This window comes from Protopterus annectens, chromosome 11.part0 (genome assembly GCF_019279795.1).
Source record: "Protopterus annectens isolate FY-2018-M chromosome 11.part0, PAN1.0, whole genome shotgun sequence".
NCBI classification, from domain to species: domain Eukaryota; kingdom Metazoa; phylum Chordata; order Ceratodontiformes; family Protopteridae; genus Protopterus; species Protopterus annectens.
In genome coordinates, this window is record NC_056745.1 from 1475217579 (window position 1) to 1475289667 (window position 72089).

A 72089-nucleotide genomic window follows, 5' to 3' on the forward strand; every position below is an offset into this window, starting at 1 on the left:
CCAACCTTCAGCAAAGGCACGCCCATTCACGCATGTCTTTCAGAAGCCACTCTACCATAAGGAGGACATGCAGACTCCACACAGAAGGCACTCCAGCCGTGAATGGAACAGAACCTCTTGCTGTGAGGCAACAACACTACCGCTGTACCACTGCATGTATACAGTGGATATAAAAAGTTTGCAAAGCCCTGTTAAAATAACAGGTTTTTGTGATTTAGAAAAATGAGACCCAATAAATCTTTTCAAAACTTTCCCCACCTTTAATTTGACCTATAACCTGTACAACTCAGTTGAAAAACAAACAAATCTGTTAGGGGAAAAAAATATAAAAAATACACAATAAGCTGGTTGCATAAGTGTGCACACCCTTAAACTAATACTTTGTTGAAGCACCTTTTGATTTAATTACACCATTCAGTCTTCTTGGGTAGGAGTCTATCAGCATGGCATATCTTGACTTTGCAATATTTGCCCACACTTCCTTGCAAAAGCGCTCCAAATCTGTCAAAATTGCGAGGGCATCTCTTGTGCACAGCCCTCTTCAGGTCACCCCACTGATTTTCTATTGGATTTAGGTCTGGGCTCTGGCTGGGCCATTCCAAAACTTTAATTTTCTTCTGGTGAAGCCATTCTTTTTTTGATTTGGATGTATGCTTGGGGTCATTGTCATGTTGAAAGGTGAAATTCCTCTTCATCTTTGTAGCAGACGCCTGAAGGTTTTGGGCCAAAAGTGACTAGTATTTGGAAATGCTCATAATTCCCTCCACCTTGACTACAGCCCCAGTTACAGCTGAAGAAAAGCAACCCCAAAGTATTGATACTGCCACCACTACGCTTCACCGTGGCAATGGTGTTTTTTTGGTGATGCAAAGTGTTGTTTTTGCGCCAAACGTACCTTTTGGTATTGTGGCCAAAAAGTTCAACCTTGAGCTCATCAGACCATAACACATTTTCCCACATGCTTTTGGTGGACTATACATTTTGCAAATTTTAGCTGGGCCTGGATGTTTCTCTGTGTAAGAAAAAGCTTCCATCTTGCAACCCTACCCCATAGCTAAGGCATCTGGAGAATACGGGAGATTGTTGTCACATGTATTACACAACCAGTACTAGCCAGAAATTCCTGCAGCTCCTTCAGTGTTGCTGTAGGTCTCTTGGCAGCCTCCCTGATTAGTGTTTATCTTGTTTTTTCATCAATATTAGAGAAATGTCCACTTCTTTGCAACGATACTGTTGCCCCATACTTTCTCCACTTTTTGATGACTGTCTTCACGTTATTCCATAGTATAAGTATAACCAAGATTTGGAAATTTCTTTGTACCCTTCTCGTGATTGATACGTATCAACAATTATATCCCTTTGATGCTTTGTAAGCTCTCTGCAAACCATGGCTTTTGCTGTAGCAGGCAACTGAGTAAATGTCAAGAAAATCCTACAAGGACAGCTGAACTTTATTTTGGGTTAATCAGAGTCTCTAACTGATGGCAGGTGTGTACCCAACACGACTGAATGTTGAAGCACCTTTTGATTTAATTACAACAAAGTATTAGTTTAAGGATGTGAACACTTATGCGACCAGATTATTGTACGTGATTTTTTTTTTTTATATTTTTCCCCCTAACGTATTTGTTTTTCAATTGAATTGTACAGGTTACAGGTCACATTAAAGGTGGGAAAAGTTTTGACATGATTTATTGTGGTCTCATTTTTTTATATCACAAAAACCTGGCATTTTAACAGGAGTGTGTAAACTTTTTATATCCACTATACACACACACACACATATATATATATATATATATATATATATATATATCTATATATCTATATATCTATATCTATATCTATATATATATACACACACACACACACATACATATCTCTCTCTCTCTCTCTCTCTCAATATATATATATATATATATATATATATATATTAAAACGCCCAATCATTTATTACATTTAACATTTTCAGAAAATGGACATCATTCATGAAGTCTGCCATACCAATGCCAACTTTTACAGCTTCACCGTATGGTTTCTGGAATCCATTTCAAATCCCATTATGACAGAATGGCATTAGGATGGACTCAGATGCCTTACATAGCACCTAGAATCTGACTTTTCAACTTTATCTGGAAAAAAATCTAATCTGTGATGCAGGTCAGCTGCTATTAACATTTCCACAGTAGTTTTACAAGTCTCAAAATAAAGTACTTAAATTACATGACACTACATGGCCATTTGCAGTCCTGCTAGAAATAACAGACCCCAATAACTTTGACACCTAAGAAAAAATTATCAGTCTGCTGCAGGAATCTTGCTTGACTGTATATAAAACATGGATGCTACTTTAAAAAGTAAGAAAAATGTGCAAACGACTACTGCTAAGTATCACAATGTCTACACAGATAAGACATGGATTTTAACCCTGAACGCGGCAGACACAGATATGTACCGGAAATGCTCAAAATAATTTTCTTTTCCAACTCCATTCATGCTGTATCTACCTTTACAATGCATTTTTCTTGCAGACTCCTGCAAAATAGGGACCATCCTTGAATTTCTGCTACAACATTTTTCTTCGTGTACTGAAGCATAACTGTCTTCTTGCATTACATTTTCCAGCTTTAATTGCTGCACTACTATCCTCTTGATTAGTGACATTCTAACTATAATCCCACAGTGTGAGACAGCAGTACTTCTTAGGTTCATACTAGGCTAATTGCCATTGTGGGCCATTTTAAGCCTCGTCAATTATCCCATGTGAGAATCAAACCCTACACCTTGTGTCTGCAAGGTAAACACCTTAACCATTATGCCAACCTCCCACCCTCTGATGTGCTTAAAATGTATTGGTCATGTTCTGAAGTCTAAAATACAACTCTCTATAGTTGAATACAACCTTCTTACCACATACATCAAAAATATGCAGTTTTTGAGACAAAAAGTATGTTTAGTACACATTTTATTTTGTTCATGAAGACATCCCCCTGATTTTTTTTCTCACAGATGAAAATCTCCACCATATCATCAGAAAAAAACTCAACCCAAAATGTCTCTGTACCTTAACTTGTGTTGTTGTTGTTGTCTCTTTCGGCTTTTCCCGGTTAGGGGTGGCCACAGTGGAACTCCAGTCCACTAATGATTGGCAGCAGATTTTTACGTGCCGAGTTGCCAGCTCTGACGCACAACCTTCAATGAAGGTACGCCAATTCACGCATGTCTCTACACAAAACACGCCCTCGCTGAGAATCGAACAGGACGTCTTACTATGAGGCGACAACGCTACCGCAGCACCACCACTGCAGTCCTTAACTTGTGTAAGCAACAGTATTTCCAAGATAAATGCACCAGTCATGGCTTCTTACTTCCTAGAAGGACAAGTTGCTTGCAGGTGGAACACCTTAACACTGAAAATTAACACATGATGATGCAGCAGTGAAATCATAAGTATCACAAAGTAAGATGATGCTCACCCAAATCAAAATTTTTATTACCAATAATGATTTGCTGTCATATGCCTATTACCTACCATGACATCATTTTGTGGGTATGACATAAGAAAAAAACAAATAAACAGTGAATCTACAAAATATTAAACATACTTCCATTTTTTTGCAAAATCATTTGCAACTTTGACTTGAGGAGTATAGTAAAAAAAGAAACTGGATAACGAGGATGCTTCCAAAAGTGACCAATATACTAAGACTAAAACACTACATTTTTACAGTGAAGTCACACTTGTAGTGCTGTGGCCATCTGAGAAATGACTTTGTGCATCATCACATTCAAGTTCTTCACAGTAAACCTCTGCTGCACATACATCGCCATATTCCCGTCTTTCAGTGTCAGGTGTCTGCAACTTGAAGGTGAATGTTTATGTTACTTAACCATCACCACTGCAGCTTTCCGCTGTAGTATATATGATATGCCCTCTCACCCTCACTAACTTGTAACGTATGAAATTAGTTTTGTTCCATCATGACTTACAAACTTATTTCAAGAAGCTAATGTAAAAGAAAAAAAAAATCTGCCTAGAGGTTTGTTAGTACACTTAATTTTGGAGTAAAAAAATAAATAAATAAAAGGAACGTTCCACTGTCCAAAACTGAAAGTCTTTATTACTTTGTTTATTGAGTACTGCAGAATAATTCAACCCTGTTCATATTGTTCTCAAACAATTAACTCTCAATAAAAAAAACTTCAGTTTACCCATTTACAATCCTCTGCTGACCTTGATGAGGTTAACAGCAGTGGATAGGGAGTTTTTCTTTAGGCAAACGTTATATAAAGAAATCCAAACCATTTTTTGTGTAATTTTAGACAAAACCAATCTTTAAACCTTTAACAAAGGGACAACAAAGTGGTCTATTTTTGGATTCTTTTTAATAAAGTTTAATTTTAAGCAAGTTTAGGGTAACTTTCTATGATAGTACTGAATACTGGTCCTAAAAGAAGTTTCTAAACGTGGAAAAATGTTACAAGTAGCTGAAGGAAAGATATGAATGAAAAGGTAACTGAAGATTAATTAAGTAAAGGACAGTCTTCACAATATAATATTGTAGTTATTAATAGCCAAAATCAAATAACACTGGAAGGGAGCTTCTGAAAAACATTTATGATGGGCATACAAATCTAACAGCCACCAAGTTTAAGATACTGTTCAAACCTTTTGTTTAAAAGGGGTATATTGTGCAACAACAGGATGATATTAACTATATTGGTTTCCCTTAAGTACTTTATAATGGAATACTGTGCAGAGTGGGAAAAAATAACAATAAAGAAGGCCAATTTAACAATTTGGGAGGTGGGGCGGAGTCTCCTAGAGCTACCCTCAGGTCAGTATGCACGCCACTTTTGTCCATAGTTAATGGTCACACAGTATAAAGATATCAAAAAACTATGTTACTTTCTGATTAGATAGCCACTATTGGCTTGAAAAGTCACTATGTATGCTCGTACGGACAAGTAATGGGTATTCCATTTATTCCTAGGCTAGGTTGCAAGGGCCCTGGGGCCAGTTAATTTAACTAGGTTTTTCAAGACTGATTTACTCTGCAAGGAACTATGAAAGCTAGAACTTTCATAGCTCAAAGAGCTACAGACAGATCCCATGGAACAGTCAGTAAGAAAAGGAGTGCAGAGAGAGATCTGCTTTCTCTGTCAAGATAAGAGTGCCTTCATATTTTTAGGTAGGAGCCTCTGAGGTATCTTAAGTTGAGAGATATATTTAGACAACTGTATGACAAAAGGGTATTAATTCAATACTGGATCTGATGAGATATGAGTAAAGGGACACTGAGATCTCTCTAGATCTAGAAGAGATGCCTTTGGAAATTAGATAAGCCCAAGTTTAAGACTTCAGTTATATGGTCAAAAGATGAAGAATTCACAAGAAGAGGGTTTATGTTTCTAACAGTGTGGCACATGAGTCACCTTTGGTTTGCCCCACCTTTGAAACAAGCTTCCTATTCATGTTAAACAAAGCTCTTTGTTGGCCTTATTTGAACGCAATTTGGATGACTGGATGGGTAACCAGAAATTCACCCTGGGGGTTTCACCTGTGTCCTTCTTGGGCAGGGGCAATAGGTGCTGATTTTAGTGTCTGCTTGAACTGGACACACTTGGGAACATGGGTTGAACATGCCAAGGCTTTTAAGGGCACTGGGGCCATTAGCCTAGTAACCTCCTATGATCCTACGATACTATGAAAGTTCTTTATTCAATCAATTTTTCAATTGAAGAATAACGCATGAAAGTGCATGCAAACTTTTTCCCTGGAGAGATGAAAGGGGTCCTAATGGAGAGATGAAAAGTCAGCAAGCAAAGTAGAGTAGTAGTGCTAAAATTGAATTCATCCCCAAGTCTTGGCGAGTACCTTCACGAGGTGGACCCTGTTTTTCACAAAATCTCAACAAGGGAACATTGATATACAGACTGTATTTATATAGCATATATCATGAACAGAAGTCAAAAACAAAAAAAAGATAGCTGGATGCACAAGACCCAGGATAAAAAAAAGTGCACAATCCTGGTAGGCGCACTGGTGCCAGGACTGGAAAAAATGACAGTGTAGAATCCTCAAAATACGGAAACATTCCTACAATGGGGCCAGGCCAGATGGAGGGGGAAGATGCCCCCCCCCCCCCTTGCAGAAGTAAGTAGCAGTCCACAAAAATCACAAAAATTGATTGGCCAAAGAACAGCCATAAAGACGATAGAGTGGACTATTGAGGATAAGAATGAAATAATGTATTGATACTATTATGTAAAAAGCACAGAATTTCCAGACACAAAATATACAAAATGATTGAGAGAGAAATTAGAGGAAAGAAAAATACTTCCGCAAGAAAAACCGGCAGAAGCTTCGAATAAAAATTTGCATTCCTTAACACAACAGGTTTTTGAAAAACAGTATATAGATAAACTTTGATCGGTTTGGAAAAAGAGGCATCTCAGGAAGTGTGAAAATATAAACAACAAAACCTAGAGATATTTGAATAATATAAAAAAGAAATATGGACATGGGAAAGAGATCTGATATGGTGCAATATTTATGCAAAGGAGAAAGCCAAGTTAACTAATATAGAGAAGGCAGTCTCAAAGGTATTCGAAGAGAAATACAGGCAAAAGCATCCAGATATGGAAAATTTCACAATAAAAAAAATTAATAGCACAAAGATGTAATGTGGAAAAGAAGATTAGTAAATCAAAAGTTAAAGAAATAGAAGCTGAAGTCTTGGAGTGCCTGGAAAGTGAAGGATTTAATGTAGAAAGTCTAACACAGACTACATCACAGCATGATGGAGTGTGCCCACAGAATAAGGAAAAGCAAGAAGATCAGGGGACATGTGAAGAAGAAATATGGACACAGGAAAAAAAAAAGAGATTCAATATGGTGTAATATTTATGCAAAGGAGAAAGCAAAACTAACAAATACAAAGAGCAGCACCAAAGATATTTGAAGAGAAATACAGGCAAAGGAATGCGGATATGGAAAACTTTACAATACAAAAAATAAGGAGATTAAGAGGAAAAGTAGAAAGAGAGATTAGTAATGGAGAAGTCAAAGAAACAGAAATTGAAGTTATGGAGCAGCTGTAAAGAGAAGCATTTAGTGTAGAAAATCGAATGCAGAAAGCACCACAACAGGATAGAGCTATAGATATTCAAATTAAGGGGAAACCAGTGGAACAGGAAGCAATTGGTCAGGTGCCATATCTAGATATTTTGGAGCGTTCCACAGGAAACCAGTATAAACATTCACTTGAAGCTAGACAGCAAAGGAAGGAACAGGAAACTGGAAATTCAGAAGCAGTTAATGTTGAGGAGTGATAGGCCACTGAGTTCCTAAATGATGTACTCCATTACATTTTTAAATTTATTTTTGTATTCATTCAAACAGTGCATTTACATCTTGTTTAACTTTAAAATGTTAACATTTTTCACAATACGGTTATTCATAGTGTCTGTTTTTAAATTACAGATTGACTGGATTGTTAACAGCCAATGGCATGACTTTTTTTTTTTTAGAGTATTTAAATGTCTTTGTTCATACTGGTACTACATTCTGAAGTCTCCCATCGGAGAGACGAAAGCGCTCAATGTTAATGTTATTTTTCATTAAAGGAAGAGTCTTCATGTAGCTTGGGTACATTTTTCAACTTATTACAAGAAGTGTCATTGTTAGAAGATTATAGAAGAGGGAACAGATCAACAAAAATACTAAGAAAGATAGATGTGATAAAACCAATGCGCAGTATAAGAACAGACAGGATCTATCATGTACTATAGCAAATAAATTAAAAATGTCAGCAGACAGACTTACAAGATACAAAGATAAATATAAAGGAAACGTACAAAATAAGCAATTTATTGATGATCCAAAAAATTTTTTTTTACAGAGAATTGGGAAATAAGGTAAAAGGAATTGAAAGACCGACAAAAAAGAAGAAACAGATACATTTTGGAGAAGTATCTATGAAGATCCTGTGGAAAATAAGATGCTAAATGGATAGAAGTAGTAAAAGAAAGAATAAGAGGGTTAAAGGTACAGGATATGAAATGGAATGAGCAAGAGAGACTGAAATAAAGGTAAAAAAAGCCTCTAATTGGAAAACCCTAGGCCCAGCTGCAGTACCTAACTTTTGGCTGAAAGTATTAACATCTTTGCACAAGGACTTAGCCATGAGTAAGAACTATTTATATGCACAACCCGAACAGACACAGCACTGGTTAACAACAGGAAAAACAATGCTCTTACTTAACAGTGAACCTGCAAGCTACCCTAAAAATTATACACCAATAACTTGCCTTCCAACGATGTACAAACTATACACGGGAATAGACTCCAACAGAGTTTATAGTCATTTAGAAGAAAACTCAATTATGGCAGTAGAACAAAAGGACAATGAAAGTCATATGGAACAAAGGATTACTTGTTGTTAAAGTTATAGTGGGGAAATGTAAAAAGGGAAAGAATATAAGTATGGCATGGATTGACTACAAAAAAGCATCTGATAGTATCCCACATTCATGGATAAAAGAGTGTTTAAAAATGGATAAGATACACCCTACACTGATTGACTACATTACAATAACCATGAAGCAATGGCAGACCACTCTGCAATTAAGCCATGATAAAGGACAGACTATTACCCCAGGGAGAAAAATTCAATGGGGAATACTCCAGGGCCTCTGTCACTGTTGCTATTTTGCCTTGGTATTAATTCATTAAGCTGTTTACTTAACAGCTTAGGCCATGGCTACAATTTGGCTCCTAGAAAGCAACAAAGTTTAATGACTTCTCATCTTCTCTTTGTCGATGATTTAAAACTGTATAGCTCATCAGATGAGGAACTGAAAGCACAGCTGCAGGTTGTCAAAACGTTTTCAGATGATATTGGAATGCCATTTGGTCTTGATAAATTTGTAAATGCAACATTTAAAAAAGGAAAACTACAGCACCAGGAAAACATCAGTTTGGGACAAGAATGTCATATAAAAGAACTTGTGCAAGAGGGAGTGTATAAATACTCGTGAATTGATGAAGGATCAGCAATAAAATATGAACAAATGTGAATAAAACTCAGTAAGGAATACTTTAGAAGACAAATTAATCCTGAGAACAGCAGTGACATCTAGGAACAAGATCCAAGCTACAAATTAATTTGCTCTTACTGTCCTAACTTACAGTTTTGGAGTGAGTGACTGGCCCCAAAAAGTGATAGATAGACTGGATATTAAACAAGAAGGATGCTTCGTGCTCACCAAATGATTTATAAAAATCAGTGTATTCCGAGATTATATATTCCCCGTTCCGAAGGAGGGAAGGGCCTCCTTGAAATTAATTACATGTATAGACTTGCAATCGTGAGACTCCACACATATCTACGGACCTCACAAGATCCAAATGTGGTGAAAGTTTTGAAACATGAGGAGAATAAATCTAAGATGAAGTTTCTGCTTAATCTAGCAGAAGCATACTGACGTTAAGCAGGAATGGAAATCAAACCAGAAGTAAATAAAAACCAGGCAGCAACTGCATGTGCCAAAAAAAACAAAAGAAAGAATAAAATGTGAAGGACCAGATGAGAAGGCAAGAAATGTGGAAAAAACAAATACAGTAGCAAGTAACAGTAGCAAGTATACAAAATTTCTGGAAGAGCCTCATGTTGAGCAAGAACAAACGCAGGAATGGTTAAAGGAGATGTGAATTCAAACCAAGAAATGTAAGGTTAATATCGGCAACCAAAGATAGTGGGCTACATACATGCTGGTTTACAAAGTCCACTGAACATGTGGGAGAAACAGACAAACGTAGGTTTTGTAAAACTGAACTGAAAACAGTCACACACCTTGTTGCTGGTTGCAACACACTAATGGCAAAAGGACTGTATACTGAAAGGCATAATAATGTGGCGAGACTGTTGCACTGAGGATTCTGCAAACATTATGGTACTGAAGTGGCTGAAAATTACTGGAAACATCACAAAGCATCATAGAAAATGATGAAGTTTATATCACATGGGATTACCCATTACCAACAGTTCAAAAGACAGATGCTAGAAAACTGGATATAGTGGTCCAAGAAAAGAAAGCAAAAGTAGCACTGATCATGGAAATCACCACACCCAGTGACTACAGTGTCTTGCGTACAGAGAGAGAGAGGGTCATAAAATACCAGGATCTGCAGGCAGAAATGAGAGCCACGTGGAAGAAAGATACCCAGACAGTTCCAATTGTAGTAGGAGCAACGGATCTTATAAAAAAAGAATTTACAATCGTATTTGGATATGTTACCAATCCATGTAACCCTATACAAATTGCAGGAGGAGTCATTACTGGGCACATTGCGGGTGCTGCAAAGAGCACCACTGCTGACATCAAAGATGGAAACAATACTAAATTTCATGAACTTTAATCGTACTTGGACTTAGGAATGGTGTCCATTCCAGTCAGGGTATTAGAAACCCAAGACTTGTAGAAACTAAAAAAGACACAAATTAAAAACAACTGCTAATGCAAAAAGAAGAAATAGATAAATTTGGGAGAAGTATCTATGAAGATTCTGTGGAAAGTACAGTTTTGTACCTACCATAAATGTAGATGTTCGAGTACTAATACATCTGCAGTAATCACAGATGGGTTTTCTGCCGTCAGGCGGGTCCTCGGTCGGCCGAATTCCAAAGTCTAGGTCCGGTGTCGGTTGTTGTCACTTTCTTTCCTGACGTCAGTGCGACAGGGGTATATAAGACACAGCCGACGCCATTTTCTTCAGTCTTTCTTGCCCCAGATGTCAGGTGCCCCCAGAAGGAAGGCAATACATAAATTATATATATAGTCAAGCAATGCAATATAATCAAAACTCAGTAGTTGCAAGCAAATATACCACAGAAGGATAACCCAATCAGGTTGTATGAGGAGGTGTTAGTCACCAAGAGGGGAAGGAGGGAGGGAAACCTGTACTGCAGCTGTATTAGCACTCGAACATCTACATTTATGGTAGGTACAAAACTGTACTATGTTCATCATGCATACAGCTGCAGGAATCACAGATGGGTAGAATTCCAAAGCTATGCACAGGGTGGTACGCACTAGGTGGAACTGGGAGCAGCCAGAATGCCCTGCAACACAGCAGTGGCAAAGCCTGCTCTAGTTTTGGAGTATAAAGGCAGGTGGTAGTGTTTTGTGAAGGTATGCACAGAACTCCAAGTGGCTGCCTCCAAAATATCTTTGGTAGGGACTCCTCTGAGGAAGGCTGTAGAGGTAGCTGTGGCCCTTGTGGAGTGGGATATGATGCCTGTAGGAACAGGTTTGCCATGAAAGGAGTAACAAAACCATATGCAGTGGCCTATCCATTTTGAAATTGTCTGTTTGGAAATTGGCTTCCCTTGAGCTCCTACAGCATAGGACACAAAAAGTTGTTCTGATTACCTAAAGGGCTGTATGCTGTCCAAATAGTGACGTAGCTGTCTATGGATGTCTAAGGAATGTAGCAGCCTTTCCCCTTTGTTTTGAGGATTGGGGTATAAGGTAGGTAAGTGTATGGCCTGGTTTAAAGCTACCCTGGATACTACCTTAGGGATAAATGACGGGTTGGTTCGTAGGGAAACCCTGTCCTGATGGAAGATGAGAAAGGGCTGCACAGCCATGAGGGCTTGTAGTTCCGAAACCCTACGAGCTGAGGTAATGGCCAGAAGGAAAGCTGTTTTCCTGGACAAATATTGTAAATCTGTTGAGGCAGCTGGTTCAAAGGGAGGTAATGTTATTTTTTCTAGAATGTAGTTAAGATCCCAGGCTGGTATTGGTTGTTTCCTTGGAGGTCTTATATTCTTAGCTCCTCTAAGGAACTGTCTTAAAAGTGGGTGAGAGAATAAGGGTGGATCAGTGTTGTATTCTGCAGAAATGGCTGAGGCATGAATTTTGATGCAGGAAAATGAAAGTCCACTGTTCAACAGCTCAGCTAGATACTGTAATATCTGAGGAAAATTCAGTTTTCTAGGATCCTGGCCTTTTTTCTTATTCCAAGCGCAAAACCGTTTCCATTTTGCGGAGTAAGCCTTTCTAGTAGATGGCCTTCTGGCCTCCAAAATGACATCCTGCACCTGTTTGGAGAGTAGGGACTGTTGTGGTGTTAAGGAATTTTCCATGCAGCCAGACTGAGTGTTTTCAGCTGACTGTGAAGAGTTTTGTAGCTGTGCTGAGTCAGTAGAAGAGGCATTAGAGGTAGGTTCCAGGGAGGAGTATGTGTTAGGCTCCTCAGGAGTGGGTACCAGTGTTGTCTTGGCCAGTCTGGAGCAATCAGTATCATCTTCGGTCTTTCTGCTCTTGCTTTCAAGAGCACCTTGGGCAGAAGAGGCAAAGGTGGGAAAGCGTAAACTGTCCATGCTGCCCAACTGAAAGAAAGGGCGTCCACTCTCCAGGCCTTTAGATGAAAGGTCCTTGAACAGAACTTTTTCAATTGATGATTCCTGTGGGAGGCGAAGAGATCTATGTCTGGCCTTCCCCACGCTTGGATTATCTTTGTAAACACTTGAGGATGCAACTTCCATTCATGTGGGTCTGTCATATTTCTGCTTAGACTGTCTGCCAGCGTGTCTTCCAATCCTGGCAAGTACTGTGCTTGAAGTTCGATTTGCCATTCCAGAGCCAAGTTCCAAAGTGACATGGCTAGCCTGCACAGGGGGTATGAATGTGTTCCACCTTGTTTGTTTATGTACCACATTACTGTGGTGTTGTCTGTTCTTGTCAATAAATGCCCTGGATGCAGGAGGTCCTTGAAAATTGTAATTGCATTTATCACTGCTAGCATTTTTTTTTCATTGATGTGAAGGTGCTTTTCCTTTTGGGACCATTTGCCCTGAATGCACCTGTTTGTCATGTGCACCCCCCAGGCGTAGTCTGAGGCGTCTGTTGTGATGACTTGATTTGCTTGAGGCTTGCAGAATGGAAGACCTGTGTTTGTTTGGCATGCTTGGGCCCACCATAGAAATTCCTTTTGCAAACATGGGATTATTGGTATTATTGTTTCCAAACTGTGGCTGTGTTGAGACCATAGGTTTTTTAGGTACCATTGAAGTTTCCTCATATGCAACTTTGCACATGGGATTAAAAGAATGCAAGATGCCATGAAGCCCAGAGCCTGCAGGATTTTCCTTGCAGTGAGCCTGGTACAATTTTCTAGTATTTTGAAGTACTGAGTTAGTTGCCCCTGTTTTTCTGGCGTAAGATAGGCCATCTGGGTGTTTGTGTCCAAGTTGGCACCCAGGAAAGTTATTTTCTGAGATGGTGTTAGCCTGGATTTCTCTTTGTTGACTGTGTATCCCAGAGAATTCAATAACCGTGTTACATAAGCCAGATGTTCCAGAAGTATGTGCTTGCTGTCCGCTTGGATCAGGCAATCGTCCAAATAAGGGTAGATTTGTATCCCTTGAAGTCTGCAGTAGGCAATTACTGATGCCAGGCATTTCGTGAATACTCTGGGCGCAGTAGATAAGCCAAAGGGCAATGCAGAGAATTGATAGTGGATTGAACCTGCAAGAAATTTGAGGTATCTTCTGCAACTTTGTCTGATTGGGACATGCAGGTATGCCTCCTTGAGGTCCAATGTTACCAGCCAAAACTCCTTGCCCAGCATGGGAAGAAGCTGCTGTAATGTGAGCATCTTGAATTTTGGTACGAGTAGAAATGTGTTTAGGATGGATAAGTCCAAAATGGGTCTCAAGTCGGTTCCTTTCCTTGGTACCAGAAAGAGTCTGGAATAAAAACCTTGACCTTGTTCGTGAGTAGGTACCTCTTGAATAGCTTTCATGGCCATAAGCTTTGAAACTTGTATTTGAGCCTCTGCCCTTTGATTGTGTGGCAGGTTCGGCATGCCTCTCATTTTTGAAAGAGTGTGAAAATGAAATCTGTAGCCTCTGTTTATAATGTCCAGGATCCATTTGCCTGTTGTGATAATATGCCAATTTCTTGTAAATAATGCCAGCTTTCCTCCCAAGGGTGCTGTCAGCTGAGACTTGCTTGGCATGAAAAGGGGGAAGTCATTGGGTTTGTTTCCTGTATTGTTGTGCACCGTCTTCGCCACCTCTTGGTGCTGGAGTTTGCCATTGTCTGCCTCTATATGATCCTTAAGGTTGTCCTCTGCCCCTTGTGCGCCTGTATCTACCTCTTTGTGGCTTGTCCGTGGCTGGAAAGGACCAGTTTATTGAAGGCCAATTTCTGCTAAAACGTGATGGTTGAACCTGTAGAAAAGCTTTGACAGTTTGCATAGATTTAGCTTTTTCTTCCATTTTCCGTAGCATCTCCTCAGCATTAGTACCAAATAGTACATCCTTTTGTAAAGGAGCATCTAGTAACTTAGCTTTAACATGGTCAGGCAAGGTTTGCTCCCTAAGCCAGGTATGTCTACGAATGACTGATCCTGTCACAGCAGCTCTACTTGAGGCCTCTAGGGCATCATAGCCACATTGTAAGGTGTGTTTACCCACTTGTTCGGCACTATGCATCATATCCTGCAACTCCTTCAAATCTGGTTGTTCAGGTTGAGACATTTTATTTCTTAATTGTGATAACAGAAACTGCTGATATTTAAGCATATGGAACTGACAATTTAAGGCCCTCATGGCTAGGGTGGCCGAGGTATATACCTTTTTTCCCCACCTTTCTAAGGATCTAGACTCTCTTTCGGAAGGTAGTGGATTCTTAGCAGTAGAGGCCTTCATTCCCTTGGGGCCTTGAGAAATGGTTTCAGGGTCAGCATTATGGCTTTTGTAAAGAAATTGGTGAGAGTTAGGAACTCTGTAGTACCTATCAGGCTTGACTGGGGCAGGAGGCAGGGAATCCGGATTTAGGCAAGCCTCCGAGTAAACATCATCAAGTATGTCCAAGACAGGAGGTATCGCCAGGGGTCTGTGCTGAGGTAACAAAAGAAATTCCCCAAGTCTTTTCTTGGAATCAGAAAAGTCTTGGCCTTCCCAATGGAAGTGTTCCCTCAAGGTGTGCAAGGTTTCCCCAAAAGAGAAATCCTCTGGGGGAGATACAGAAGGAATGGACTGCTCAGCATCCGAATCTTCAAAAGGGGAGTACGAGTGTTCCTCTTCATCAGAATGTTCTGAAAAAATGGAGTCCTGGTCAGAAGAAGGAGAAGCTTCTATGCCTTTATGGAGAAGAAAGATGAGGGTCTAAAGACACCATGGGTGGAAGTGGACCTGTCCACATTAGGAGGCTCAACACTCACAGTGGCTTTGGTGGTTGTAGTCTGGGTATGGGCCGAGGTACCTGCGGTCTCGGTTACAGAGGACACCGCCAAAGAAGTGTCGTCGTTAGTCAGGGGCTGCGTAGGCACCTCGCTGAGAACCGGACCACGTGTAGCCGGTTTTGGCGTGGTGTCGGTGGAGACTGCGGATCTCGCGTGTTGGTCTTTGTCCTTGCGTTTTCTGGACAAAACGGTAGTCGGAGTATCCGACGACATTTTATAATCAAAGGCTTTACCAAAAAAGTGCTGGGCGAACTCCGCCCGACGCTTAATAGTGCGTTTATTGAAAGTAGCGCAAAAGCGACAGGCCGAGACGTCGTGGTCTGGGCCTAAACAAGGTATGCAGAAGGAATGGAAATCCTTATGCGGTATTTGCTTCCCACAAGAAATACAATTGTTAACTTTGTCTGACATCGGTCTGAGGCAAGAAAAGTTTCCCCAACGGGGTACTTAGCTTTAAAGAAGACTTCGGTTTCCAATTTTTCGTAATTTCAAGAGCTGGCCGACCGGCACTTGCGAACTGCTTCTGCTTCGGGCACCGCGCGGCAAAAAAGGCTGGAGAAAATGGCGTCGGCTGTGTTTTATATACCCCTGTCGCACTGACGTCAGGAAAGAAAGCGACAACAACCGACGCCGGACCTAGACTTTGGAATTCGGCCGACCGAGGACCCGCCTGATGGCAGAAAACCCATCTGTGATTACTGCAGCTGTATGCACGATAAACATCATAAGAAAGATGCTAAATGGATACAAAAAGTAAAAGAAAGAATAAGAGGGTTAAAGGTACTCTCTGTCACCGTTGCTATTATGCCTTGCCATTTATTCATTAAGCTGTTTACTTAACAGCTTAGGTCATGGCTACAATTTGGCTCCTAGAAAACAACAAAGTTTAATGACTTCTCAAGGCTATGCTTTCCCAATACCCCAACTTAATTCTAATTTGCAAACACAACAAATGCATTGTTGCCTGGATAACTGTTAAGCATCAACTGTAATGTGCAAGCACTGTAAGGCAATCAGGCATTTTCCAATTATTAAATTAACAGTTTATCAAAAATACCCTGGACAGTTTTACCAAACTGTTAAGTTTAATGGGCTGGCAATTGGATAATTCCTTTACAACTGTTTAGACATTATAATTAGCCTTAGTTAGTGCCTAACGAATGATTAATGGAGGACAATGGAAAACATTCCTGTAAAACCTCTGCTTTCAGCAGCAGTTTTTCCCCAAAAAGAATTTTTATTGGTTTTAAAGACATGAACAGCAGCTAATCTTGGTAAGGTTAATTGTACTGCAAATGCTAAAATGAACATTAAATTACTGGCGTAGCATACACTAAGATGAGTACAAACAAACATCTACAGACCTAAGCAAAACCATATTCATAGGTTTATAGGTGTGCACTAGGCTAATGGCCCTGGAGCCTTTACAAGCTTAGCCCACAGAAGTGCCCTGGCATTGTGTCGCCCAATGTTAGTTCCCAGTGTCTCTATCAAGTAGAGCCACTGCAGTGATCCTCGGGGTGAACTTTCTATTTCAATACGTATACTACTTATATACACTCAGCATCCAACTACAAACAGAAATAAATGTGAGTTTTAAGAAATAAAGAATGCATTTTATAATGTCCTAGCTCAAAATATTATCACATTCCATGCCTTAACCATACTGTAGGTATCCGTTTTGTGTCGCTAGTTTACCTGCTTCATAGTGTCTAAATAGTGTTGAAGTTTATTCATACCATGACACAGTGGATAAATAACACCATTTTTTCATTACACAGAAATTAGCCATACTAAAAATAATTCTTAAGGCTTTTAGTAAAGATGGTTCAATACTTCCATGGGGCAGATGTAATAGCCCAAACAGCCAAGGAATTGCTTTTAAGCTAGCTTTTGAAATCATGTAAGCCTGCTTGGCAAACTCGCATTCCCACAGACTATGGAATAAGTCAGCTTTAGGTGCATTATAGGTAGCAGTGGCATCAGCCTGGGTATTATTAAATGTAGCTTTAAATCTGGAGTAATCTAAGCATTGTTATATCAAACTGAGTATATGCTTCAGACTTGCATCATGTCTTCTATATTCAGATTTGTCAAGTGTGAAGAACAGCATGTGCTCCATGACTTTGCAAATAAGTATAGGTAAGATACCTCTTCTATATTTTTATATGTTAAAATAATAAATTAGGAGCTTGCATATTAGATGACGTGGAAGACAATAGAGCAAGCTTTGAAAGATTTTAAATTTCATTTTGAAAGGAAGCTTTTAGTATATTACATATTGATACCATAGAAAAGTAACCTTTTACCAAGTCCATTTCAGAAATAATTTGTTTTGGGGAGCATGGCTTATGTCCTATAAAGTCTAACTGTACAGCTGCTAAGTAGGATAGGTTGAATAAAAAAGCTATATGGTCAAGGCGTAGAACTTTCTTAAGTTTCTGGAAATTACCAATTTGTTGCTTAATCACTAAACGAATCTTTAATGTTTTAATGTGTCTATGTGTAAGCTAGAGAACTGCCTTAGGTAGTTGTAATCTATGTTGTTATAAATTTATATGCCAAATAATTACAGATAGATTTAATAAGCCTGAAAGGTGTGATAAAAATAATTGATATATAAATAAACATCTGGTAAGCTCATAGCTCCTGGTTTTAAATACACTAGTTTAGAATGAGATTCTGACACTTATTGGGTGCCATGTGAATTTATAAATATTACTGGTACATTTGTTAAACAAACTTTTTGGAATATTGTGTATAGTAAAATTAACATAAGAGTTGTAGGAAGATATTCATTTTAACAAATGTAATTTTAGTTACAAAGGAATAAAATATGGACTGCCATCTTTGTATATCTAAAAGGATATTTACACCAGTAAATATCAGACTAATGAAAAAACATGCATTTCTTCTAGTTTATTAAGGTCAATATTACACAATCTGTTTTCAAGAAATATAATGGCATGAGATTTATATAAATTTAAACTAAAATAGGCAAATTTCTAACATTCTTTAGGAATGCAAAGTATTTCAGGTAAGTCTGAGTTAGGACAAGTTAGGTAAATATTCATAATATTTGCAAAACTGGTTAATGATATTTTAAAATTTAAGGCAGTAGGGATGATGTGGTTAGCATTTTGGATTATAGCCAAGAATAAGACCTAAACTGAAAACAAAGAGGGAGTGAGGACAACCCTATCTTACTCTGTTCTTAATTGAGAGGTTTAGAAAGGTGTTTGTTTATGAATAACTGGGTTGATTATTTACTCGTGTACTCTAATAAAATTACTGGAACATCCACGTTTTTTTTTTTTAACATTAATAAGGAAAGGAATATTTATTCGGTTAAAGGCCAGCATACCAATTTAAATTCAAAAGCTATACAGATTCAAATGTGATTCTCTGATCCGAAGTTTGCTTATTAGCTTAAAAAAACAAAGCTGAAAGGCTGAAATTATAAAAGACTAGACTTTCTTCAGTCTTTTTCCAAAAAGTCTGCATATATTCTAATATCCAAATTTATTAGAGCAATCTGTCTATAATAGGATTAGACCTATTAAGGTAAATACCTGATAGACTAACTATAAGCACGATTCTAGACCACTGGTATTCAAATATAACCATTGGGGCCAGGTGATTTTCCATTAGCTAAGCTTCTAATAGCCTCACTTATCTCAGATAAATTAACTGGTTTAGAAGCATCTTGCTTATATTGGTAAGTTGTGGGGAAATTTAAAATGGTTTACTTAATATTCTAAATTCTGAGAGAGAAATATAACAGAATCATCCTCATAAAATTTGTAGAAAACATTCAAATATGGAGATTGTTCTCAGACTGGCTCTATAGACTAAATTATTGTATCTTATTCCCTGTATTGGAGAAGGATTATCAAGGTTAAGAATTAATCTAGCTAGTAATCTTGAGGGGGCTTGGGCCCATTATGAGTATTCGGCTAGAAGTAAATTGTCATACCATGATAGTTGAAAAAGATACAATACATGTAATTGTTCATTATTTTCCTTAATCCTATTCCCTACAACCAGATCACAATTTATTGTTAGTTGTTGTTCTAGGTTTCTAAGTTAATTTTTAATGAAAGTATATTTTGTTTGTATATTTTTTATACAGTAAACTGTCTAATTAAATATCTCCTTGGCTGAGTCTTAAAAACGCCCACTGAATATCAATTTCTGTACTGCCTAAAGTAATAGTTTGTAAAAATTCCTTCAGGTAAGAACTAATGCCATCAACTACCTCTGAATTGCTAAAAGGTTAGGGCGTTAAGCATCCAGTTATTCATTACTGAATGGATGTTAGGGCATATATCAAATCTTAGATTTGATTTTGGAATGATCCAAAATGATCCTAAATTCAGTTAAAAATTTGTTAATGTGCCTAAGAAGAGTAGTAGACATTAAAAAACAATCATAGAGAAGGATTTGTGCCTGGGCGAAAAAATAGGTAAATCCTTTTTTCTAAGGGGATGCAAAAAGGATTGGGTCCAAGTTTAATTTTGTTGGAATATCAAGCATATAATCAGATACAATAAGAGCTCTATGGTCTACTGTTGCACTCCAGTCACCACTCACAATCATATGTTTTTTAATCTGTTCAAGTAATTTAAGATTGGTGGAAAGATGTCAGTTAACTCTGTATAGAGAGCATAAATATTAAAAACAGTTTTTATGCACAGAGATTATGAGCATCTAAATACCACCTACTACTAATTTCATTGCCGGAGTCTAATATGTTGCCAAGAAATGTATTTTTAATGATACCTACAACTTATCTATTAGTGCAGCTCCCTACCAATTCATAATATTTACCCATCTTTTTCTACAATATGACCAATGATTCCTAGTCGTATGTATTTCATGTATAAAGCTTACATTCAATGTTGTTTCATAGATCATGTTCGTAAAAAGCTTTCTTTTGTTTACAATTTGAATCCCTCCACAATTATAGCCATTGTTTAAATTGCAACACAGAAAAAATCATAAGCTACTAGTACGTTTAAGTTATTCCCTTATGCTTTGTAAGTAATAATGCAATAAAGCATGTTTGCAAATTCCAATGGTAGGATAATCTTTGCATGATTACATAGCTACAGAACAGCCAAGTAAACAAATGATGCTGAGAAAATCTCTTCCCACCCCCATCAGGCCTAACCCTAACACACCAAAATTAAAAAGAAAGAAAACAAGAGCAATAACATGAGCAATTTTAAACAAACCACAAAATAATGTTGCAGCTGTCCTGAGGTTAATCATAATAAAACAGTGAAAAGTTAAAATGCAAACAAATCATGAATTAAGATAAAAAGTCTCTAGGTTTCTATGAAACATGACACACAGATCTTAACCTGAACATTGCTATAGCTTACTCAGAACAGAAGAGTAACAGCTGAAACAGGCAAAATAAACGCAAGTGTAAAAACACATTTTAAAATAAGTAAATAGTTAAGTTAAATTGATGTGTTTGATATACTGTACATAACTTTTTATATTTAAATTTTTAACAGCAAACATATTAAGGTATTTATCGGGTTAATTTATTCTGTTATTTAGTGTTTGTTTGCATATCCACTCTTGAGAAGACGTAAAATGAACATAAAACGGAGATCATCCATGTTCGCACTTCTTGTATCAAAGATCGTGTCTTAAATGTTACTAGGCAACAAACCTGCAGCCTACATCACAGCATTATCACTGGGTTCACCAAACCCATGACGTAACATCAAGCTCCACAGAGAGGACAGACAAGGGAAAAAAATGTTCTGATGCATCCCCCCATTAGGTTGGTTATGAAGAGATATTGAAAAGCATTTAAAACAGGGGTTTGGCCTCTTATAAAGTGTTTGACATTTGGCCCCTTTAAATGCGAAATGAAGTTTAGCAAATCACATCATCTGAAATTTTATATTAGAATTTATTAAATGTGTGCAAAATGGGGAAGTTTTTCCAAATCTTTTTTGAAACTCAGAGGCAGACCTTGGGTTACTGAGATTTTATGACCCTTCCAAGTGAACTTATTGGTTTTGGCTACTGTCAGGATACATCTTGGCAGTTCAACAGTTTGATACAGATTTGTCTTGGAGTACCTGTTTGAGATATGTGTAGTGCTCAACAAACTCTTTGAATACTCAGATTATTACGCAAAGCAGGGTCACTGAAGAGGATTGATGTGTCTAGCATTTTTCTAATAACTTGGTAATATTAAAAGTTTCAGGTACCCACCCTCTGATCAGGAAATTATTATGCCTACTTCTAGCTTCCAAGTTTAGGAATTTGTTTTAAATTGCAGGAATGTCACTATATTTGTTGCAAGTTATCTATCTGGTAAATTATGTGTTCATATTCCGGAGATAAGAGTTTCAGATGCTTTGAGTCTTGCAGTAAAATGTTCTGTGGCCAAGTTGATATTTGTAAGCTAAAAATATATGATATCAATGGTTGTTTGGAGTTTTTGTAAGCATACGTCTTCAACAGGGTTGACTAGGCTTGTTTTTTTTTCTCATCCTTTGAATTGCTACTGCAATGACATTTACTAATCTTTCTGGAGTTAATAGGGTAGAACATTTTGTTTTACTGGTTATTGCCTCCTTTTGTTCACTTTCTTAAGATATTTTGAAATGTTTAGTAGTAGCAAATAATGGAGGAGAGTTAAATTTCTGATCAATGCAAGTTATTTTCAGAGGTTACCTGGGGCTTGAATCAGTAGGGAGCCACTCCCAAGTCAATTAAACAAGTTGCAAGGCACTACAAGAGATTTCAAAAGCTCAAGGATCGTTAATTTTAACACAAATTAAAAAAGTGATTAATCAGCAGATGAACGTCCAAGATATATTCTGATGACTCTCAGATCTTCTTTATTATTTGATATGATGCTTGTTGATTTGGAATTTATTCAGGAGTTGCAGCATAAATAAAGTTACATACTCACCATAATTATGCATCTGTGTTGTCCATTTTCATTCTTCCTCAATCAATAGGTACCCGAGACCTCAGATCCACCTCGACTGCTTTTCTTCCAGACTCTGGATCGGACTCCTTCCTCCTTAATTCTCCTTTTTTACTCATAATGCCCCTTACTACTGTTTTATCTCAGATCAAGTTTGTTGTTACTATAAAATACTCAAGTAAAAGGATTATAACAATGAAAAGAAAAACAGAGGGTCAAACATCAACGGTAGTTCCAAAACAGATTACTCCCAAAAAAAAAGGGGGTGGAGTATGGGAAATTGAGGAACAATGAAAATGGACAGCACAGATTCATAATTAAGGTGAGCACAGAACTTTTATATCTGATGTAATTTTCATACATTCCTCAACGAATGGGACAGAGTTCCTAGAAACGATAACTCTGGGTGGCCCCCATGGAAGGCACAAAGTCAGCTCTGTTTCTGGAGATGATGTCCAACTTATAATAAGAGATAAAAATATGAACACTGGACCAAGTGGCTGCAACACAAATATCATTAATGAAAGCTCTGGCCCAGAAAGAGGCAGATGTGGCCATAGACCTAGCAGAGTGAGCTTTGGGCATCCTGTCAAGGGTAAACCTTTAAGAAGTAAACATAAGAAATAATTTAAAATCCATTTAGCCAGGTCGACTTTAGAAACTGGCATTCCCAATTTGTGATGGGCAAAGGAAACAAAGACTGATTCATTTTTCAGAAAACCTTCATTCTACAGAGATAAAAATGAAGCTATCTATGTACATACAAAAGGTGAAGCATGTATTCTCCTTTATTGGAAAATTTTGGAAAGAAGACTGACAAATTTATGACCTGATTGAGGTTTGTTTCAGAAGCAATCTTTGGTTAAAAAAAAGATGGATTACTATATAACATGACTATATCTTTATGGAAAAAATCAAATAAGGTGGTTTTAAAAGAGAGTGCTTAGAGCTCAGAAACTCACCTGGCAGAGGTAATAACCATGAGGAAGATTATTTTCCAAAAAAAAATAAATCTGAGGTCAGCTTTAGCTGAAGGCTCAAAGAGGGCTGAACCAAGCTTTGTAACAACTGTGAGATCCCAAAGTGAAGTATTTATTTATTATTTGTTAACCGGGATAGTCCATCTGGATAAATGTCCATTTTCAGTGGAGGCCCAGGGAGAAAAGCTCCAAAGAGACGATTTCCAAGAAATACAGACATTGATTAAAAACATTTTTCAACTAGGTCCACTAAGAATTTCTAGATGAGAACACAAATTCAGTGTCATGCTACAGATAGGTACATTTGTCAGTAGGTTTGTAAACAGTAGTAAAGCAAGCAAATTAACAAATATACTCTAATTATTTTGTTGTGGTGAACAAGTTTATGCAGTTGAGTCAAAAGATTATTTATTAAGGCAAGAGTTACATTAGTATAGGAGTGGGACTGGAGTACATCTGGTGTGGAGCAGGGACAAAGCCATTTGTTGTTTAGGTGACTTTTGACAGACCTTTTAAATTTGGGTAGGGAAGATTCAAGAGTTATAGATGTGGGGAGGAAGTTCCAGATTTTGGACATGTAAGAAGAGTAGAGGGAGTCACCAGCATGTTGAGGTTCTAGTAACTGTTAACAGTAACTTGTCTCTGGAGCGGAGTTGCCTAGGACAGGAGTACTGTTGGATTATGTTACTTAGTGAAGGTGTTTTACGTGGTTGGGAGAGCAGCTTGTGAGTGACGATAAGTTGATTACAGATTAGTAAATTTGGCAGTTCAAGCCAGCCCAATTCCTTTAGGTTGTGACAGTGATGGGTTCTGAAAGAGCTGTTATTAGCAAATTTGGCTATCTGATTGTAGCAGGAGGTCATTTTATTGGTTTCTGTTTTGGATAGATTGGTCAAGATTGGAGATGCATACAGTAGTGTTGAGAGAAGGTGGGTACGAGCTATTGTGTATCTAGTGTTACGGTGCAGGAAGGATTTGTGTTTGTAGAGACTACCTAGCTTTTTGTTTGTATTTTTAATAGCTATGTTAATGTGTATATCAAATTTTAACTTATCATCAATGGTAACTCCGAGTAGTTTTGTGTGGGATTCAGGTGAAATAGGGGTACCATTTTTAGAGTAAATGGTGAAGGAGGAGATAGGAGTGGTAATTTATGAGGGATGGAATAGCAGAAGCTTGTTTTTTTTGGGGTTAAGGATGAGGCCATTCTCAATAAGCCAGTTTTCAACTGACTGGAATTTATCCTGGGTTTTATTGTGTAAATCTGCCAAGGCAGGGGCGCTACATATAATAGCTGAATCATCTGCATATTGGATAAGGCTAGAACTATTTGCCGCTGAGTGGAGATTATTTGTAATAATTGAGAACAGCAAGGGGCCCAGTATAGATCCCTGAGGTACCCAAAGTGTGACAGGTAAGAGTGGAGACAGGTTATTGTACCACAGTACTGCTTGTTGCCTATTGCTGAGGTAGTTTTTGAACCAGGAGACGGATTGCTTGTCTAAACCTAGGGTTACACGGTGGGAGATGAGTTTATCATGGGTAACCATATCAAATGCTTATGATAGGTCTATTTAAGAATGTTTTACATAGTCTGGATGAAGCTAAAGGAGAAGCATAATCTCCAGTGTGATAATTAGAGATGGCAAGTAGCTGAACTTTGGTGGTGGAAAAACTAGCACCTCCTTGAAAAACTGATGCCAGGAAACCCAAAACAACAGTAATGGGAGCAGTAAAGAGATCTAATTGTTTCTGTTCTGCCCAAATAGATAATCTTTTCCATTGACTACCATGTAACTTCCTGGTTGCAGGTTTTTGGGAAGATAATAATATTTGGCGAAATGGAGAAGAAAGCTTGGACTGTCTAGCCATCATCGGAACTGGAAAACCCCCACGGTCAACTTGAGGCCTAGAATGTCCAGGTGAGTCATCCTTGAGGGATGAGATACCAGATCTGGACTGGGGTCAGGTATCCGAGGAGGACACAGAAGGTGGGACCACAAGTAGGGAAACCAAACTTGCAGGGCCAGAGAGGGGCAATGAGGATAATCTTGCTCTTCAACTATAGTGCTTTCTGAAGTAATCTGGGGATTAGAGGTGGGGAGGGTAAACGTAAATGAGACTAGAGGGTTAAAAGTGGACTAGAGCATCTCTCGGTGACTCCCCCTAAGGGGGGATTAGGGCAAAAAAACCTGCTGCACTTTTTGTTGAGGGGTGAGTTGAAGAGATCACAGCAAGGTTGACATCTGCAGAAGATCCTTTCTGCCACTGCATGACTGACAAACCACTTGTGAGGCATCAGAACAGTTCTGTTGAGCTTGTCTGCTAGAACGTTGGATTTCCCCGGGTATATGTGGTGCTACTAGAAAGCAGTTGGAAGAGACTGCCCATTGCCAGGCTCTTACTGCTTCTCAGCAAAGGGGGGTAGGACCTGATTCCCCCCTGTTTGTTAATGCACCAAACCACTGACACTGTCAATCTAGAAGCAACTGTCTCTACAGGAACAGAGTCCTGAAATGTATGCAATGCTAAAAGAACATCTCTCATCCCCAAGACATTCATATGCAGATTTGTCTCTTCTGAGGACCACATACCTTGAACAGTCTGTCCAAAGAAATGTCCCCTCCACCACAAATGGAAGGAGTCTGTGGTCAGCGAGGCCTTTGGGGGAGGAAGGATAAAGGGATGTCCCTGACCAACATCGTTGGACTAGATCCACCAAAGTAGGGAATCCCTGCAAACCTGAGAAAGCTTTACAGGATGATTCAGTGGTCATCGAAGAATTGACCAATGTACTGCCAAAGTCCACTGGAGAATTCACATTTGAAGGGTAAGCAGTGGGTAGTAGAGTAATCGCTGCAGCCATCAAACCTAATGCCTGGAGTACCAGTTTTGTCAGAGGAGAAGGAAGTGATGACATCTGACTAAAATGTAGTCTCTAAGTACAAATTCTGTTTTGTGGCAGAAAGGCCAACTGACTGACAGGGTCCAGGTGAGCTCCTATGAAGTCCAAGACTTGAACTGGCTGAAAATGAGACTTGGGGAGATTAACTGATTCCCAGGGACTGGCACAGACCAAGTAATTCCAGGTTTCCGCCAGTTGATGCCTGGTTGGAACAGTAAGAAGCTAGTCGTCCAAATAAGGAAACAATCTGAATCCAAGCAGTCTGAGATGAGCTGCTACCACTGCCATATACTTAGTGAACACCCAGGGGGGGCTGTGGTGAGACCAAAGGGTAGGGCTCTGAACTGGTAATGACTGGCCTGCAGCTAAAATAGCAACTACTTCAGAGAACGTCTGTTCATTTTCATGCGATAGTAGTGCATCCTGGAGGTCTATGGAGCACATCCAGTCATCCATTCCTCTGAAAGGGGAGAATGGACTGTACCGTGAACATCCAGAACTTGGAGTTCTTTACAAACTGATTCAGATGACTGAGATCTAGAACTGGTCTCTGGTACCCTGTTTTCTTTGCCACTAAAAAGAAGCTCGGGTAAACTCTGGATCTTCTACGGTCTGGTGGGACCTCTTGGATGACTCTCTTATCTAGCAGGTTTTTAATTTCTACGGCTATTAACTCCCGCTGATTGGGTGGTACACCAGGGAAGATGTTTTTGTTGGGCTGATGGAATTTGTAAAAAGGGAATGAAATGATCCTTTGCACTCAAAAATCTTTTGTTATGGCTGTCCAGGTATTTGGGTGCAAAGACATGCCCCCCCCCCCCCAAATGCCTCCAGAGAAGAACAGTCAAGGCAACCCTTCAACAGCACTGAAAGGGCCTATCAGAAAAAGAACCCTGGAACTCTTGGCTTTGCGTACCCCCTTTGCAGCGAGTGTGGTGTCTCCTGCTATTATTTCCCCCTTCTACCTTTGGAAGAAATTACCCCTCATGAATCCCGAAAAGGACCCTGGGGTTTTCAGAACGACATCTTTTTCCTCACTGTGTTGATTCCTGGGAAAGGATCTTTGTGGGGTAGAAAAATGGATTCCATTGGCAGATAAGGGTTCACTCTAGGAAAGTGTCTAACAGTGGGTCCAAACAAGGAAGATCCATCAAAAGGAGCACTGATGAAAGAAGACTTGAAGGGTTCCTCAAAATCATACAAATGGATCCAAGCATGTCTTGCAATGGCTATGCCTGAACCCACAACCCATGAGAAATCTTCAGCTGTATGAGATTAACCTCATAGATGCAATCCAGATGGACTGGAGGGTGGTCATTTGTAAGGAAAAAAACTTTTGTTCCTTTGCTAACATGGACCCTGGGGTAGACTTGGACAATCCCTTAACTCATTCCCTCCAGTACAGCTCTTTTGAGTGTGTACCTTTAACTCTCAGTGGGTGTGGCTTAAGCCTTTAAAAATTAATTTATCATCTTACAGTTCTAACAAATACTCATTGACAGAGGTCAGATATCAATGCAATTGTGTTTGCCATCATGTATGCTTCAAGATAAAATATCCTGATATCTTGTACACAGCACGGTTTTGGAATTATTAATGCAAATATAAACAAGTAATATTTGACGCCCAGAGGAGCAGTAGGAGGTAATTGCAGAAATGCCTGGAGGCATCACTTGGCTCAAGTGTCTCTAATCTAGTAGAGGCACAAATAACTGACCATAATGCAAAGGTCATCAATGCATAGATGTGCATTCCAAACCTGTCCAATGCCTAGATTATCTGTTAGGGGGGTGGACAGAGTAGCTCAGTTTGGCTAGCTCCTTTTTGTGACTGCCGTAACAATCATGGCATCTAAGGGAATTCCCTTACTCCAAAAGGTTCTGTTCTTGACTGGAGCTAGGATTTTGTCCAGGCAATAGCGAACTGGTTCTATGGTATCTGGCTCCTTCTAAGCCCAGTGGGAGAAAAGGTCTATCAAGTCATCTGCCAGGGGGTAACCCAGGACACAGATGGGCCGGATCCAAAGACTAATAGGGACACCAACTCCTCCTGGGAAGGGGATATGGAGGACCAACACCTTTCTGGCAAAGGATCTCTAGAATGTCTCCGAAGGAGATATCTTATAGTGTTGACTATGCGGACCCTTCCCCTTTTGTCTTCAGTAAGAGATTCCTGGGGGGAATCTAGGCATTTCCTTTTCCACAGTCTTTTCCACAGAACCTCTTCATGGGATGACCTGAAGAGGTATCAGAAGAGATGGAAGCTATTAGACAGGAACTGCTTGGAAGCTGATATGGGCCAGCTGTCCCTGTGGAAGAGGCAGACGAGGTTCAGAAGCTGGATCCGAAGGGGGTATGGGGTTAGGATCTGAAGAAGTAAGAGTCAGGAGTGTTCTCGGATGAGAAAATATCCACTCCATCTCCTCAAAACCAGACAGACTAGAAGAAGCTGAGCCCAACCTCACTGGAGCCAGAACTCCCAGCTCTGTCAAGCCCTGACCCTGCCCAGGTCTCCAATCTGAGGAAAGGAGTCAGACCAGTGCTGTCCAGCACCAAGGCTCCAAGGGGAAAAGCAACAGTTCCAAGACTCTCTGAGACGAAGACATCCCCCATACCAGACGTTTTGGCTCAGAGACTCATCTTGCTCAAAAGGTGGTCAGAGCCAAACAAGTCAGAGATATGGTCAGAGTTGAAGATGAAGCTATCTTCGGATCCAACATTTTGACTCCCAGATCCAATGGCTTTGAAATCACTGGTCAGATCAGAGGAGAGATGATGGTATGAGAAACTGGTTGCAGGCTCATGGATGCAATGGGAAACAGATATGGTAAAACCCCATCTGAATCTGAACCCTGAGAAATTTCCTCACCATCCTATACACATTAGCTCTGGAGAAACTTCGGAAGGACTTGATGAATGAAGTGGTGGAAGGAGGGCGAGACAATTTCAGAGGAGTTTTTTGCAAAAAACGGTGATCAGAGCTGTGGAGAGATTTGCTCTGGGAAGAACCGAGAGCTCCAGGGTTAGGGTGACTTGGAAGTTCTGAACTTTTAGAAAATTTGGCTGGTAGCTCCGATATCAGAGCAGATTTTGGTGACCAAATGGAAGAGCATTTCCTATGCTCCCTTAGCTCTAAAGATGCTTTTTTTTTCTTGAGGGGGCTTGAGTCCTGATGCCAAAGCAGAGGAAGATGGCCCTAAAGAATTGTTAATGGCCCTGGTATTACACCTTGCACAAATCTTACAGGGGAATCCAGGTGACTTATGCCTACACAATAAACGTACTCCATGTGGACATCAGAACTGGGTATCTTATGCCCACAGAAAGTGCATTTCTTAAAATCAGTTGGCTTCTCGACCACAGTAAGGAAGTGGAAAAGGAAGGCCAAATGCAAAAAGGAAAATTTTTTTTTTTAAAGCAGAAAGAAAATGGGCTACCAATAATGGTAACTATAACACTACCCTAAGCAAACTAAAGGGAGGGAAAGTTACCAACAATGATAACAGAAATATCATCAGAAAAAGGGTAGAAAGACAAGCTAACTAAAAAGCTGTACAGAGGGTAAACAGAGGAATACAGGAAACCGTTAAAGGATTAGTTAATTGAAGAAAATTCTATCCTTTACCTACAGAAACCACAAAAAAGCTATCCCACAGCTTGAGACTCAACCAAAGTATCATATAGCTCACACCACCAGTGTGCCACCCAGCAACAGCCCCTAAGGCAAGACAATGTACCTAACATTTTAGTCATAGGTGACTCTATAGTCAGACACACTGATGTCCCACTCACCAGGCTGAACAAGGAGAAAATTACAGTGAGCAGTCTGTCGGGTGCCAGGATCTGCCACATAACTCATGCACTCAAGTCACTCCACAACAACTACAACTATGACTCTGTCATTGTCACTGTTGGAGTAAATGACTTGAGACGTACCTCCCTGGACTACATGAAAAGAGACATGGAAGAGCTCTCGGATCATGTGGCCCAGGCAGGTATGACCCTAGCCCCAAGTAGCATCCTGCCTTCGCCCAGAATGATACCACAATATAAGAACAAAATGACTGACTTCAACAATTGGCTAAGCTTCTGGTGTCATTCAAAGGGGATCCAGTATCTGTCTGCCTGGGACGACATGATCAACAGATCATGATGCTTTGCCAGAGATGGTCTGCACCTGCTGCCTCTGGGATTCAGGTTACTGGCAAAGGCTCTTGCCATCCCTATAGTGCCTTTTTTACGCAAAGTTCAAAAGACAAAACCAACACCGTAACAGGTACAAGCATGCAAAATCTGAAGATAATGTTACTCAATGCTAGAAGTCTAAACTTCAAAATGCACTCTCTCGAGGCACTCTTAAAAATGGAGAACATCGATATCTGTGCAGTAACTGAGACCTGGTTCTAGGCTCCAGAGAGCACCTCTGCAATACCAGGCTACAACTCTTACCACACTTTTCGGCCACCAAACCAGGATCGAAACACTAAAGGTGGAGGAGTGTCCATATTCACCAAGGATATTCACACCACCAGATTAGTTGCCCAACACAATGCGTCTGAAATTCTCCAGGTGCAACTAACACTAGGTAAAACTGCAATCCAAATTGTAGTTTGCTACAGGATCCCCCACCATGCCCCAAGATTCTCACTACACCTTTCTAAACATACTGGAAAATATTGATATAAAACCAAACACCCTAATACTGGGTGATTTCAACTACTCTGCCATTAACTGGGAAAACTACTCATGTACCAACACCTTTGCCCAACGGTTCTTGGAATTCATCAATTCCAGTGCCTTGGATCAACTAATCCATAGTCCCACCACGGGCTCCAATATCCTAGACCTGGTCATTACCAACAAGGGAAATCGATGCTCCACACCTACGGTCACCCCCTCATTGGTCAGATCAGACCATAAGCTAATCCACCCTTAACATCCACATTCCACTCCCCAGTAAACGAGCCTCCATAAAAAACTTCTCCAAAGCCAACTTCATGCTACTCAAGTCAGAAGTTACAAACTTCATGACACCCATGCAGATGGGAACTGAAAGTTCGACTGCTGAGTCCTACACTAAGACACTGTACGAGCACATCCACTCATGCATGAATCGTGCCATCCCAAACAGAGCCAAGATGCTCTCATCCAAAAATAGGAAGCCAATCTGGTGGTCCCCTGCCATAAACAAACTTTACAACAAAAGGAAAAAACTGTTGCAGAAAAGAGGAAAATCCCAGGATGCAAAAAACTCCCTTACCAGCCTCAGTAAGAAGCTGAGATCCCTCATAAAATCCTCCAAAGCTAGTTACGAAAACAAAATTGCCAAAGTTTCCAAAGACAACCACAAGGCATTCTATAACTATGTCAAGAAGCTAAATGGCAATGCTCAGATCTTCTCTGCAACAGAATGGCATTAAATATACTGACCCCAAGGATATTGCCAATATCCTGGCAGATCAATTCAGTGCCAACTTCACCCCCTTCTCACCCCCTAAATCTCAATACTGGAAGATTGCCAAATTCCGGTAATAATGACCACACAGGTAAAAAACACACTCTCCAAAGCTAAGAATACAGCATCCATGGGACCAGATGACATCCCGGGCTGTGTACTATATGAACTACAAAATGAACTGGCACCTCACCTAAGTGTCATGTTTAATCATACTCTCACCTCAGGCTTCAGGCCCATTGAGAGGCGCACAGCTAGAGTTTTCCCACTCCACAAGGGGGGATCCACCTTGGATCCAGGGAACTACCGCCCCATCAGTCTGACAAGCCTGATCTGCAAGGCCATGGAACGTATTATCATGGAACTTATAAACAAAGACACTGGCAACCTTCAAACACTGGACCCCACCCAGTATGGGTTTGTGAAGGGCCGATCCTATCTACTGAACCTGATCGACTTCTATGAATCAGTCTCCAGAGCCGTGGACGAGGGTAAGGCAGTTCCACACAGCCTATCTGAACCTTGCCAAGGCCTTTGACACCATCCCCCACTCTGGAATCATAGATAAACTTACTAAGCTGGGCATTAATCCCTACGTCACTCGATGGGTTACCAACTGGCTTACTGACAGAACCCACACTGTAAAAGTAGCTGACTCCAAATCCAGCTCCACACAAGTAACAAGTGGAGTACTTCAGGGTTCAGTCCTGGGACCACTCTTGTTTGGCATCTACTTCTCTGAAGTAGAGGCCAACACTAAGGGACTCCGGCTAACAAAGTTCGCAGATGACTGCAAACTGGGAGCCATTACTGAATCCCCAAATGATGTCGATACTCTACAAAAGGGCTTACAGAAACAGATGCTTGGTGCCAGAGCCATGGGCTCAAGCTCAATGCCAAGAAATGTATAGTTATCCCCTTTGGGAAAAAACATGTACCCGTAAATTACCACATAGGTGGCAGTACACTAAACACCGAAAGTGTGATAAGAGACTTGGGGACACAGGTGGACAGTGGTCTCACCTTCAATAACCACATCGCCACAAAAGTCAGGAAATCATTCTATGTGGCACACCTCATCACTAAGGGCTTTTCATCCAGAAAAAAAGGAGGTCATTGTCCCACTGTGCTCATCCCTCATTAGACCCATTATAGAATACAAAGCCCCAGTTGGCATGTACCTCTCAAGACATCTGCAACAACTGGAAAGGCCACAGAAATACTTCATTAAAAGAATCACAGGCTAAAGCAGATGCCCTATGCTGACCACCTTAAAAAAACTCCAGCTATACTCTGTTGCATATCGTCTACTCTGAGGCAATCTCTGCTTAACATACAAGGCCATGTGAAACCCAGAGCTGCTGGACATGCTACACTTAAAGAAATCACAATCCCTCAGAGCCACATGCTCCAAGGATCTAAACCTTGTCATCACAATAAACAAAACATGCTGGAGGGATAGGTTCCTGACCCAGAGACTCCCCAGACTCTGGAATAGACTGCCCATACTTGTCAAGCAGAACACCTCTTTGACATTCTTCAAAAGGAACCTTGATGACTGGATGGGAGAAAGGAAATTCACCCCAGGGATCACGTCAGTTGCCCTGCTAGACAGGGGTCCAGGGAAGTAAATAGTGTGGGAAGAAATAGCGAGGGAATTGTTATGGCTAGGCTTCTATAGGCCCTAGGTCCGATAGCCTAGTACCAACCTATGAGAAAGCATGATCCATATCTGAACCACTTGAGTGGCAAAAGAGATCACAGGTAAAACAATACAAAAGGGCATTATGGGAAAGGGAGGAGCTCAAAAGTCTGATCCAGGGTCCGGAAGAAAAGCGGCTGGTCAGATACAATACTCATTTTTTGAGGAATGGATGAAAATGACCCCATCAGATCTTTGTTTACATTATGGCTGCTATCCTGAAATCCCCCTGCTGCAGTTTTCCAAAGCTGTTACAAATTTGTTAAAAAGAAAAAGTTTGCATGCACAGAAATATTCTCTTGTTGAAAAATGAAACTAAACACAATTTACACAACCTAGAACACAACCTAAAGAGAAGCAGCACGGGTGAGGTAGGAAAATCAAACGTACATTCATAGCAATTTCTAGTGGCAGCTCACTCCCTTACCTTAAAAGGAGACTACTTTACAGTTATTTCCAAATTCAAAAACAGTTAATCTCTTTGTCTTAAAGAAACAAAAAGTTCTTTCTGCACTGATCTAAAACTTTTAGAACACACAAAATAATCTTTAACACAACATTGCAATAAAAACGGATTAATTTGCACAATGGTTTGTTATGGTAATTCTCTACTTTTTCCCCTACATCATCCTTACTTACCATTCTAACTCCAGAGATCTGTAAATTTTCAAAAGTGGCTAGCTGTGCCACATACAAATTTCTGCCTTATTTTAAATCTACACAGTCCTTGGAGTAAAAATAAGTGAAAGGTGGGAGGTAGTGGGGGTGAAGCCTCCTCCATGGGGGGAGGGGTGTACAATGGGGTTTGCCCCTCCCTAATTTTTTTTTTCAGTCAACATATTTTCATTTAATAATTTTCGGTTACCTGTGTTTTCAGTAAAATGAAAAATCAACTGAGCTGCATTAAGTGCTGCTTAAAGAAAATGAGCAGGTATGGTTTTCATTCCCTTGTTCCTGGACCACTATAACATCCTCTTACTAAACATCAATAACACCAGGCTTTTCTTATCAGTAATCTTGCCTCCAGGTCATGATCATAAAATGAGCAACTCTGCAGACTGCCACAGGACTAAGTCAGTCAACAGATCATTCTGAACTTAGACAGTACAGTGTGCAGACTTTAAAGTCGATAATGAAACATTTCAATGTATGATATGCACTACAGAAGGTCTCTTGCATGACGTTACATGGGTATAAGACGCAGTTCAAAATAACTAGCATCATAATACAAAGTGTAAGGTAATTACCCTGCGATTTAATGTTTGCTGTCGCTATAAAGTTTAACAGTGTAGTGACAACACACGTTACTTCTAAAGTAATGTCTGAACTCATAATTCAGTACAATAATGATTAAATGTTGGCAGATTTTACTGTTAAACTTTAGTTACCCAAAACTGGAAATGTACCTTGTTAAACCTCTCATGAGGCACAGACTGTAATACAATGGGTTCCATTGTGGAGACATTTGCAAAAGCCACCTCAGGAATATATAGTGCACAAACAACGTGAGCCCAGCCTGAAATATAAAAAAAGCAATACAAGTCAGTTAGCTCTAAAACTAATGTTCCACATTCCTGCATCTTACTACTTGAATCAGAACTGTCCAAGCAAAACTGATAAAAAATAAAATAAAAAAAAAGATACATTCTAATAAAAACAGCACCAGATTTTAAACATCAGAACTTTGCCGCTACTCACAACTTATATTTTTACATTTATATGTAAAGCAAACCAAAAAATTGCGAAAAAAAAAAACAAGTCTTTCCATCCAGATTTTGTAATTATGCAGCATTCCTCTTCTCTACTAGGACCACCAGAAAACAGTTATGCACTTGCCGTAACAATATACTTGCATAATCGTAATCCATATTCTTTGAAGTCAGTAAGACTAAGACTGATGGTGAGCTTATGCAGCTCAGCATCTGAAACTTTCCCAGGCTCCAACTCCTTCCCCTTATACATATTGCTCTACAACCCTTAATAACTAAGTGTACCACTGAAAAGTCAAGCACCAAATAAAACCACTCAGTAGATAAACCCAGTACAGAATATACCCTAGACCTCAGTCATTTAAGACTGGGTGAAAAGGATAGGTGTTTTGAAGATGATAGACCAAGTTCATGCAAACCTCTTCATTCTAGAAAGTACATAAATTTCAGATCCAGCATGATAAAGGCCATCTTCAAAATTATCAGAAGTCATAAGCTCGTCCTCCTGTGCAGTACCATGAAAGCATATGTTGTACCACCTTGAAAGATGATTTAGATGTGAAGATCACATCCACCTTGTAGTGTCTTACAAAAGTAATCACGGAAGCCCATGTCACAGCTGAACAAATATCTAAGGATGCATTTTTGCACAAGACTTATAAAGTAGCCATCATTCTGGTTCAATATGCTGTAGCAGCCTGGACAAAAATGACTTTAGAATCAAAACTTGTGGAAGTGCAAATAAACAAATAAATACAAGTCTTTTCTAACTGATCTTGTACAGTCTCCAAGAAATCTCTATCCATACACACCCATGCAATATAATGCAATACACATTCTCCACTAATGCAGTAATTTGGAAAAAAAAACAAACAGTTAAACTATGCGACTCATTCAATCATCTCTGTGGCGAGATTAGGCATAAAAGTAGGGTTTATCAGCAAGAACACTCTAACCTTAGGAAAGACCAGAAAAAGAAGCTTAAAACTTAACTGCCTAAAGTTCACAACCTCTTCCTCCAAAAGTAACTTCCACAACACGTCTTCAATAACACATATTTCAAGCCCACTTTAGAATATGGTTTGAAAGGACGTAATGCTAGTCTTTCCAGTATGAAATATAAAACCCAAGTAGGAAAGAGATGCTTACATGGAGAGGTCTGCCATCGGGAGCACCTCTGAGGAATGCCTTCCAAACCTTAAATAAAGCAACAAGAGTTCGGAAATTCCTGCTGTTAAACAAATAACTCAAATGATGGAGGAGATGAGGCATTGAGAAAGGATCAAATTCTCTTGGAGGTAGGCAAAAAAAAAAAAAAAAAAAAAAAAAAAAAAAAAAATAATTTGTCCACCTGCCTGTTTTTTTTTCTCTCTCTGCCCTCTAGGTAGCAGTAGTGATTTGGATTACACTACGGGTACACAGAACCACTGAACACCAATGGAAATTAAGTAAGCATGCTCTTACATAAGAGTGAAAGTCTACATATGGCTTCTCAAATAAGTGAATCAGCAGAGCTCTAAAAGGTCACAATTGCAGAAGCTCTTCCAAAAGAGGAAGTCAAAGAACAGGGAAAGAGTTATTTGAGCCAAAAATAAATCTACAAAAATTACTCCAGGTCTTTCTGCTTGGCTTTCTGAATAAATTCCATAATAGGGGGATATGAGAAGCACACAGCAGCCCTGAATTCCACTTCTGGACAACAGCATCCTTAAGCCACTTTTCCCTGAAGAGAGATGAGACTATAGCAATAACCCACGCCTGGGTGTGGGTAATGCTAAATTTACCCACGGTTGGCGTGGTTTGGTCCCGAGGCCCGAGGAACCAAACAAAGCCAACCGTGGGTAAATTTAGCATTACCCACACCCAGAAGTGGGTTATTGCTATTATACCATGACATTATTTAAGAAAAGAAACTATTACTTTTCTTAAATAATGGCATAGTATAATGCCTGTTTGCTGCCCTTCCGCAGATGTCTGGCATCCGCGGCAGTTCTGATGTACTGCGCGCCTGCTCAGTACTTCAATGCTGTGGGCAAAAGCAACGGAGAAAGCAAGATCTCCATTGCTTTTTTTTAGTGTTTCGCTATGTTAAATGAGTTTAACATAGCGAGACAGTTTTAAAATAAGCAACGGAGATGTCCGTTGCTTATTTTAAAACTGTCTCGCTATGTTAAACTCATTTAACATAGCGAGACACTAAAAAAAATCAACGGAGATCTTGCTTTCTCCGTTGCTTTTTAAAATTCTCGCTATGTTAAATGGGTTTAGCATATGAGACAGCTTTAAAATAAGCAACGGAGATCTCCGTTGCTTATTTTAAAGCTGTCTCGCTATGTTAAACCCATTTAACATAGCGAGACAGTGTATTAAAAAAACGAGTTATACTAATGGAAAAAAGTCCGGGCGACCGGACCTTTTTCCATCAGTATAACTCGATTTACAACGGGCACGCTGGCCAATCAGCGTGCACGTTTTGGGGGGGTCATGGTATAATAGTAGTTAATGCATCTGGTGTTGGCTAGGGGATTCAAACAGGTTGCTGCAAGGCTTCTCCTTAATTTCTGTACTACTGACAGGAGGACAGTTCACTCTTGAAGCACTACCATTCAGTGGATAACCCTGTCCACATGACAGTCTTTCCAGAAATACACAGAGGAGGATACATCAGAAAGCAGCCACCTGACAGTCCATTTCCATGACCTCATGAAATCTTGACACAGGAGGTATGCAAATGAGTTCCACCCAGCTTGTTTATGCAATACAATATTGTCTTGTACTAGTGTGAATGGCAATTGCATCCAGAGGAAGACTGCTCTAAAAAGCCTGCAGAGAGGGTATAGTCTCCCTCCTCTTAAAAGTGTTGATATGAAAACTGGCTTCCAACTGACAAAAGGCACCTCGGACCATCTGTTCTTTACAGTACCATACTAACAGTCACTCTAGAAGTGGGGAAGTGAAAGCAACTGCCAGACAGTGAGACTGGAGTTGTACAACCACTTGAGGATGGGTCAACTGCAAAACCATCATAAAACCTGGATTGATAAACTGGGTTAATGACAGCACTGATCAAAACGCAAGGTTTTGAAGCAGAGTTGCCAAAAGCATGCTGCAGTGAAGGAATTAACCCGGGTACATACTTAAATGAAGACATCCCTTCTAGAGGCAGATGGCCTTGAAGCACAGTGTGAAGTGTAAAAAGGAAAACGGCTATAATCTGAGATGGCTCCACCTGTGGTATCACAGTATTCATCATAACTTTCAAAGACTGGAATACGTAAAGTACAGAGCTCCACTCAAACACTAGCCCCTCTCACATCAGTGCAGGTAGGTGGCATGCTCTCCAAGTAAAGAAAAACATGGACTCCTAGCAACCTCTGGTTTACTGCAACTGTGGCAATGTATTCAGTGAAAACCTCGGGGACAGAAGTGTGATGTTTTAAACAGAAGAACACAAAGGATAATAGCTAGCTCCTACTGAGAAGTAAAGAAAAATTATAGTTATATACTCACCACAACTCTGCATATCTGTGTAGTCTGTTTTTGTCCTTCAACTAATGGATCTCAAATAAGAACTTGGATCCTTCCTTGGCCACTTGATACACTTTAGGCGCTGTAGCTTGAGCTCCTCCCCTTACTCACAATCCCCAATTACTTGAGATACCTCAAATCACGTTTGCCCTCTATATGGTTAATTACAATGGAAAAGTGGAAAAAGCAGCTAAAAATAACCTCTGAGTTTAAGTACACAGAGGCGGAAAAATCAAAGGAGAATGCTGGAGCCCTCAAAGCAGATCTAATGAGGACTATCCCTAAGGTCATACTAGGACCCAAACAAAAAGGGAAGGAAGAATGGTGGGTGAGAAGTTGAGGAAGGATGAAAACAGACAACACAGATGCAGAACTATAGTGAGAACATAACTATAACATCTGATGTTGTCTTTTTCATCCATTCCTCAAACGATAGGACAGACTATCCAGCTAGAGTAATCTTTTGGGTGGTCCCCAAGGAAGGATATTGTGGAGTACTGAGGAGACAAAAGCTGCCCTACTTCTGGATAAAATGTCGAATTTGTAATGAGCCATAAAGGTATGAGCACTGGACAGATGTCATCTATAAATCCCTTTAGACCTAAAGGTGGATGATGTGGCCACACAGCTGAAGTATGCTTTAGGCTGTTTGGGTAATGACAGGCCTTTGATCCTATAAACAAAGGTAATGCAATCAGTAAGCCATCTGGCTAGAGTGTCATTGCTGTGCCTAATTTGAAATTTGGAAAAGGATACAAGCAGCTGTTCTGACTTCCTTATGTCTTCAGTTCTGTGAACTTAAAATCTGAGCCATCTATGAACATCCAATCAATAAAGCATGTATTCACTTTTACTGGAGAATTTGAGAAAGAACACTGGTAGATTAATTGACTGGTTGAGGTTAGCTTCTGACACCACTTTAGGTAGAAAGGAAGAATTAGTCTGAAGTGAAACTGTCCTTGTGAAAAATCAGGTAAGGTGGCTGAGAAGAGTGCTCAGAGTTCAGATATTCATTTAGCTAAGGTAATGGTAACAATGTTTTCTAGGACAAAAACTTTAACTCTCCCTTTGCTGAAGATTCAAAGTGGGTCTGAATTAAGGTCTTGAAAAATTAGTGTAAGGTCCCACAGAGGTACTGGATCTTTAATTGGAGGCTAAAGCAACAAAGCACCCTTAAGGCCTCCTTAAAACTGTGCAAAGCCCAAGCACGAATGATCTAAACCAAAGTGAAAATTTGAGAAGGCAGCCAATTGCACCTGCCAGTTGAATAACTAGTTATGGAGGATAGAAAATCAAGAATAGCTAGAATTGGTGTGGGAAGGGGGTCTAACGGTCTCTGAAGGGCCAAAATAAAGAATCTTTTGCATTTACATCTACAAAGTTTCCTGGTAGTGGCTTTTAGGGATGATATTAGAACAGGGTGGCCATGGTGGCACAGCGGATAGTGTTGTTGCCCCACAGCAAGAGGCTCTCCGGATCAATTCTAACAGGGGTACCTTCTGTACAGAGTCTGCATGTCCTCCTTGCGGTCATGTGTTTTTTTTCTGGTTGGTCCAGTTTCATCCCACATTCCAAAGACATGCAGTAGATAGATTGGCCAAACTAAACTGGCCGTAGGTGTGTGTACGAGCAAGTGAGTGGTACGGATGAACTACTGCTGAAGTGACACCCCAACCCCATGTGCAAAATGGGAAAAACGGGTTGAGGATGGATGGATGGATTAGAATGAATCAAGCAGGGGAGGAAAGCCTGGAACTTCTCCCATCAATGAAGTGGAGAAACCATGCCGTCAATTTGAGGGATAGCAATTCCGGATGAGGCAGTCCAAACTGATGAGAGAAAAGGTCCTGAACAGGATCCAGCACAAAAGGAGAGTGAAACAGGTGAGGCCATAGGAAAGGGAACTATACTTGGCGACGCTAAAATGAGGCAATGAGGATCACCTTGCTCTTCCGCTATAGTGTTTTCTGAATAAACTAGGGAATGAGATGAGTAAGAGGAAAAGCATATAAAACGACTGATGGGCCAAACGTGGATTAGAGTGTCTCACAGCGACTTCCCTCCGGGAAATAAAGCTAAGTACCTGCTGCACTTAGCAACAATGAGGGGAGAGGCAAAGAGGTTGCAGCATGATTAACCTCATCAGTGGAATATCATGTCCATCATTTCCTGGTCGAGAGACCACTCATGGGGGAGTAAAATGGACTTGCTCAGTTTGTTTGCTAGCATGTTGGTTTTCCCTAGGAATACGCATTCCCAACAGAAAGTGGCCGGAAGAGATTTCCCACTGCCAAACTCTCTCAGTCCCCCTGCAAAGTGGTTAAGATCTGTTTTCCTACTTGTCTGTTGATGTACCAGACCACAGAGACATGTCTGTCTGAACTGAAACCAGCCCTAGAGGAAGAACATTTTGAAACATCTGCCACACATATAAGACTGCTGTCATTACTAGGACACTGATGGGAAGACTGGCCTCTATCTGGGACCATATGCCTTGGACTGTCATTCTCATGTAATGCCCCCCAACTTAGCTGGGAGACATCTGTAGTCACTGTGGACTTGGGAGGTTGGTCGGTCCCAGGAAACTTCCTCCTCACAAATCCACCATGCTGTGCATCATCTGCAAACATTTGTGAAACAAATGGGAGTTGCAAATAACTGACATCTTAATGACCACTGTACTGCTGGAGTCCAGTGTAGTATTGTCATTTGGAAGTGTGCCATGGAGACTAGTACTATGGAGGCTGCCATAAAACCTAGTAGTTTAACTAACTTGGCTGCAAGTGAATGAAAAGTAAGGGCGTGACAAGCTTGCTTCCTTAATGTCTCCAATTTTGCCTGAGGTAGACATGCCATTTATGACTTTGGATCTAAACAGAGTCCAATGAACTCCAGAGTCTGGGATGGGTAAAGTTGAGATTTGGAGAGGTTTATAGTAATGCCCAGCCAGGCAGAGAGATGGAGCAAGTGACCGCTGGCTTGTAGTAGTAGAGGCTTGATGGAAACGGACAGGAGACAGTTGTCTAAACATGGAAACACCCAGAATCCCTGCAGTTTCAGGTGAACTGCAACTACAGCCACACACTTGGTGAACACCCTAGGGGCTGTTGTGAGAACAAAAGGCAGTGGTCTAGGCTGGAAATGACTGGCTCCCTGCTGGAAACACGCATTACCTGGAGCACCTGTTTATTTTGATAGGATAGTATGCATCATGGAGATCTATACAGTACATCAAATATTCTTTTTTGAAAAGAGGCAGGATGGATTAACTATTACCATCCGGAACTTTGAGGGTTTCACAAACTGACTAAGACTGCCAAGATCCAAAATTAGTCTTAGGACTCCAGTCTTTCTTACTAAAAAAGAATCTTTAATAAGTTATGGATCCTTGTTCTGGTGGAACTGGCAGGATGACTTTTCTGGCAGATTTTGTATTTCTGTGGCTGCATCTTTCCTCTGAAGGAGAGGAACGTCAGGAATTTTGTTGCATTTTGGAGGAAAATATGAAAATGGTATGTAATAACCTCTGGATACAATATTCTGCATCCGACAATTTTGGTAATGACTATCCAGGATTGTTGGTGCAGGGAAAACCATTCCTCGACTGCCTCTAGAGTGCAGCATTCAGGTAACCCTTCAGGGACACTGACAGGGCTTCTCCGAGAAAGGAACTCGGAAGCCCTGGTGTTGCTGGCCTCCTCTGGCGTGGGGACAGTATCTCCCATTGGAATTCCTGCTTCTGCTGTGAGGTGATCTTTCTCTAAAGCAGTCTTGGGAAGAACCATGCAACTTTCTAAACCACAGTTTCTTTGCCACCTCTCTGGCCTGGGGAAAAGGTCCTTGCAGGGATATAAAAACAGATTCCTTTGCCAAAAAGGGTCTTCTCATCTTACTCGCCCCTGGAGAGTCTCTTTCACCTTATGGTTAAATGAGGCGGAGTCATCAAATAGGGCACTGATGAATGAAGATTTGAAGGGCACCGCAAAGTCAGTCTTTCGTCCAGGCATGTCTTCTCATGGTTAAGCCTGAAGCTCCCATTCTAGCATCTCCCTCTGAGGCATGAGAGATCAATCTCACAGAAGCATTGCTAAGGATAAAAGGGTGGCCAGTTGCGAAGAAAATGTTTTCTTATCCTCCACATATGTGGACGCAATGAGGGTACTAGAGAAAGTACAGTTGTGTACACTTACCATACATGTAGATGTTCCAGTGTATTCACTGTTGCAGTCATCACCACACTTGGGTTATCTGCCTGCAGGTAGCCCTCAGTCGGCCCGAATACCAGAGACTTAGTATTTGTGTGTCAGATGCTGTCGCTCCAGGACTGACGTCAGGGGTAAAAAAAAAAAAAAGGCAGCCGATGCCATTACATCAGTTTTTCTTGCCCAAAATGTCAGGAGCCCCCCAAATAGGTAGCTAAGTTATGGTGGGGAAAACACCACCAGAAAAAAGTAAATACCAATGCCAATACCCCTGAAAGGGGTGAGTAACAGCCATAGAGAGGAGAGAGAGAGAAACCTGGAGGGAGGGAAACCAGGACTGCAAAAGTGAATACACTCGAACATCTACATTTATGGTAAGTGTACACAACTGTACTATGTTCTTCAGGTTTCACTGTTGCAGTCATCACATTTGGGTGGATTCCCAAAGCTGAAGCAGGATGGATGCAGTCACAAAGAGTTAGGGCTGGTTAGTATGCTTTGCAGGACTGCTGTTGCAAAACCTGCCCTGGATTTGGAAAAGATAGGCAGGTGGTAATGCTTAATGACGGTGTGTACTGAACTCCAGGTAGCAGTTTCCAGGATGTCCCTGGTAGGGGACTCCCCTGAGAAATGCTGCAGAGGTAGATGTTGCCCTACTGGAATGTGTTCTGACCCGCTGAGCAGTTGGTTTCCCATGGTGCTTGTAGCAGAAATTGATGCAGTGTGCTATCCATTTGGAAATGGTTTGTTTTGAAATGGTCTTGCCCTCTGCCCCTGTTGCAAAGCTGACTAGTAACTGGTCAGATTTTCTGAAGGGCTTAGTCCTATCAAGGTAGAATCTGAGCTGTCTGTGCACGTCCAAGGAGTGCGGGATTCGTTCCCCTTTATTTTGAGGCTTAGGGAAGAAAGTTGGCAAATGGATGAATTGGTTGAGAGCCACACTGGACATAACTTTAGGCATGAAGAAAGGGTTAGTCCTGAGGGAAACCCTGTCAGCATGGAAAATAATAAAAGGGTTCCACATTCTTCTAGCTGAAGTGATGGCCAGAAGCAAGACCGTTTTCCAAGAGAGGAATTTTAACCATGCTGACGCAGCAGGTTCAAAGGGGGGGGGGGTGAGCTTTTCCAGTACAAAGTTAAGGTCACAAGCAGGGGTGGGTGGTCTCCTTGATGGCCTTAAGTTGCTTGTCCCTCTCAGGAACTGTTTGAGAAGAGGGTGCATGAAGAGAGGTGGCTCAGTGTTGTAATGAGTCGAAATGGCTGAGGCATGTATCTTAATGGAGAAGGACAGGCCTTTGTGGAGTATATCTGCTAAGTAATCCAGGATAAGAGGTAGGGAGGGCAGAGTTGTGTCCTCTCCTTTAGATACAATCCAGGAGCAGAACCTTTTCCATTTATCAGCATAGGATTTTCTTGTACTGGGTCTTCTGGCTTCAAGAATGACGTCCAGCACCTGCTTGCTTAGGGTTGCTGGGGGAGAATTCAAGGAATAAGCCAGGCTGCAAGATTTAGGGTTTGCAGTTATGGATGCAAAATCTGTCCCTCCTGTTGATAGAGCAGGGTTGGGTTCTGGTGTAGGTGCCAGGGTGGCACCGGTGACAGGCTGCGCAGGAGTGGGTACCAGTGCTGGCGTGGCCAGTCCAGGGCAATCAGAATTGTCCCTGGTCTGTCCTGTCTTATCTTGAGTAATGCTTTGGAGAGAAGGGGCAGAGGGGGAAATGCATAGATAGAGAGATGTATCCACTGAAAAGATAGGGCATCCACTTTCCAGGCCCTGCTGTGAGAATTCCTGGTGCAGAATTTGCTGAGCTGGTGGTTGTAGGGGGAGGCAAAGAGATCCACCTCTGAAGTCCACCATTTCTGAATCAGAAGGTTGAAGGTGCTGGGCTCCAATTGTCACTCGTGGGTCTATGAGATTTCTGCTAAAGTCTGCCAGTGAGTTTTATTTGCCTGGCAAGAATTGAGCATGCAGATGGACTTGCATGTCCAAGGCAGTGTGCCACAGGGCCATGGCTAACCTACAAAGTGGGTAGGAGTGGGTTCCCCCTGCTTGTTGATGTACCACATAACTGTGGTGTTGTCCATTTTTATTAGCAGTTGTCCTTGAAAGAGTAGGGATCTGAAAGCTTTCAGGGCGCTCTGCACAGCATCACTTTTTGATTCATAGGTTCATACTTGGCTATCTGACCTAGGGCATTTATAAGCCTAGTCAGAGTGTGTTTGGCTTTCGCCACCCATTTTATGCCCTTTTTTGAGGTTAGTATACTGTGCCTCTGTCCAACAGTGACACAGAAGTGATACCCGGGGTAAACCTACGATCTCCCATCCACTCATCAAGATTCCTCTTCAACAGAGTCAATGAGGGACTCTGCCTAACCTGGATTGGGATTTTATTCCAGAGTGAAGGGAGCCCCTGGGTTATGAATCTGTCCCTCCAGCATGTCCTATTTATTTCAGTGCTGAGGTTTAAGTCTCGAGGCAGAGCTCGATGGGATTTGGATTTTCTGAGGTGCAGCATGTCCATTAATTCCGGGTTGGACATGGCTTTATACGTCAGGCACAGTTCGCCTCTGAGCAGGCGGTATGCCACTGAGTAGAGCTGGAGTTTCTTTAACCGGGCAGCATATGGCATCTGTTTGAGCCCTTTGATCCTCTTGGTGAGGTACTTTTGGGGTCTTTCCAGTTGCTGCAGGTGTCTGGTACGGTACATCCCAAAAGGGGCATTGTACTCAATTATGGGCCTGATGAGGGATGAGTAAAGAGGCACGATGACCTCGCCTGATCTAGATGTGAATCCCTTCATGATTAGGTGGGCTATATAAAATGTTTTTCTAACCACTTTGGCCACGTGGTTGTCAAATGAGAGATTGCTATCAACTTGGGTCCCCAGGTCCCTAATTACTTCTTCTGTACTTAATGGATTACCACCTATGTGGTAATTTGTGGGTACTTTGTTTTTACCAAAGGGGATCACTATACACTTTTTGGCGTTTAGCTTGAGGCCATGGCTCTGGCACCAGTTGTCTGTTTCTATGAGGCCCTTTTGGAGGATGCTTGTGTCGGCTGGAGAGTTGATTATGGCGCCCAGTTTGCAGTCATCTGCAAACGTGGTCAGTCACAGTCCTTCCGTGTTGGCCTGTACCTCCGAGAAATATATACCGAACAAGAGAGGTCATAGGACTGAGCCTTGTGGGACGCCACTTGTAACTGGTTTGGAGTCTGACATGGCTCCAGCAATTCTAACCATGTGGGTTCTGTCCTTGAGCCAGTTTGCAACCTATCTAGTGACATAGGGGTTTATATTTAAGCTGGTGAGCTTATCTATAATGCCCGAGTGGGGTATTGTATCGAAGGATTTTGTGAGGTCCAGGTAGGCTGTGTGGACCACCTTCTCCTCAATGGCCTTGGTGACTGTTTCAAAGAAATTGACCAGGTTTAAGAGGCAGGATCTGCCCTTAACAAAGCTGGGTAGGATCCAGTGTCTGTAGGTCCCCAATATCTTTATTTATGAGGTCCATGATGATCCTTTCCATAGCTTTGCAGACCAAGCTAGTCAGGCTTATGGGGCGATAGTTTCCAGGATCCGTTGAGGCACCACCTTTGTGGAGAGGGACCACTGTTGCTGTACGCCACTCTTTGGGTACATATCCTGTAGTAAGGCTGAGATTGAACAGTAGTTTTATGTTTGGGTTTAGCTCTTCTTGGAGTTCATGTAGGATGCAGCCCGGGACACCGACTGGTCCCATTGATGCTGTGTTTTTTGCTTTGGAGAGGGCGGCTCTTACCTGAGCATCTGAGATGTCAGGGGGGCAGCACTCTGCTGGGATAGATATTTGCCCTTTTGGTGGGGGGGGGGGGTTTGCACTGAACCTGTCAGCTAGGATGTTGGCAATGTCTGTGGGTTCGGTGTATTTTTTGTCATTTTGGACTAATTCTGAGCATATCTGGGAATTCCCACCCATTGGGTTGATGTGCAGATGAATTTGACTTGGGTTCCAGTGGTCCTGAATGCATTTGCCGTTCATGTGTGCTCCCCAGGCACAGTCTGATGCGTCTGTGGTTAGGGTTTGGGCAGCGTGGGGTTGAGAAAAGGGAAGTCCCTTGTTGTGTTAGAATGTATCTGCCCACCAAAGGAACTCTGTCCTTAGGGTACGATAGGAATGACGGTTTCCAAGTCCTGAGAATGTTGGCACCAAAGACTTAAGTACCATCAAAGTTTCCTCATATGCAGTCTTGCATATGGAATTAGCAGTATACATGAAGCCATAAACCCTAGGGCCTGCAGTAATTTTCTTGTGGATAGCTGGGTTCTGGTGGCCATTTGTTTGAAGTAGGCTGCCAGACTTGCTTTTCTGAAGTGAGGAATGCCATCTGGGATGCTGTGTCCAAGCTTGCTCCCAGGAATACAATCTTTTGACTGTGTACCAGTTTTGATTTCTTTTCACTGACGCTGTACCCCAAGGAAGTGAGAAGGTGTTTCACAAATCTCAGGTGCAGCAACAGCAATTCCTGACTGTTCACCTGAAATCAGGCAGCCGTCCAAGTACGGGAAAATCTGGATATTTCTCTGCCTGCAGTATGCAATGGCTGGAGCCAGGCATTTTATGAAAACTCTGGGTGAAGTAGATAAGCCAAAGGGAAGTGCAGAGAACTGATATGCATAGATCCTGCCCTGAAATGTCGATACTTCCTGCATGACTCCCTTATGGGGATGTGCAGATAGGCTTCTTTTAAGTCTAGGATGACTAACCAGGCATCCTTGGCTAGCATAGGAAGAAGCTGCTGCAGGATAAGCATTTTGAATTTTGGTACCACCAGGAAGGTGTAGAGAAATGAAAGATCCAGGATTGGGCACCAAGAGCCCTCTTTCCTGGGTACCAGGAAGTGTCTGGAATAGAATCCTTGACCCTTCTCTTCTACTGGAACCAGCTGAATAGCTCAGATATTGAGCAGGGAAGCTACTTGGCTTTGAGCCTCTGCCCACTGGTTTGGCGGAAGGTCTGGAAACCCGCTTGGGGTTGGCAGTGAATGGAAATAAAATTTGTACCCCTGGGATACAACGTTGAGGACCCACCGGGTCCTGTGTGATGGACATCCAATTTTTTTGCATGAAGGGCAAGTTTTCCTCCTAGTGGCACAAGCAATTAGGCAGGGCTGGGGAGTGGAGTAATGAAGTTATTGTTAGTTTTTTCCATACGGAGGTGGCTTACCACTCCCTGCTTTAGGGGTTGGGGCACTCCATTGCTTAGATCTCTGCATACCCTAAGACTGTAGTCTGGGTGGTCTGTTTCCCCTCGGTCTGGTTTCAGAGAAGGCTTGGAGGGGGGCTGGAAAGGACCAGTGTTTGGAAGGGTGATGCCTACTGAATCTAGGGGGTTGCACTTTTAAGAATTCTTTAACAGTCTGCATAGACTTAGCTTTTTCTTCCATCTTTTTAAGAACCTCTTCTGCTTTGGTGCCAAACAAACTGTCTTGTTCAAAGGAGCGTCTAGTAACTTTGATTTGACATGGTCTGCAAGGTCTGCTCCTTGAGGCAAGCATGTCTTCTCAGTACAGATCCAGGGACTGCTGCCCGGCAAGATGCTTCTAGGGCATCAAAGCCACACTGCAAAGTATGCTTACTGACTTGGCTTGCACAGGGCATAAGCTCCTGCAATTTTTTATTTTCTGCACAGTGTGTAAAGGCTGCCACTTTTTGTTTAATAAGTTCCATAATATGCTGCTGGTACTTCAGCATGTGAAACTAACAATTCAATGCCCTAATAGCAAGAGTTGCAGAGGTATATACCTTCTTACCCAATCTGTCCAAAGCTGTGGAATCCCTGTCTGAAGGGGTGGGATTCTTGGCTGTAGTAGCCTTGATACCTTTAGGCTCCTGGCAAATGATCTCTGGGTCAGCAGTAGGATTCTTGAAAAGAAATTTGCAAGTGTCAGGTACTCTGTAGTATATGTCTGGTTTCCTAGAGGCAGGAGGTAAAGTGTCAGGAATAAGACTGGATTCCATAAAAACATCAACAACAACATCCAGGACAGGGGGTATTGCTAAGTGCCTGTGCTGAGGCAGCTCTAGGAATTCTCTGAGTCTCTTCTTAGACTGAGGATAGTCTTGGCATTCCCAGTGGAAATGCTCTCTTAAGGTATGCAATGTTTCACCAAAAGAAAAATCCTCTGGAGAGGAGGCAGAGGGAATGGATTCCTGTGAATCTGAATCCTCATAAGCAGATAAGGGCATGTCTTCATAATCAGAAATCTCAGTCGTCGGACTCCTGGTCTGTAGAAGCTGTAGGGGACTAGTCTCTTTTTCTCTTAGCAGGGGGAAGGCAGACTTCCCCTAATCAGTGTAATAAGGTCTTCTGCCATTCTAAGCATTTGTTTTTGTGGCATGGGAGCAGGTGTATGCGCTTTGGTCATTACTTTTCTAGGCGTAGCGCATACTCTGGGGGTTAAAAAACTCAGTAGTTTTGGTTAAAAAAGAAGTCGTCGGTTTGAGTCAAACATAGGTTGAGTGAAGAACTGCCTCAGAAGCCGGGGCCTGCAGAGCGGCTCCTGACACATCCAAGGTAGAGACATCCGCAGGTTCCACAGTCGAAAAAGAGTCTCGCAGCATACTGGACTCCGAATGGGTCTCGGTAGAGGCCTGCAAATTCAATGAAGCGGGCATCAGGGTCTGCGATCCGACCTCACTGAGTACCAGTGGACTGGCGACTAGCTTAACGGAAGTGTCGGCAGCTTTGGACCTATGTGATCTGTCGCTGTCTTTATCCTTACGTTTTTTTTGGAATATCAGTAGTCGGATGGCTTACCGAAGGCATTTCAGAATGCAGAGATTGAAAGTGAAAGAATTTAGCGACAGAGCCTGACAACGAATGGTTCGGCCGTTAAACAAGGCACAAAACCGACAGCAAGATACTGAACAGGTGACGCAGTAAGAATGAAAATCTCTGAGGTACTTTTTTTCCACAGACAAGACAATTGTTAACTTTTTCAAACACTGGTTAGAGCAAGAAAGATGGATCCCCAATGGGGTACTTTGCTTTAGAAGACTTAAGGATTATTCAATTCGTAAACAAAAATTCAGGTAGCGGCCGACTGGCACTTGCAAACTGCTTCTGCTTCGGGCTCCTCAGCAAGAAAGACTGATGTAATGGCGTCGGCTGCCTGTTTTTATACACCTGAGAACCTGATGTCAGTCCTGGAGCGACAGCGTCCGACGCAGAAATACTAAGTCTCTGGAATTCAGGCCGACTAAGGGCTACCTGCAGGCAGATAACCCAACTGTGATCTGTCATCAGGGATCTGGGGACACAGGTTGACAGTAGCCTTTCGTTTGACACTCATGTTGCTAAAGTAGTTAGGAAAACCTTCTACATTGCCCACCTGATCATGAAGAGATTCACATCTAGATCAAGGGAGGTCATCGTCCCCCTGTACTCATCACTCATTAGACCTATGATTGAGTACAATGCCCCATTCGGAATGTATCTGACCCGACACCTGCAGCAGCTGGAAAGGCCCCAAAAGTTCCTCACCAAAAGGATAAAGGGTCTCAAAAATATGTCTTATGCTGCCCGACTGAAAGAACTCCAGCTCTATTCAGTCTCATACCGCTTGCTCAGAGGTGACCTGTGCCTGACATATAAGGCCATGTCAAACCCAGATTTGATGAATATGCTTCACCTCAAAAAATCTAGATCCCTCAGAACCACAAGGGCAGGAGACTTAAACCTTGACACGGTTATTAATAGAACGTGCTGGAGGGACAGATTCATCACCCAGAGACTCCCTATGCTGTGGAACAAAATCCCGGTACATGTGAGGCAAAGCACCTCGCTGGCTTTGTTCAAGAGGAATCTTGACCAATGGATGGGAGATCGCAGATATACCCCAGGGATTACTTCAGTGTCACTGCTTGACAGAGGCACAGCAAAATAATAGGCATAGTTTTATTCAAACTAAAGGGGTGGCGAAAGCCACATAACTATGGGCTAGGCTTATAAATGCCCTTGGGCAGATAGCCTAGCATGAACCTATGAACAGTGAAACACGAAGAACATCCATGATCAATTCCCTCTGAAATCTCGTAACATATGCCAAATAATTCAGAGACCTGAGGACACAAGTCACTGATGAGTAGAAATGCTGCCAAAACTGGTCCAACATCATAGATTCCTTGTTAGGGGATGGACAGTAGAACTATGTTCAGCTAGCTCTTTCCTACTGGCCGATGCAACCACCACAGCATCCACAGGGGGCCTTGTTCCAATAAGCCCTACTTTTTTGGTGAAACAAGATACATGTCTTTGCATTTAGGGATGTGCTCTGTGACATTTAGATCTTTCCAAGCCTAGCACAAGAGGAGGTCTACCATCTCATCTACAAGTGGGACTACCCAAGTTGTAGCTGAGCAGGGCCTGAAAGCCTCAAGGAACACAAACTCCTCTTGGGAAGGGGGGTTGGTGGCCAGAAGACCAGCCTCCTTTCAATTTCAAAAGTTGAGTATCTCTCTGAATGAAACATCAAGTGGTGATCTGGAGGACCCTCCCTTTCATCGAAGTCAGTGTCTTCGGTTAATAACTCTTGTGGAGAGTCTAGGTGCCTCTTTTTAAACACCCACTTCCAAGGGGACTATTCAGTGGGAAGTTCTGGAGAGGACTCAACTGCCAGCAGTGTCCTGAGTGAGGGCAGTCTTCAGGTTTGACCTGAACAGCTGTCCCAATGAGGCAGGATGAACACACCCAGCTTCCAGAGAAGACAGTTGAATGTAGGGTGGACCCGGGGGGGTTTGAGGATGTCTTTTCCATCAAAGAGGAAAACGTCAAAAAGCGATCCCCCTTGGCTCCATTCCTGAGGTAGAGGTCAGAACCATGCAATCCAACACCAAAGCTCCAGGAGGGAGGGATGGCTCCAAGGAATCAGAGTCGATCTCAAACCAGGCAATCCGGCGCCCATGCTACAACCTCGAGATCCTTCCAGATCCAATGAAATTGGACTTGTCTGGGTCACAGTGCCAGTGTCAAAGAAAGGCAAGTCTTCATATCTGACAAAGACTCTGAAACCACTGGATGGATAGGAGTAGGCATTAAAGCATGGGGATGAGTGCTGGACAGGTTCACAGGTTCGAAGAGAGACAGACAGTAAAACACCCAACTGAATATGGGTTCTAAGAAGTTTTCTCATCATTTTATCAACCGTTGCATGCCTTGTGTATCAAATGAGACATTGAGGCACTGTGATGGGTTCTAGTTGTTTATTGTACATAAACACATCAAGAGCTGCAACTGGAATATATATTTAAGCTAAATGACTAACTCATTATTTCAGACACACTTGCATGTGCATCTCCATTCACGCCTGCATTCACTCTGACTATACAAAATGGCACTGATTTTGTATGTGCTCAGTAATAAGAAGTTATGTACCTACCATAACGTTCCATGTTAGTTGTCTTCTCTCACCTTCTTTCTTGCTTGATGGGTTCGGAGCCGATCCTCGGCTCCGACTCGGCACTTGCTAAGCTCGAGAGTCACTTTTACCAGCTCGAGGCAGCCCCATATCCCATGATGCAAGGCGGTAAGTACCCAGATCTCGTTTGATGACAAAGGGCAATAGCACCAAGCATAAAAACACTTCCAAAAGGAAGAAAGAAAACTGACAGGATGGAAGAAGGACCAGGTCTGAATGGTCTTCAGCATAATAATTTCTTATAGGAAGGTCTGTCCAGGCCCGGGGGAAGGAGGGAGGGTCGCAAGAAAGAAGGCGAGAGAAGACAACTAACATGGAACGTTATGGTAGGTACATAACTTCTTAATGTTAAGTTGTCAATCTCGCCTTAATTCTTGCTTGATGGGACCGCGTCCCTAGCACCTCTATCCTGGGTGGCTCAATGGAACAGACTCTTGAGGACTGTAGAGCCAAAACTGGCTCTGTCCCTGGAGGCCAAGTCCAATTTGTAATGGGAAACAAAAGTATGAGGAGTGGCCCAAGTGGCCGCTGCACAAATAGTGTCTAAAGGAAGTCTAGCTTGAAAGGCTGTAGAAGTAGCTAAGCTCCTAGTTGAATGTGCTTTAGGTTTTGAGCACAGCTGTTTTCCCCTGAGCAGATAAATTTCAGAGATGACCGAAGAAAGCCATATAGACAAGGTCACTTTAGAGACAGGAAGGCCTTTCTTATTATCCGCATAGGAAACAAAAAGTTGATCAGATTTCCTAAATTTTTTGTTCTGTCCAAATAATATCTGAGTTGACGGTGGACATCAAGATAATGTAGTTTTGTTCGGCTCTGTCTGAATAGTTTGGGAAAAATACAGGGAGATCAATGGATTGATTCAAATTAGACTTTGAGGCGACCTTAGGCAAAAAGGTCGGATTAGTTCTCAATGATAGTCTGTCTTTGTGAAAAACCAAATAGGGGGGTCGAACCGATAGAGCATGAAGTTCAGACACTCTCCTGGCCGATGTAATAGCTACTAGGAATAATGTTTTCCAAGAAAGAAATTTCAGGGAACAAGAAACAGCTGGCTCGAAGGGGGGAAGAATCAAGGATGTCAGCACTAAATTTAGATCCCATTGAGGAGGAGGATTCCTGATTGGAGGCTTTAGCAGGAAAATTCCTTTCAAGAAGGCCCTACAGAGCCTATGGGACATAATATTGTGATCTGCAATCCCGACATGAAAGTTCGAGATAACAGCCAATTGAACTCTGACTGTGGAAGAAGAGGAGCCTGCATGAAAAATCTCTGCCAAGAAGTCCAGGACTGCCTGAACAGGGGCAGTGTAAGGATCAATATTCTTGGCCTTAGCCCAATAAGAGAAACGTTTCCATTTGCTTGTATAAATCCTCCTGGTAGAGGATTTTAAAGAAGCTACTATGATGTCTCTAACAGGGTTAGAGATCAAAGGAAGCCTGGCTAATGAAGGAAGTGGAGCAACCATGCTGTGAGGTTGAGAGAAGGGATAGACCGGTGCAGCTGACCGGATTGGTGAATCAGAAGATCAGGCACTGGGTCCAGATGCCACGGCTGCACCAAAAGGTGACGATGGAGGAACGGGAACCAAACTTGTCGAGGCCAGTAAGGAGCAATGAGAATCAATTTGGCTCTCAAAACGGTTGCTTTCTGGATAACTTGAGGGATCAGAGGAAATGGAGGGAAGGCATAAAGAAGTCCCTGGGGCCAATCCTGGGTCAGAGCGTCTCTGGGGGGATGGCCTGGAAGAGGGAAGAGAGAGAAGAAGTCTGGGCATTTGCTGTTTTGGGGAGTAGCAAAAAGATCGCAACATGGACGACCCCATTCCAGAAAAATCTCTTCCGCTATCGATTGCTTGAGAGACCACTCGTGAGGCATGAGAATAGCTCTGCTCAATCTGTCCGCTACAATGTTGGTTTTCCCAGGGATATGCGTTGCTCCAGAAACCGATGAGAGGAGATTGCCCATTGCCATAGTCTGAGCGCTTCTCGACACAAGAGGTAGGACTTGGTTCCGCCCTGTTTGTTGATATACCAAACTACAGACATGTTGTCTGTGTGGACTGCAATTGTCCCTACGGGAAGAAAGTCGTTGAGGGCTTGCAACGTTAAAAGCACTGCTCTCATCTCCAGGACATTTATGTGCAGGTGGTACTCGAACGGCTGCCACGTCCCATGAACCATCCTGCCCTGATAATGACCCCCCCACCCGATCAGGGAGGCATCCGTGGTGACAGTGGCTACCGGGGATGGGGGTACAAAGTGTCTGCCTTGGTGAACCTGGGGAGATATGATCCACCAAGCAAGATGATCTTTGCAAGTCTGTGTCACCAGAATCTGGTGACGCATTGGAAGTTGTTGGTACGACCACTGTGTGAACAGCATCCACTGAAGAAGGCGCATGTAGAAGCGAGCCAGGGGAAGAAGAGTAATGGCCGCAGCCATGAGGCCTAATACCTTCAGAACCATTCTGGCCTGTACTTTCTTGTTGGCTAGAATGATCCTGACATGACTTTGAATGTCTGAAACTCTTTGATCTGTAAGGGTAGCTGACATCCGAACAGTGTTTAAGTTTGCGCCTATGAAAGTAATAGACTGGCAGGGCAATAAGGATGACTTTTCGAAGTTGATCGAGATGCCCAAATGAGAACAAAGATTTATTGTGTAATCCCTGGCTTGAATAAGCTGATGCCTGGTGGTGGCTGACAGGAGCCAGTCGTCGAGATACGGAAACACCTGGAATCCTTGACGTCTCAGGTGAGCCGTGACCACTGCCATGCATTTGGTGAACACTCTGGGGGCTGTGGTGAGACCAAAGGGCAGGGCTCTGAACTGGAAATGACTTGACCCCAGCCGAAAGCGGAGAAATCTCCTGGAGCGTCTGTGAATTTTGATGTGATAGTACGCATCCTGAAGATCTATTGAGCACATCCAGTTGTCCTTCTGTAAGAAGGGCAGAATTGACTGAAGAGTGACCATTCGGAATCTTGTCTTCCTCACAGACTTGTTGAGTCTGCTGAGATCCAATATTGGTCTCCAGTCTCCCGTCTTTTTGGGGACCAAAAAGAACCTTGAGTAGATTCCGGGCTCTGAATGGTCTGTTGTAACTGGCTGAATGGCTCTTTTTTGCAGCAGTTTTGAGACTTCTAACTCTGCAATTTCCCATAGACCGGGTGGTACATCTGGAAGGGAATTTGAGGGGTAAAAAGGACTTTCCTGGAAAGGAATTATGTAACCCTTGGATATGATCGACTGTACCCATCTGTCTTGAGTGAGGGAGTGCCAGGCTTCTGGGTACAGTGATAATCTTCCCCCGACTGCCTCCAAGGAGGGACAGCCGGGCAACATCTCAGGGATGCTGAAAGGGCTTGTCAGAGAGAGGCTCTCTGTTTCCCTGGTTTTGGACCCCTCTGCCTCTAGAGCGGCGCCTGTTGTTGTTGCCCCTCTGCCTCTAGGGGTAAACTGACCACGTGAATCCGGCGTGACTCCTTGGGATTTATGGAACCACATTTTGCCACCTTTCTGTCCTTTGGGGTAAGGTCTAGAAGGGGTGGAAAAACGGACTCCTACGGCAGAAAGAGTCTTGCCGTCCTGCTCACACCTGGTCAAAGTTTCCTTCACTTGAGGGCCAAACAAAGCTGACCCATCAAAGGGAGAATTTGTGAAGGACGCCTTAAAGGGATCTGCAAAGTCACATAGTCGCATCCAGGCTTGGCGCCTGAGAGCCACCCCTGTACCTGCGGCCCTACTCGCTCCATCAGCAGCATATGATATTAGCCGCATGGAGGAGTTTGCAATGGAATTAAGGGTTCCTAGCTGCGAAGCAATTTTTTCCTGAGCCCCTGCAGCTGTAGGATCCTGTACAACATCACCTAGCTCCTTAAGGATATCTCTTTGGAGTCTGGTGAAGTGACATAGGTAATTCAGCGAACGCATAGCAAAGGTCGCTGAGGAAAACATCCGCCACTGTACCTATCCATGGTCCTAGAGTCCTTATTAGGAGGATGGACGGGTACGGAAGGATCTGCAAGTTCCTTCTTGGTGGCAGCAGCCACCACCATGGCATCAGCGGGAACACCCTTAGTGAGGAATTGCTTATCACACGGGGCAGTAATAAATTTTGAAGGCCTCCTAGGGACTGGCTCTACAGAGTCAGGAGCAGCCCACGCCTTTCGGGCAATAACCTGCATAAGGGGGTCGAAAGGCGGAGATACCCAGGAGGTGGTGGGCCGAGATCCAAACGCCTCTAGGTATACTGACTCATCCTCAGAGGGATTATTGGTGGGCCAGTTTTCCCCACTGTCTAAGGAGTTCTAGGATGACTGAGAAGGAGACATCCACAGAGGGGAATCTTGGGGAATCCACTGACTCATCTAAGTCAGTATCTGAAGTGATAGACTCGGGGGAGTCTACATGTTTCCTCTTACAGGTCCTCTTCCTAGGAGGATCTCCTGAAACATCAGGAGAATCCTCGAAGAGGGGATATGCACAATGGGGAAACCTGAGGCGGAGGATCTCTGGGTCCTGTAGCAAGAGAAGTGGCAGAGATGTCAATAGGCACTATAGAGGGAGGAGCTAAGGGAACAGACTGCTGGCTGATACCAGTGGCCAGCACACTCTTCATCACCTCAATGCTCCCTCCCAGGAAGGTCCGAGAGAACCCGTTCAAGAGCTAGGAACTCCAGGGACCACCGAAAGGGAAGTCTCCGAGGCAGATGTCGGAGCAGAGCTCACCAAGGCCGAGGCTCCAAGGGGAAGAGCGGGTTCGACAAGGGTCCGATGCCACTCACCCCCTCGGGGGAGTCCATGGCGACCCGGCCACCGGATCCCTCTTAGGGAGGTCTCAAGAGGAGATAAGAGTAGAGGCTGAAGGAACAGAAGGGGTATCTGTCCCTCAGCCGTAGCAGTAACCATTCCCGAAGACTCCAACCCAAGCTCTGGGGTAGAGTAGAAGGAAGAACTGCAATGGGGTGTGGACCAATAGCCGCCTGTTGAGACGGGCTATGTAACATTTGGGCCAGTGCCTGTGACTTGAGTAATCTACTGACCACTCTCTAAATCATGGTCAGAAAGCCTGGATGACCTTGAAGATCGGCTCCGATGGCTCCGTTCCGAGGAGAGGTGAAGCCGGAGCCGAAAGTATCGGCTCCAAGGAAGGAGACCTAGACCTCTTCCTCGAAGGAGCCATCGGAACCGATGAAACTATTGAACCTGTCGGAGCCGACAACTTATCGGAGCCGACAGGTAGCGATGCATCGGCTCCAGCCGGAGCCGATACAGCTACAAACTAACGGTGTCGGAGCCGATCGGAGCCGACACCGATGCCTGAGCCACATGGTGGTCGGAACCGATCGGAGCCGACACCGAAGTGGTCGAACCAGAATCGGCACCGATAGCCATCGGTGCCGAAGGCTTGTTAAGCCAGAATCGGCTCCAGCCGAGCCGATCTCGACTCAGAACGAAGTCGGAGCCGAGGCCGCAGGCTTGGACACAGAAGCCTGGGCCTTGGAAGACTTAGAAGTCTTGGATGGAGCCGACTTAGCCGGAGAGCCCTCCGGCTTAAGAAGGCCCCTCAAAATCAACTTATTTCTTCTTTCCTGCAGGACTCTCTGGCTGAAAGAATGACAAATAGCATAGGAGTCCTGCAGGTGAAGAGGCCCCAGGCAATACAGGCAAGAAGTGTGACCGTCTGTCAGAGACATTTTCTGACAGCACGAGTCACACTTCTTAAAGCCTGAGACCCTTTCTTTAGACATGGTGTAAACACAGCCACACACACCAGTCAAAGAAATTAAATTAAATATACCAAAAGGTATAACTAGAAACACACACACACACCCTAACAGGGGGGGGGGATGGGATGGGTGAAAGTCTGACTAAAAAAATAAGAAGAGACAGAGAATTTTCTGTCAGAAAAGGTTTAAAACTAAAATAAAACTAACAATTAAGGGTTTTTTTTGTTAAAAGGGGCTAAAATAGCAAAGTAGCAAATAACTTACCAGGAGCTGGTAAAAGGAGGACCTCATCAGCGAAGCGGCAAACGAGATCTGGGTACTTACCGCCTTGCATCATGGGATATGGGGCTGCCTCGAGCTGGTAAAAGTGACTCTCGAGCTTAGCAAGTGCCGAGTCGGAGCCGAGGATCGGCTCCGAAACCATCAAGCAAGAATGAAGGCGAGATTGACAACTTAACATCTTATATGCACGTGCTATGTAGCTACAATGGCTGACTAGGTACAATACACAAACACAAAAATTGTCCAGCACCAAAGGAGGTTAGAATATTCAATCCTTTATTGTGGCAACTCCAAAAATATAAGTAAACCGGTTTCGGCAATAGTAATGCCTTCTTCAGTGCTACGACACACAAAAATAATTGTTTATTTAAATAATAAAACACTTAAGAGTCATCTTCCTATTGGTTCATACCAAATTTAACCAAGCTCATTAAGGCCAGGCTTAAACAAAGCACCCAGCCTAACAATCCAACTAGATTCTTTTTTATTCAAAATGGTATGCCATCCTGCTTTACACATCTTGTTGCCCTGGACTATCTATTATAGTGAAATTAAATCGAGCTGTGGTATGTGTCAAACATCTCAATTTATTGGCCATAGATCTATCTGTTTTAGAACAGCAATTAAAAAAGAAGACGACACAGAAGTTTAACCATGATATTTCAGAATATGATAGAGGGAAACCTTTTGTTATACAAAAGAATGTCAGATTCCAGGATCAAGGTAATAATAAACAAGTCAGCAAAAGGAAAAGACCCAGGTCGATATTGTGGCATAAGGGGAATGGCCATAGTGGTACTTCAGGAAACGACTCTTCATCTGCTACTGATGTAGAATTGACTTCCACCCAGGAGTCACCTATTGTTAATTGTAGGCCCAGTACTGACCCTTAAGGGGGAAGAGGCACAGAGGGGGGACAAAACATTGAACAAGTAGGCAGTATTCAATAACTTCTGGACATGATTCTACCCCATTAAATGTCATCAATAATGTGCACAATATATCTACTCAGGCTTTGTCTGATACTGAAATAAATCTACTCAACAAAGGTCTGAATTTTGTCCCAAATTTTTTGTCAATGAAGATGCATTTGTTAATGATGTTAGTGAATTTTGTAGAGTATTCAATCTGAAATTATTTTTTTCAGGCAATGACCAGGCTCAAAGATTTACTGGTTTCCACTTTCGCGAATCCAGTTTCATGCCACCCATGGATAAACATGATGCGATATTTAAAGATTGTGTTCTCAAAGATCTACATTTTAATAAAAAATGGACATAGTAACATCAAACACAATCTTACCAAATAGAAACAACAGGCTCTGACCAAATTCAGTAACAACCATGAGTTGGTAATTTTACCAGCAGACAATGGGGGGGGGGGGGGGTGGTTGTCATCATGGATTGGCCCGTGTATCTAGCTGAGGAAGAAAGACAATTATCCAATGGCCAATTCTATATGTACATGCCACTGGATCCAACTTTTTAATTAAAAAAAAAAGAGAGTGATCAATTCTTGAAACTGGCACAAGAGCAAGGTATCATTAGTCAAAAAGTGGTGTTTCAACTTACTGTACCTGACCCACAATTCCAGTACTTATACTTACTGCCCAAGATTCATAAACATCCAACCCAACCACAGGGGAGACCAATCATATCAGGCAGGGGGGTGCCTTACAGAACCTCTATCGGCCTTTTTGACTAAATATTTACAACCACTACTACCTATGGCGAGAGCAAGGATTAAAGATACTACACAGTTTCTTTAGATCATCAGTAATATGCAGTTGGATCCCGGGTGGCTGATGTGTACATTGGACGTCACCACTTTATATGCCAACATTCCCCATTGGGCTGGTCTAGAAGCCATCCGTTTTTGGTTGGAGAGAGATGATATATACACTCCTGGGTTTAATCCCTTATTAATTTGTCTTACTGTTTTAACAAAGAATGTTTTCTATTTCCATCGGAAATGCTACTGGCAAGTCTGAGGGACTGCTATGGGGCTTCTTTTGCCCCCATTTATGCTGATTTGTTTATGGGGTACATTGAAAAACAACTTACTTATGATGCCAGACAAAATATATTTTTGGATGAATTGGATATCTGGCGGCAGTACTTGGATGATTGTTGGATGGCATGAAGAGGAGATGTGACATATGTACAAGAATCTGTACAATATTTAAATGAAAACAAGTGGGGTATTCACTTTACAATGAATTGGGATTACAATCAAATTACCTTTTTGGATGGGAGTGTCATCTGGGAGAGTGATCACACTCTTAGAAAATAGGTATTCCGTAAATTTCCCCAATGCAATACCTTGCTTCATGCAACACGTCATTATCCTCGACACATCATCCACAACATCCCTAAGTCCCAGTTTTTGCGGATTAGATGCATTTGCTCCACTGAGCATGCATTTTTATTACAACACGATCTAGTCAATAGGTTTCTCAGTAGGGGCTATAATGCTTATAACATAAATAAGGCTTGTTCATTTGCCTCAGAACTATGTAGATCGAACCTTTTGGAGTATCAACATACCCCTAACAATTTGGATAGGTATCCAGCTCAACCCATACGCCTGTTCACCTCTTTTGGATGTAACATCAACACTTTTAGACAGATTATTGACAACCATTGAGACGTATTGATGGCCAACAAAAAATTATCACAACTATTATCATCTCAATGTTTATTTTCATATCGCAGAGTTTCCACACTTAATTCTCATTTTACCCATTACAAACATATGTCCCCTCCCATTACACAGCAGGTCACATTATTTGGTGACAAATTGGTGGATAGCATTTCTTGTGGTCACTGCTCTGCATGTGCATATGTTTTGATGACTAAAGAATTCACTAGCAGTAACACCTCTAAGATACATCAGATCTGGTCTTTTGGAAATTGTAGCAGTGACTAGGTCATATATTTAGCAACCTGTTTTTGTTCCGCTTTTTATGTGGGACAAACATCTCGGCCACTGAGGTTTCATATAACTGAACATGTCAGTGACATTAGAAACAAAAGAATGTCCCATTCGTTATTTAAACATACAATGACCCATACCACAGCTCTATTTAATTTCACTATAATAGATAAAGTCCAGGGCAACAAGATGTATAAAGCAGGATGGCATACCATTTTGAATAAAAAAAATATATAGTTAGATTGTTAGGCTGGGTGTTTTGTTTAAGCCTGGCCTTAATGAGCTTGGTTAAATTTGGTATGAACCAATAGGAAGATGACTCGTGTTTTATTATTTAAATGAATTAGTGTGTCACAGCACTGAAGAAGGCGTTACTATTGCCAAAACCAGTTTGCTTATATTTTTGGAGTTGCCACAATAAAGGATTGAATATTCTTCTAACCTCCTTTAGTGCTGGACAATTTTTGTGTTTCTGGTTCAGTTGGTTTAGTCTGTGCACCTTGTCGTACTTGCATGCTTTTTCCGTTTCTCTAGGTACAATACACACAATGATCTATATACTCCCATACTCCTTCTTTGATTTGACTGACATACAATAGGAGAACAAGAAGTTTTTAACAAGCTAGATATCACATCAACATACAACAAATGAATTCAAGTCCAAGTCACTGTGCATCTCAAAATGGGTCTGGAAATTCGACATGATCTGGTCACATAAAACCTTTGACTGGGTTTACCAACAGGGACAGTCCCTTGGTATTCTTTTTCAATTGGAACTTCAGGGGTTACATCAGGATTACTTAGAGAGAGTACACTGCCCTCTGGAATTCGAACAAGTGTAGAGTCACTCTGAGAAAAAGAGTCTCTTGGCACAGGAAATCTGCTGCATCACTGGTTCGGAAAGTGGTAAAATGAGTCTTCGATTCCTTCTGAAATCCATTCCTTCAGATTGCATTAAGATCTCAGTTCTTCGCGAAGGTTTTTGACAATACCCACTCGGTCATAACTTTTATGTTTGCATTCTTACAGTCTCTCCTTGTCTTAATGGTCTAAGACAGATGTGTCCAACCTGCGGCCCTCAGAGCTCTTCCATGCAGTCCATGACCTCTAAGTGCAACTTCAGTGTACGCATGCTCCAAAACACTTTTTTCATTTTTTTGTGCCCGTGACCTGTAACTGCAATGTCGGTGTGTGCATGCGTCAAAGCACCCTTCCTGGTTTTTTTTAGCTCCAAAATGGGATCTGTGTGTCCATACCACTGTGTTATCTCGTGCTGAAGAATCAGTGTGTGTGCGTTTGCACTGAAGAGGGATTCAGTACAGATTTGTCATCATTGCCTTTGAAAGGGACAGCACCTAACAGCACCTAACTGTATTCTAAGTGCAGAGTAAGTGAGTGCATTCATGAAAGGAAAATGTTTGTGTGCGTGAACGTAGAAGAAGAGTGTGTGCGCGTGCGCATGACAGAGAGAGTGTTGTACTGAATTAACGTACCTGTCAACTCTACTGATTTTCTAAGAATGTCTGGTATCTCCTCCGAGCTCACAAACAGTGGGGAACAAATGGGTGGCAATGTAGAAGGCTGTATATTTTGTCAGAACATCATGTTATAATTCCCTGAAAATTTTGTTAATAAAGCAAAGGGAATGACATATGGATTATTTAGCATACTTAGTTAAAGTCCAATTGCTGCATTATAAACAGTTTCCTTTAGGGTTGGTGGTAGGTGGACAGAAGTCTCTCCTTTGAAAATCACATCGCCACAGTAGTCAGGAAATCCTTCTACATGGCACACCTCCTCACAAAAAGGTTTCTCATCTAGGAAAAAAGAGGTCATTGTTCCCCCTCTACTCGACACTCATTAGGCTCATTATAGAATACAGCACCCCTTTTGGTATGTACCTCACAAGACAGCTACAACAACTGGAAAGGACGTAGAAATACCTCACAAAGAAGATTGCCGGCCTCAAGCAGATGCCCTACGCAGACTGTCTCAAAAAAATCCAGCTTTACTCCATCGCATATCGCCTACTCAGATGCGATCTCTGCCTAACATACAAAGCTATGTCAAACCCAGAGCTGTTGGGCATGCCCCACTTAAAGAAATCCCAATCCCTCCCAGCTACACGCTCTAGGGACCTAAACCTTGTCACAACAATAAACGGAACATGCTGGAGGGCTAGATTCCTGTCCCAGAGACTTCCTATACTCTGGAACAAACTACCTATCTATATCAAACAAAGCTCCTCATTAGCACTCAAGAAAAATCTTGATGACTGGATGGGAGGATAGGAAATTCACCACGGGGATCACTTCTGTGGCTCTGCTCGACAGGGGCACGAGAAAATAATTTTCTTGGGTGGCGAAAGCCAGGGTACCTTTTTTGGCTAGGCTTATATAGACCCTAGGGCCAATAGCCCAGTGCCTACCTATGAATCTGTGAATGCAGTATACAAGAATATATCTAAATTATGATGATATTGCTTCAGAAATAAAAACCATGCTTATTTTTCTTAAGGAAGTTTTATGTTGGTGGATTTGTGCTTGCTCTTCCTACTAAATTTAGACTCGAGCAGTGACCCACACTACATGAAGATACAACTGTGTATGTGTCTTTGTATTTGAAATCACCAACAGAAAGTACATTCTGGAGTGAGAGTTCTGGCATATTTTCCTGTGGAAATTTGTTAGAAAATATCAAGAGCATCGGAAAAGTGGCCCTGTATGACTAGGTACCATTAATATGACTACATACACATTGGTTATTGTTTTTTTTTTCCATATTCATTTCATAATTTTCAGGCGGACAACTAAGTATAGCTCAGAATCCTATCATTAGAGTGTCTTCTGCAATCATATCTAAGATAATAGCTGTTCCTCAGACTATATGCTTTTACTGTCATTTTAAATGTATAGCATACAGTTATTTTACTTGTTTAGGAAGACATTTACATATTTGAGAATATGCAGCCTGTTTTTCTAGCTTCTGTTAGCTCATGCAGAGGGCTGTATAAAGCTTAATATTCTCATTTGTCCTGATAATTTTATAATGATACTGGGAAGAGTGATGTAGGAATACTGACATTTGTAGGCATCGTCATATCTAGGCCAGTATGGTAATAAGATATTGATAAACTATCTCTGTAAGACACTGAGTTAAAAAATCTTACCAATGACAAATACCTTGTGCTGCTGTAACACTGGGCCTAAAAAGAAGATACATTTATGTTCAGAAGTGAATATTATACTACAAAAATTGTCATTTAATTTTGTTTTATAATTAAAATTTAAGCTGCACTTTTCCTTTGCCTTTGGAACAGAGAGCACAGATTGAGTTTTATTATAGGGAATTATTCAAGTAACATGCCTTGAAAATGTCCTGGGACTATAGCCAACATTCTGGAAATATAGCCATTTATGTACAGGAAGTTGAAATGGCCAAACAGAAAGCAGTTAGTATTTGGAGGTTTAAAGATTATGGATTCCACATCATATTCATGTGATAATGTCACTGATACCATTTACTATGCTCAGACAAATAAATACCAATGCAGATCTCTTGAGTTTTACTTATCACTCTGGTCTTCATACTATCTAACAAATCGGCATCTTAGAGCAGACATCATGATTGCAAAGAATGGCAGTATGAAAAATCTTCGTTATCTCTAGATACGTTTTGGGCATCTAACGCTGACATTGGATCCTCAGCATTTCCCATACATCTGACATACTTAATGATGCCCACATTGTTGGAAGCTTATCTTGGATTTGTCCCATCTGCAATGAGTGTGTTCCTCCAAATGAGAAGGTTTCTCAGCCAAAGGCCTAGTAACATCCAAGTTCAAGCAGTGGACAGGACATGCACAACTGCAGTAATTGTCCCGCTGCGTTTTTTGTGTGCCCCTACTCACCCCCGGTATACTTGAATGGTATACATCACATGGTGGTTGCACAGGAGTGCCAAGGGGAGCCACCTCCTCATATAATGATATGCCATGTATTATGCCCAGCCATCTAGCAACTTGACTGATGACTTATTATAGCTATAGCATCACCACCAGGTCTTGTGTCCTGGATGTGCCCTTGAACGTGTTCTCACATTCTGCTCCCTCCTCCCTCCAAAAAGTGAGCAGCCTTTTACCTCATTCCTCTTCCCACATCATTGGTTCCTCAGGCACCTGGGGTGATAATCTACCTAGGCTGTCTGTGTTTCAGATAAAACAAATAGAATTTGGTGGAACCAAACAAACCCAAAAAGTCCAAAATATTAAATAAAAAGGCGTTTACAGCTAGAGAGTAAAAACACTTTAATATACAAACATAAACTGTAGGAAAGCACTTTCGAGGTTGCCCTCTTCTTCAGACCTTGTTAAAAAAAGAACATCTTCTAGAAGTTTAAATACTAATTACAGCCAATAAAAACAAGCATTAGTTAATGAAGCAAGCCTCATTTTTTCAAAAGAGGTTTTAAAGAGACAGTACTTTTCAAACCTGGTGGAACATATGCATTAAAATCAACAATCCATCTTAGTTCAATATATTCTGTCTCATTACATAGATCTCCCTCTCTTAAGCTTTCATTAATCCTTTGCAGAACTAAAAACTTAAAATTATGGTTTACTCCACATTCAAATACATGTTTGGCTAGTGCATTAGTCAATCTGTTATTACGTATGTCATTCAAGTGCTCTAGCACTCTCTTCTTCAACATTCGATTAGTCTTACTTATGTAAAAACTATTACATAGGTTGCACTTAGCCATGTACACTACATTCATGGTAAAACAGTCTGCATAAAAAGAAAAATCTACAGGCTTAAGGTACACAGGATGCATAACCATACAACTGGACCAGATGTTACAACAAGCTTTACAAGTCCAGCAGGCATACGTACCCTTACGTAGTGAGGTGAACCGCTCATAAGACCTATTATGTTTATAGCACAAGTGTTGCTTCAAATTTTTACTATTCGTAAATCTGAATTTGGGAACAGGTTCTATTACCTTACTTATTTCAGGATCTGTTAGTAAAACAGGCCAGTTCCTTTTCACCATCTCACAAATCTTACTGACATCACCACAGATAGTCAAACACATCCTATTCACTGCTTCAGCACCTATAACCTTACTATTCTCTGAAGTTATAGGAGACATATCAGAAAATAAAGGTTTTGTTTTATTCCAATCTAACATATTCACATTTTTTATTGCTCTATTTCATCAATTTTATAACCCCTATTCTTAAAATCTGTGCATAATATATCAAGTGCCTCTTCTAAACTTTCTGAATCTGTATGTAATCTCATACATCTAAGCACCTGTTTTTTTACCACATTTTTAGTAATGTGCCTAGGATGCATGCTTGAACGATGCAAAAAATTTTTCTTTTTGCATGTTTTTCTATATAAACTAGTTGACATACTGCCAAGCATATTCTTATTGACACTTGTATCCAAAAATCAATCGTTTCCAAGGAATAGTACAGAGAAAACGACAGATGAGACGTAGTACTCCCTAAAAACTGCACAAAACTTTTGAGTTCTACCTCATTGCCATGCCAAATAAAAAAGATGTAGTCTACAAAACGTTTATAAAAAGTAACGTACTGTTTAAACATTTCACCAGTAAAGACAGACTCCTTTTCCCAATTGGCAAGCACAACACTGGCATACGTGTCCGCACACGCTGTGCGTTTGGCAACTCCTACTATCTGGAGAAAATATTCAAGCTCAAAAAGAAATAAATTGTTCTCTAAAATCAGATCTAAGAGGGCACAGATCATATTATTGTTTTTATTGGCTGTAATTTTTATTTAAACTTCTAGTAGATGTTCTGTTTTTAACAAGGTCTGAAGAAGAGGGCAACCTCGAAAGCACTTACCTACATTTTATGCCTGTGTTTCAGTCAGAGCTACTTCCCTATGTGCCATAAACTGACACCATGCCCGTATACTTGTTATTTATCATCGGATTCTTTATCATCTACTTGTAAAAGCTTTTTTTCTTTTTACTGGGAGCTAATTCTCTTTTAAGCTTTGTTGGCAAGCATTCCTGAGAAGGCACTGTGTAACTGGTATTAACTGAGCTTCTTTAGTAAACGGAAAGAGAGAGGACAGTCAGAAGGTGTTTTTCCTCCAAATGGTGATAGTATGTATACTTGTATAGTTGTAGAGATCTTTGCTCACATTGGGCCAGACTACATCTTGAACCCATAATGCACATTCTAAGGAACCTGAGATGATGGCCATGATCAGTGTTTTATGTCCGTTCTTATTTACTGTGTTAACTTATAAACATGCTGACATAGCAAGTTGCTGTCAAAGTCTGCGTGGGTGATGCATTTTTCTCACGTGTCATCATCTCTCCATCCCTTCTCTACTCATTCTTTCTTCTGACAGAAGACATGGACATCTTTAAGAAACCAGCAAAACCAAAAGGTATGATCTCATAAAAATAGAAGGGTTCTGTACCTATTTATTTGTATAAAAATATATATATATATATATATATATATATATATATATATATATATATATATATATATATATATAAAAAACTAAGATGTTAATGGTTAGATTAAGAATTAGAATGCAAATTAGAATTTTAAGGCAAATATTAGGCATTTATTCATTGTTCGAATGCACCTACAGTACAGCCAGGAGGTCTTTGGTCGCCCACGGCAACGAAAGAGTTAACTATTTGAGACCTTTTAAATGTGGCCCCAAGATGATTTCTGTTCACTCAATGTGGCACCGGCAAGCCAAAGGTTTGATGGACTTATCGTAGTTCAACTTTTGTGAGTGAATTTTTTTCGAACGCTGAGCCTTGGCCATTCTGTGGTTCTTTACATTTGGTACTAACAATTATAGCTGCAGTGGTGGTGCTGCGGTAGCGTTGTCACTTCACAGTAAGATGCTGTCCAGTTCGACTCTCAGCTAGAGCGTCTTCTGTGTGGAGACATGCGTGAATTGGCGTACCTTCATTGAAGATTGTGCGCCAGGGCTGGCAACTCGGCACGTAAAAATCAACTGCCAATCATTAGCAGATCGGAGTTCCGCTGTGGCGACCCCTTAACCGGAAAAAGCCTAAAGACACAACAACAACAACACTAACAATTACTTACAGATTGGTAAAGCTGTTCTTGTATGTCTGGACATTAATCTCGGAGCAGGTGAACCAAGCAAGTTATCTTAAGGAGTGCTTCTGAGATTGAGGAAGTTAAGAAAAATAATGGTACCATCTCTCTTGGATTTCTCCAACAACTGTTTCGCACTTTGAAGTACACACTCAGCTAATCCATTGGACTGTGGAAACTCAAGACTACTAGTAACATGGACAAAGTCCCAAGACTCCATGTTTCTTGAACTGCTGACTTGTAAACTATGCACCATTGTCAGAATACGACTTTGTGCAGACTACCATGGACAGAAAAATGCATCCAATTTTGTAATGACAGTACTGGACATTAAGTTAGGAAGAAAGTCAATTTCAAACCAATTTGAGTAACAGTCCACTAACACTAACTAATGCTAACTATTCCATTAGAAAATATCAGTAGCAACCATCGACCATGGTAATTAGCTTAAGTGGTTCTTTTTGTTGGTGCGATTTAGTACTATTGCAAACTGAACAAGCCAAAGTTGCCTTCTCTATATCTTTTGACACAGAAGGCAAAAATATTATAACTCGTCCTTCTTTTGGTTGAATCAGTACCCAGGTGACCATGATGCAAAATTTTGATATATTCCTATTGTAATGCTGAAGGAATTACCATTTTAGGACCTTTCATGATGATTCCATCTTCTATCATGATGAGCTCATCTCTGTAGGGAAAATACCTCTGTATGTCAAGTGGCAAACTAGTTTCCCATGCTGGCCATCCTTGACTGATAAAATGTTGCAGCTTCTGGAGAACTGGATCTGAAGCGGTGTGACTTCTGACCTCATCAAGACGTGATAAGGAAAAATTTGACTTCCATGACTTAAAAGTCTGCTTTCTTATTGTCATTCTGTTCTGTTTGCCCAAGTGCTCTCGACAAAGCATCAGCAAGGTATAGATATTTGCCTTTAGTATACACTATATTGAAAAGGTATTTTTGCAATTTTAACATCATGCATTGCAGGTGTGTTGGGGCTGTATGCATTGGCTTTTTCAGAACTGTCACTAGAGGGTGATCAGTCTCTATTTGAATAGGTCTTCCATAAATATAATCATGGAACTTCGAACATGCAAACACTACTGACAAAAGCTCTTTTTCAATTTGTGCATGCTGCATTTTAGTTTGGGTTAAAGTTTCAGATGCATAGGCTACTGGTATGCCTTCCTGAAGACATGCTGCACCAAGACCATACTATGAAGCATCATATGAAAGAGTTACTGGTTTGTGAACATCATAACATCTCAATGTGGGTGGACAAGTAATTTTCTGTTTCAGAATATCAAATGCTTTTTGGTGGTGTCCCAACCAGGACCAGTTTACACTTCTGTGTGTCAATTCATGTAAGGGTGCTGAAAGCTCTCTGAGGTCGAGGATGAACTTTCCTAAATAGTTGACCATACAAAGAAAACACTGTAAAGATGTGCGAATTTCTGGAAATGGCATCTCAAGAACTGCTGCTTCTTTAGACGGATCTGGTTGTTAAGGCAGAACTGGTAAACAAATAACCCACATAAGCAACTTATTTAATTTTGAATTTACATTTTTGAGGATTCTGTTTAAATTGCCTTCACAAGCATGGACTAGAACTTTCCTGAGACTTCTATCATGTTCATCTTCACCACTGCCCCTTACAGTAATGTTGTCTACTAGAACAGCACATGGATAACCTGAAACAAATTTGTTCCATCATGCACTGAAATACTTCACTGGCAAAATATATCCCAAATGGCATTCGCAAACATCTGTATCTACCAAATGGTGTACTAAAAGTGATTAATAAAGATGATTTGTGATCCAGTGAAATTTGCCAAAAGGAACTTTTTGCATCCAAGACTGAAAAAACAGTGGCATTTGGGATGAGAGCAGCTACTTCTATTGTGCGCATCAGATGATGAGGACGCTTAAGTGCTTTAAGTCTCTTGGAACAATACATATTTGAATATCATCTGAGCTTTTCTTATGGGCTATGATAATGGAGGCTACCCATTCAGTTGGTTCTCTTACTGGAGTAAGGACACCTAAAGTCACCATTTTGTCAAAGTTCTGCTTTTATTTTGCTCGTGACTGCTGCCAGAATCTTCCTTGCTGGTCTGATAACTGGGCTGGCTTCTTGGTTTAACGACATGGAATATGTGAATGGAACTTTGCCAAGCTCGTATGTGAAAATATCAACACACGCACTCAAAATATTCTTTGCAAAACTATTGTTGTTCAGAATTATATGGTGGACGTCTTCATTAAATGAAAAGTCCCATTCTCAAACTGTCTTTGAGGCCTAACAGTGACTGCCCATGTCTTTTGACTATGTAAAACTGCAATTCATAGCTGTTCCCAGCAGAATGGCATGTGAGAACTACTGAGCCATCAGCTTGAATCTCTTCACCACCATTTTGCCGAATCAATTTCTCACCAGCTTTGACTTTAGCAAACTGCACTTGGATCCAGTGTCTACTTTAAGCACTACAGCTTTCCCATTAATCCAAGCAGTACAAAACTTTCACTCTTTGCTGCCAACTGATGATCTACTGTTATTAACTGTTTCATCAATCACGGAGATTTCATCAACACAGAGACACCATCAGCATAGAAAGTTTGCTCACAGCTCTCTATCTGATCTACTTACTTCTTCAGATGCTTTCTTGTAATAAAAGTATGTGCCATTTCAGACTTGCAAAGCCTTTTGAAATTTTTCCACTTTTTAAATTTGTGACACTGCTGACCAAAAGCTAAGCACTTCTCTCATTTAGGTTCATGACTGCCTCCACAATTATGACAACTAACAATAAGGTTGGGTGTTGTAGGCCCATTCGGTTTGGACTTCTTTTTCACCTTAGCTTTATGTTGTACACTATCAACACTTGCACTGGCAGACACTGCATGCACGTTTTTCTCATTCATAAGCATATACGTATGCTTTTCTGTAAGCTCATATACTTGACAAATCTCAGTGGCTTTGCTCAACAATAAATCACTGTCTCGAAGCAAACTCTTTCTCACTGCATCATTAACACCACACACAAGCCTGCCTTTTATCAACTCACTCTCAAATCACATCTCTCAAATAGCCAAATCTGCACGCGTTTGCTTTATTTCTTAAGTCAGTAATGTATGCTGCTATAGTTTCACTAGGCTTTTGATTTCTTGTGTAAAACATGTGCCTTTCCATTGTAACATTCATTTCAGAGTTACACATTTCCCTAAATTTACATCTTAAGCACTCAGGGTCTTCTCGCGTTTCAGCCTGTATCACAACATGGCGGCTCTCCCCCTCCCCTGCATACATGGTAGGTGCATACACAAATGAACATTCACTCTCAATGGCTTCTGAGCGAGCTAAATTAAGAAGTATGAATGCCTTTGTGTGTCTTTATCGGAAAATGCAGCTTGTAAGAAAATATATTCTTGCTCAAACACTCACCAGTTCTGAGCAACATTACAGTCAAACTCCAGGGGTCCAGGTCTACGAAATCTCTCTACCATAACAAAATTCATTTAAATATAAGCCTGGACCAGGTACTTGCAATTATGCTCAAATGCACAACAATCTCTATGAAAAGGTTTCACTTAACACTGCAAACATTCCTGACACTTCAGATTCCTTGAAAATTTTCAGTTAATGCAAAAAAGTAGTACACTATGAAATAATGTGGTGATTTTAACATTTTCATACATCTAACACTTCAGAAATTATTTTGAATGCGTTTGTAATTACTTTGAATACTTTTATCAGTATGTCACAATTTCAGACATTTGGTTTATCACAGTAATTATTTCGAACATTCAATGTTTTGCACTTATTCCGCAACTGAAAAATCAT